Genomic DNA, 72,089 nt, shown 5'->3' with positions numbered 1-72,089 from the left:
CTAGTGGTGATTTCCGGTGCTCCGGTACGTAAGTAGATCCTGCTACACAAATGGCATCCGTAGTGTTGCAAACCCGGGGATAAGTCTAATTCGGTTAGTCACATTCGGGGAAAAGGGGATGGAATTGTAGTTACCACAGTTTGAACATATCCATCGTTATCTGTGAAAAAGAAATTTCATAACAGTCTACTAATTCGTGATGGCGTCCGTAAAATTATCGAAGGGATGATTTCGACTTCACCAATTGGAACTCTTTAATTAATAGCTTCACTGTGCATGTTGTGAGTGCAGTAACCCTTTTTTAAGGAAATCATGATAGGAAATACAAGCCCTAGAATATCGTATCAACTGGGATTTTTCTTTTACGAAACGCGCGTCTGGCCTACACAATTGTTATCCTGGTATTATGATGAGTTTATTTGGAATATTTCTGTCCTTCCTTTATCTTTACTGTACATGTTTGGTCTATTTATAGCAATGTCGGCAATGTTGGTTGGTAAGCTGTACCATCGAACATATTTTTAAACAAAACAAATCAGTATTGATTGTGGCAAAGTTTGGTTTCCTTTGGCTCAATAGTTTCAGAGAAGATTTTTGTAAAAATTTGCGGACAACGACGGACGCCAAGTGATAAAAATACCCCACTCTATCCTAAGATTCAGGTGAGCTAAAATAAAACGTGGGTCTCAGAGTCGTTTACTGAATTTGCATGAAATTGGATTTAAATCCTTTTGAAATTCAATTGTTCCATATCAAAGTTCATGTAGGAACGTTTCCTTAAGTAATGGTTGCTAGGTTCTTTCCAAATTGTAATTGCTCTTGGAGGCTCATAGGAAAATTGTCAAAATTAAATAACCCTTAAAAGAGAGGCAAAGGATACCAAAGATACCAAAGGCACATTCAAACTCATAAGTCGAAAATAGAAGGCCAACGCCATGGCTAGAAATAGACCAACAGACAAACAACAGTACACAAAACACAACATAGAAAACAAAAGATTGAGCAAAACGAACCTCTCCAAAACTAGTGGAAATCTCAGGTGCTCCGGAAGCGTAAGTAGATCCTGCCCCACAAATGGCATCCGTCGTGTTACAAACCCGGGGATAAGTCTAATTCGGTAAGTCACATTCGGGGTAAAGGGGATGGAATTGTAGTTACCACAGTTTGACATATCCATCGTTATCTGTGAAAAAGAAATTTAATAACAGTCTACTAACTTATGATGACGTCCATACAATTAACGAAGGGATGGTTTCGACTTCACCAATTGGAACTCTTTGATTAATAGCTTCCTTGTGCATGTTGTGAGCGCAGCAACCCTTTTTTAAGGAAATCATGATAGGAAATACAAGCCCTAGAATATCGTATCAACTGGGAGATGAATGTAACGTATGCAGGAGCTGCAGGAATGTTGGTACATAGAAATGGAAAGTTCACAATTTGGAAGCTGAAGCTCTGTTGTCGTATAATTTTGTTTTCAACCGACCCTCATTGTCAATTTCTAGATGCAAGTCAAGATATGAAGCAGACTAAACTGTATCTGTTGTATCCTTTATCTCAAGTTCGATGGGATAGAAGCGATCAACATAGTCACCAAATTATGAATAATTTAGTAAGAAAACATCATCTTTATGGCGGAAAGTGAAGTTAAGGGATACTGCTAACTTCTTTTCTTTCTACTAAGAGGTTCCTGTGTGAAGTCAGTTTGTTTATTGTTTATTAATGAAGTTTAAGTCATAATTTTCATTATATACTGTTCTTTGGTAACTGAGTATATTATATTGGTCGGCTATACATGCTATACCAAAACGATAATCTACAATTGTTCATATATTTTTCATTTAGCCTTGAATGAGTTGTAATTTGATTGGCAACCATACACATATACTTATTTTAATATTAAAAGAGTAGAGTGTCTGTATCAAAGAAGACTAACGGGATATGTTCCTATTGTCGTAGAAAATCTCGTTCTTCTTTCACAATGTCTTGTCGAATGATGACATGTCAGAATCCTGTTTGCTCGAGCAGGTATTGCTTCCGTATCGGTGCACACGAAACAAACCGCGGGGACATTTTTGCTGCCCTCAAAAATACCTTGTGTTGTATGCCGTCTTTTTATTCATTTTCTCCAATAAATGAGACTTCGGAAACATATCTTAACTATTTCCAATGTATTGAACCGATTAGATCTATATAAAGCAAAGGTTAATCCTTTTAAATACTTTATGTATTATGTTTATCTCTGGCTGTCTTGCGTGTCTTTCTAGCTTTAAAAGATTTACGTAGGATCAGGAATCCAGTTGTTTGATTTCTTGTAAATTGTTCTATCAGGTCTAATGGTAACCTCCTCTTTGGGGACAGCTGCATACCCATACGGCAAAACACACACCCACGATATGTCCCTGCTTTTTTCTAGCCCTTTCCGATGTTACCAAAATTTTGCAGGCCTTTTATGAATGTTTGAATTTTATAGACAGACTTCAGCCTCAATTGATAGTAACTTCAGATGTTCACTATATCTGATGATCTACTGACTTCTTAAAATGTAATGCAAGTAACTAAATATATATGTTAAAACAATTTAATTTACAAACAAAATTTCAAAACCATTTCACTAGAATCTAATGTTATTGCCAAAATGTTGAACTACTACACATATGAAAAGCTAAGGGGCATCATGCTAAATAAAAATGACGAATACGTTAATAATGTTTATGGTCGAAAATGTTTTACTTTTGCTTTTGGTCGAGGAGGTACTACATTCTTAAAATTTTGCAGTTTTCTTGATTTTGAAGCTACAGGCTTTTTGAGTGTTTTTGAACTGAGGTTAATCTTATTTCCTTTGACAAAAAGTGTTTGTTCGCTGAATATTGGCAGTCCACGCTTTAAAGAAGCGTCTGTGTCCTTTTGTGCAATCTTCGTAACTTCATTCAACTTATTTCTGTAAATATTTCCGTCTTTCAATATTGGTTTCTTGACTTCTTCATCTTCTTGTATAACTGTTAGTTCGGGATTGCTGCTTGAATTCAAAGGATCAGATATTTGATTACATTTTGGTAATATTCCTTCACGAGCATTCTTTATCATTTTAATAATATTTTCATTGCAATATTCAGATGCAACAGATAAAACGGATTGATTACTTTGATTTCGATCATCAGGGTCTGCACCGCAGCTTAACAAAGCATGTACAATCTGCGTTGAATCCCGTTCTACGGCTGCAAATAGCGAAGAGCCTTTTACAAGTGTTTTTATGTTAGGATCAGCATTTTGATCTAGTAATAGTTTTACAGTGTCTATATTTCCTTTTTCAGATGCAAATAAAAGAGCGCATTCTTTTTTGTCGTTCATTAAGTTAGGGTCTGCATTGTTGTCCAAAAGTAATTTAGAGATTTCAGGTTGAGAAACAGACGCTCTTAATGGAAAATTGCCTTGTTTATCTAATTTATTAGGATCTGCTTTATTTTCTACTAAGAGTTGTATAACACTTTCTTTCTTATTCTTAATTGCTGCCAAAAGAGGTGTCGCTCCATTATCATCTGAAGCGTCAATTAAAGCTCCAGCTTCGATCAAACGTTTAACAATATGATAGTGCCCTTTTTCTGAAGCAACATGAAGGGGAGTTTTCTTGTTATCAGCTTCCTCGTTTACATTTGCGTCGTTTTCAAGTAACAGATTGACTACTTCTAAATGTCCTTCTTCTGCAGCTGCATAAAGTGGCGATACGTTATAGTAAGCACACATATTAGGATCTGCACCATATTTTAGTAAAAGTTCGACACATTGTTTTCGTCCTTTTAATGAAGCAATAAAAATAGGTGTACGGTTAGTAATTGATGATGCAACAAGACTTAAAGAACTTTCATCTTCGTATAATTGAAGAATGAGGTCAAGTTTTATTTCACGAACGGTACGGTCGTTGGGATCAGCGTTCTTTTTAAGAAGTTCCTCGGCAATGGCCATGTGATCATTTTTTATTGCAATATATAAAGGTGAATTTTTTTTATATAAGCTGCAATTACTGTTGTTGTTTAACAAATTTTTCACAATATCTTTAAACCCCTCAGCAGAAGCTAGATACAGCGGGGTTCTGCCTTCACTATCACTGACATCGACGTTCATCCCTATTTCAATAAAATATTCAACTAAATCAAGATATCCTTGTTTCGATGCAGTTAAAAGTGGGGATTCTTTCTTTTCTGACAATGACAGAATAACATCAATTGCACTTGGACTTTTCTTGATATGACTTATTAAGTTTTTTCTAAATACTTCATTAGCGATTTGCTTGTTTTTAAATACATCAGTGACGTACCCGTTGGATATGTCTCTTAATAAACGTTCAAAATACAACGGTTCATTTTCAGGCATAACGTCAATGCTACATTCATCATCTCCTTGGCTAGTAGACTGCAATTGAAATCGGTCTCGAATAAATTGACTACAACCATGTTTTAAAATAAATAAAAACATATCTCTACCAAATGATGCTATAAGAAGATTAAATATTTTATCATTAATTATTCGGTATTGACACCTCAATTTACTAACATAAGAATTGCACATATCATCCAGTAGGGTTTGTGCTATATCCCAACTTAAAGGTGGCCTAATTTTTAATTCTTTTGTTATGTCTTTTAAAGTATCTGAAGTTGTATTAGCTTCTGAAACTAGGTTGTTTGTGATAACAAATAGACAAAGTACGGCATATGTTGTTTTATCATTGCACGTTTTTAATGATAGCAGGTCACAAAAATTCATTTCAAAAAAATGTCTTATGTTTCCCGTGTTTTGCGTAGCAAACATTTGGCATAACAATGGGAAATACTCTGTTTCGGTTGTTAGAATTTCATTGTCATAGCTATCCTGTCCGAGATAGATATCTGCTATTTCCTTTCGCTGTGTATAATCGAGTGAACATGTTCCTTTACTTTGAAGGTCAAAAACGTTATCTTCAGTATCATCGATTTGAAAACTCCTTATATCCTTAATATCTTCTAATATATTAGAATTACATGCCATCAAAATATGAGTATTTTCTTTCAACATTTTTTCAATATCTTCTGATAAATTCCTCCACTGGTTTACAATACTTGAATTGGTGCAATATTTACCACATACATCATCGAACACGAAAATTTGTTTTCGATTTGGATTGTGGTATTTTTTAATCTGATCAGGTAAATCGGCAGGAATAATTTGAAATTCGTTTTCATGTTGAAGCTGTGTTGCAACATGATGAAGTGAAACAGATTTTCCACTGCCTGACTGACCTTTGATTATCACAACTTTACTTGATTTCTGCAATATTTTTTCTTCAACCAGAACCATCGTATTCGATTCTACCAGTGTATTTTCCCTTGCAATCCAGCCTTGTATTTTCAATTTAAAAAAAACTGCAAAAAACAAATTTTGTTATTTTAAACGATTTGTTCTCTATCTTCGTTTAGTTTTGGATTTTCTTATTTTTTTACCTAGAGCATCACTATGAGTCAGTCGAAATAAGTATCTAGTGCAATAAAAAAATCGTACCGTCAATATTAGTGCATACCAAAGTGTAAATCTAAAATTCATGTACAAAACCAGCACTGGATGGACTGTAATCTTTTTAGAAATAAGTTTATTGTAATTTGCAAAAAGGGCACCCTCATTTAAGTTTTTAAGCAGAATTAATAACCCATGAGTCCATTTGTTTTTATTGGGATTAAGATTATATCACAATGTTGACTGCGGTACCTCTATTTTTGACATTTTGTCCTATTATCATGATTATGTTTGTTTGTTTTGTTCACACATTGTTGTCAATATAATGGAATTTTATGCGACTGTCATACATGTGAGAGGTTTAGCTAGCTATAAAACCAGGTTTAATCCACCATTTTCTACATAAGGAAATGCCTGTTCCAAATCAGGAATGAGACAGTTTTTTTCCATTCGTTTGATCTGTTGATTTGGCATTTGATAAGGGACTCTCCGCTTTGATTTTCCTTGGAGTTCGGTATTTTTTATATTTTACTTTTTTTTTTATAATTTTCATATTGCTTATTTTTATGAGTGTATTTAACAGAATTTATGAGATATTTAAAACAAAATAATAATAATTTTACTGTAAGTTATTTCGAACATGTTTTGTTAATTTGCAAAGTTATTCAGAAGTTTTAAATGGATCATAGAAAAAAAATAAAACTGGCATTTTTTTCTCTCCTGCGGCAAAAGATACGAAATGAAGCGTGTTTTACTTAAAATACACTACTTAAAACGTTTTCTGATAAGACACTGTTTAGCATGAGTATATAAAATACATCATTGATACGTAAAAATCAATTGCATTTAACATCAATGCATCGCATGAATAGACGTTTATAATATATCATATAAAAATGAGAAGATTTGGTATGATAACCAATGAGACACACAACATTCAAGCACAAGCCAAATGACGTTAAACTTAGCCACAATTAGGGATCGTATGGTCTTCAACAGTCAGCAAAACCTATACCGCACCTACGTCACATAGCACCGAACGAAACAGCTAAAATTTGTAAGACCAATTATTAATTAAACGGAATAATGTCATAATGAGTGAAACCTGGGGTAATATCTATATAAATGTAATGAATTATATCTGTTCTTATAGTACAAAGATGACAATTCATTTGGATCTAATCGATCAACGTGAAGGAAGAATACCCAAAATACCGCATTCCTATTTTAGTATGAGATATATTTTATTGGAATAGTCCTCAAACTGTTTTATAGTAACCTTAACTGAATATAAAGTGCTCAATAGGTGCTGTACATTCGTCAGTCTTCTAATGACTAACTGCTTTACTGATTTTGTGGAAGCGTACATGTACTTGTTTCTTGTACGAAAGTTCTGATGATCAATTATAAAATTGGTATGAACTACTTATCTCAAGAAGCCGCAAAAGTCATTATGGATTCATAATTATTGTGCATGAGTATGGTGATCTATGATGAGCTTATCTATTTTCGTGTGTGCTTCGAATGAGCAAGCACATACAAAAATCAGGAGATCGGTCAATTATCAAGCATAGTATATTCAACGTGTTCAAATCTCATTATAATAATTTAGTATTAATCCTCACTTAACGTTTAGCCGCCATCACATCATATCGGTCATCTTTTTGCTTAAGTTGTCTATAGAGTGTCTATATGCCATTTTGTTTTTCTTTGTTGAAATAGTGTTTTGTTCCGTGAGTTTATTTGTTTTATAGTGATTAAGATTATAACACAATGTTGACTGCTGTACCCCATTTTTTTACATTTTTACCTATTATGTCTGTTTGTTTTGCTCACACATTGTTGTCAATATAATGGAATTCGATGACTGTCATACAAGTGAGTGGTTTAGCTAGCTATAAAACCAGGTTTAACTACATAAGAAAATGCCTGTTCCAAGTCAGGAATATGGCATTTGTTTTCCATTTGTTTTTATGTGTTGGAACTTTTGATCTTGCCATTTGATAAAGGACTTTCCGTTTTGAATTTTCCTTGGAGTTTGGTATTTTTGTTATTTTACTTTCTATTTCGCCGTTCTATTTTTTTTAAGAGCGAACAGAATATAAACCTGTTAAGTTTTAAATACAATGCACTCATACTCTTTTAATATCTAATTTAAATTTGCTGTAAAATATTAACAAATAGTTTACCATTATCAGCCTCATCTTGCGATATTCTATCTAGTTTTTTAGTCTTGTAAACATCCACTTCACATAGACGTATATTGCCTATTCTTGCTAACGGCTACAAAATTAAAGTAACTGTTTTGGAATAATAAAAACATGATAAACGTATTAAATATTTCATTTTAAGTTATACTATTGTAACTTCCGTACAATGTATAGTGTAGTATGAATGACGTTTTCCAACTGCTGAGCATTAATTCATATTGCGAAAGAGTTTTACAGTCTTGTTACAACGATGGGTTACAAAAATATGTTTTTATTTCGTGTTAAATATTTACATACGTGTAGCACTTTTTCAAATGAAAAGCAATATACTGGTTGCTACATTATGATCGTTCTATACTGCATCCGTTCGTATATGAAAAATTCGTAATGGTTCCAAGGAACATAGTGTCTCGCCTACTTTTGCTGTTAATCGCAGGCTCAACAAAAATGAGGAAAACAATTAATAAAAGTATTCCTCTCTATACTATCTTTTGATTGTAAGTAGCTTCTGTCCAAGTTTGGTAAAAATCCAGCATAGTTTATGAATCTAATAAATGTTTTAAAAACTTAAACTGCAGACTGTATGTAACGTTAACTGGAAGAAAAACTAAGTCCATTTATAAGTAAAATGCAGAAAAAATTTCCTTCTAGATACTAGCTTTTAATCATAAACAACCTTCTGTCCAAGTTTGGTACAAATCCAGGATAGTTTAAGAAAGTTGTTAAAACAAAACCACAGAGTGAATGTAATGATAACTGGCAGAAAAACTAAGTCCATGTATAAGTAAAATGCGGAAAAAATGGAATTTTTTTTTACAACATTTACTTCTGCATACTATCTTATGATCATAAACAATTTCTTTACAAGTTTGGAAGAAATCCAGGATAGTTTAAGAAAGTTATTAAAATTTCAAAAACTTTAACCACAGAGTGAAAGTAATGTTTCCTGGCAGAAAAACTAAGTCCATTTATAAGTAAAATACGGAAAAAATGGAATTTTATTATTACAAAATTTACTTTTGAATATTATCTTATGATCATAAACAAGCTTCTGTCCAAGTTTGGTACAAATCCAGGATAGTTTAAGAAAGTTATTAAAATTTCAAAAACTTAAACCACAGAGTGAATATTTGTGGACGCCGCCGACGACGACAACAACGACGACGAGGACGACGCTGCGACGGAATGTAGGATCGCTATGTCTCGCTTTTTCGACAAAAGTCGAAGGCTCTACAAAAAGCTTTTAAAAAATCACAAAATTCTGAAACAGTATTGTTTTTAACATACAAAGCCTCCAAAAAAAAAGTAAAATGGTTTAAACAAAAATTGATGGATGTCAATTTTTAAAACAGTACTATTTATATGATTAGGTTTATAAAAAAAATATACTTGTTTACAATAATATTGGTTTTCATGGTGATCAACTCGGTTGAGGTTGAGTTTTATTTTTTACAGCATTTCTGGAATTTGAATCATGCAGTTTCTCAATGTTAGTATAGGCAAAGTATATTATTCCTGTGTCAAAATGGCGTTTTCCAATGTTTACATTTTTCCATCAAAACCAAAGCTGACACAATTGCGTGTCCGGCCATGAATATGCACATTATTAATTGTTTTGGTAGCTTATCATATGAGTGACTATACGTTACCATCCATCGTTTCAAAAGTATTATGTGATCCTTAAAGGATATGTATTCCATTTTTTTATGGTGAAAATCAATGTTATCTTCATTATATTTCCACGCATTGTACCTGTAGAAAACTTATTTCAAATGGGATTGCACATCCTCATTTTTACGGCAATATTGTCTACCGTACCCGAATATTTAGAAACGATCCTGGTAAACTTATCGATCCTTTAAATAAACTTATTTTAAAAGGTTACCAATTCAACACTGTAATTAGATCATTAAATATTGTTTTTATTGGTACTAATATTGATTTTGTTATCAGTAAATTAAAAGCAAACTAAATATTATTATTATATACATATACACATTCACGGATCTACCACCTGTCGATACCTGTATCTTGGCATTGCACAAGGTCATGTTTTTCTCTGACTGTTTATGACGTCTTTACACTAAATCCATTGGATGTTGGATGTGTACGGATTGGTAATTTAGTCTTAGATGCATGTTTTTTTTTTATTAGTTGTTAGTGGCTTTGAACTAGCTGTCAGTAACTGCGAGTACTCTCAGATCTGTACTTAGTGTCTTTTTGTTGTTTGGATGAACAAGTAATCGGCAACGTCCACTTGAATTGTAGTATTTGTATTTTTATCCATCTGATGAGTTAAGCCTCTTTCAACTGATTTTTATAGTTCGTTCGTATGTTGTACTTTTACACCACTGTCCCAGGTAAGGGGGAGGGTTGGGGTCCCGCTAACATGTGTAACCCCGCCACATTCTGTATGTATGTGCCTGTCTCAAGTTAGGAGCCGGTAATTCAGTGGTTGTCGTTTGTTTATGTGTTACATATTTGTTTTTCGTTCATTTTTTGTACATAAAATAGGCCGTTAGTTTTTTCGTTTGAATTGATTTACATTGTCATTTCGGGGCCTTTTATAGCTGACTGTGCGGTATGGGCTTTTCTCATTGTTGAAGGCCGTACGGTGACCTATAGTTGTTAATTTCTGTGTCATTTGGTCTCTTGTGGAGAGTTGTCTCATTGGCAATCATACTACATCTTCTTTTTTATATATACGCAAGTAATAACAAGAAATACAAATTTTATAAAACTTATAGAGTATACCAGTAAACAGACATGTCTAATTGTTTGTCTCAGCAAAAATTCGTGTAAATTAATATGATGGATCGTTTTATAATTTAAGCACTGCAGAGAAACACGTGGTCGTGCATTGATGTTTGTTTGTGTTCCTAGTATTATCCATATTCTGTTTATAAGGATAATATTCATGACTTTCTGGTCTTTGCAAACATTCTTAGTTGTTTCTGTAGTTCCATTATTTGTAGTTTATTTCTTAATTCATTCATTTCCATTTGATGTTTAATTCTTAGGTCTCTATTTTCCATTTCTAGCCTGAAGTTGTTCAGCATCATATCTACTTTGTTTATATTCTGCTCCTGTGAGTTGTTGCTACAGTTACAATTTGGCTGATAGGATTTTAAATTACCTTTGTCAATGGTGCTTTCTTCTGTTTGCATCCTAAGTAGATTGATTGTATTTCTATAGTCTCTATTGGTATCTTCCATTATGACTAGTCTTGCTCTGCATTGTGCTAATTGATCTTACAGCTGTTCAGTAGTTTCATTTATATTTTTGCACTTACATTGCCTTTTCGGTTTTGCTTTCATGTTTTTTTTGGCTCATCTACATTTTCTATTTGTTCATTTCTGCCATTCTGTAACATTTGGTTAGGCTGTTTGTATCTAGCCATTTTGTTCACTTCTAATTCTTCTGTGTTTGCAATTCCTGCTTCTTCCTTCGTAATGTCATTTCTAGTTGGACTGTCTTTAGATCTATTGTCTGACACGTTCTTAACTATATGGGCCATTTCACTATATTCCTCTGTCGAGCCTTGTTCTTCTAGACTTACTTTTTGTCTTGTTTGTTCTGTATCTATAATTGAGTTATTGCTTCTCAGTGATATATATTACCACGTACATGTCCATAATAGAGCAGCTCCTACAGATAGTAATAAGAATACTTTTCTTCTTCAGTTTGGCTTATCCTTACAGGATCAATGTTTTCACATGTATAATGAAACAGTTGGCCGCACGCAATACAGTCTATAGATATTTCTTGTTGTGCTGTCTGATTGCATATGGCACAGTAGTTATGTATAGTAGACATGTTGACTGCACTTGTATCCTGACTGGGTGTTGGTTCATCTTTTGATCATTCAATGGCTCTATTCCAGTTACTTAGAAGTTCTTCGTCTGCATTTTGTATACATTCTGCCCCTTTGGATACTAGTATGTTATTACTGGTTTTAGGCTGATGAGCTGTTGTTTTTACAAGTAACTCATTCTGTTTTGCTCTTATTTCTATATCGGCTTCATTTCTCTTGATTATGTTTATCTGTTCCTCTATCTGTTTGTTATACATCTTTAATTCCCTCTTGATTTCATTCGTTTTTTTATATCTTCAATGTGTGTCAGGAAGAGTTCCATACCTTGGCCATTTACCTCTACCTTTGATGTAGTATGGAATAAATTGATACGATGGAGTTGTCTGTTACTACTTCTATTTCTGACAGAATGTGATGTTCTAATGCATAGCCCTTGATTATCATGCTGGTGTTGTGGCAAGAGCTTGTATGTAGAGTGTTGTTCAAAGTATATGTCTATTTCCCCCTTTATAATTTTATAGGCAGCTGCTGATAGCTCTAGGATGTAGTTTTGATGTTTCTGCTCAATTTGTATGTCCATTGTTCTTTTACATGCTTCTAGCTTTTTGTCCAAGGCCCTGGTTTTATTGATACTAAAGTTTTCATAATTAGCTGGTGTAAAGGGCTGAAGTTTGCTCTTGTTCTTACTGATGTTCTAGTCTGGATACTCATTTTTCACTTTAGATATTTATTTATTTTTGTAACGAGGAAGTTGTATGTAGATTAATGTGCATTCAGCAGGGCGTCCCCACTAAAAGATTGCTCAAATAAGAATTTTCCAGTTAACTGGTATATATTCCAATGTCAGGGTTTAATGAGTATGTATGTATGTATATATCTCTATATTTGTTAGTTATACAATATAGACTAGGGTTATTTAAAAGCTGTTTTATTTCTATATATGAATGCAATTAAATATGGTTGTTATAAAGTTTATATATATGTATATAGTATTCTATTATACTGTATTGGTGATATCTATCTATAACATTGGTGGAGAATTTTGGTCGCTATTCTTCTCATCCAGAGCTTTGCTTATAATGAGTTTGGATGTACACCGTCAGTTTTGTATAGATTAAAGTTGTAGTATTCGTCAGTACCGCCTTTTTTTTAGATGTTTGTCGAATGTCTAGATCAAATTTTGGTAATTTATGTGCAGAGCGTGATCGTGATCGTCTTCACTGAAAATGTCCGGGTTTTGTGGCCTCGTGATCTGTTCCAGCACTGAATGGAGTGTGGCGGTACTTCTAAGAAGATGATTTCTGATTTTTTTTGGTGGTAACAGCCTTTAGCTCAATAAATTTTCTTCTTACATATCGGACGTTTGAATCGTTTTGGTTCACAAGAGAGATGTATCTGGTAGTTTTGGCAAGTTTGATTAAATTACAGGTTCCTAGCCAAATATAAAATGTGATGTTTTTGTGTTGATGACAGATAGATGGTAATACTTTTTCTGCCCAATCAATAGTTTGCTGTACTTTTTGACCTTTTTTTTTTGTGATAAATTTTAAGTCTTCAGTTGTAATAGCTCTCTTTATGTAGTTACCTTCACTATCAGATATAATTATGGGTTGGCTTTGGGCTGTTTTATCCTGAATATCCCTCTTATTTACTCTTTAGTCTCAGACATATATCAATCTTTGTGGGAACAGAGTACTAAGTTTTCTTTTACCTTTCAAACACAGGATATTGGTTGAAGCACAAGTACAGTGTATTCAAAGGTTTAATTAAACTATATATATGCGATAAAAAGTTTAATAAGAAAATAAAATAAGAGAAAAGGGGGGGGGGGGGGGGGGGGTTTAGACTACAGACTATGTGGTCAAAAATTTAGACTTAACTAGAATAGAAAAAAAATATTTAACTGTTCGAAATGATTATAAAGATGTCTGAATCATTTATTTTAATTATTTATAAGTCACAAAAGGACTTAGACTTACTGTCTGAAAAAAAAAAATTTATTTGTCAAATTTCAAATATGGCGCTGGAAATTTAATGGCCATCCGGCAGAGGCCTGAAAGTAAAGTCAGCTGAAAACACCGTGCAATTTACAAAAATGCCTGAAATTATTAGTTAAAACAAGGTAAAGTGACCTATAATATTAAATTGTGAGGATGCAAGTGCAAATAAAGACTTAGAATCTCTCCGTTTTTGGATCTGTGATCTGTGTAAAATCTTCGTGCTGCTATAAAACGTCCATTCGGAACACGTTTTTTTTTTTCTCCATTTGATAATCACGAATATGCTAACACAAATGCGTGTCCGGTTAATTTGAGTTCAATTATTACTAAAATTTGAACCAAATAATAGGTTTACTTTGTATTTTATACCCTTCCATACTTTACCACACATATTTAAGGAATAATTTAGGAATGTTCGTGGACCTACAAAATTTTCAGAAAAAGTTTCAATTCACTCGTCATTTTAGAATACTTTAACAACACTTTCTAGCAATAAATATAAAGAATAATGAATTTATACAATCAAGATTTGAACACACTTTAGGTTTGATTTATGTACGAGTAAAAATAAGACGATACGAGTTTTACAAACAACCACGAGGCATGCACATTTACAAAAACAGTAAACTATGACCTTTTGTCACAGGAACAATTTCTTGATTATGGAAGCCATTGAAAGTGTTAAGGAATTCCTTGATAAAAAAAATACATCAATATGTCAGCGGTTTATTAAACAAAAGTAAGTTTAATACACGCAACAGCAATCTTATATCATTTTTTATGATTCTAATAGATTTAGCATATTTTTATATATTTTACTTTACAAAAAACTAAGAAAACAGCAAAACCTACACAAATGGTATGCGTTTTACAAAGAATCAACGAAACAAACCTCACGAATGGCTGCGAAATATTTGTTAAAATTGTCATCTGTGATGGTTCCACCCGCTGCATGTACAATTTTATTTCTGTAATATTTCAATCTAGATAAGTCTGCAGCTACAGATTCGTCGTGCGACTGCGGTTTATTCTCTCCTATTTGAAATTCTGCCAAATGGCGAAGTAAGCATACCATCAGCGTTAAATCAAGTTTTTTTGAAGATACTGAATAAAAAAAGGAAACATTCATGAGAACATACACATTATTTTTTGTTGCTTGATTTTTCTTTTGCTTTTCAATTAATACATTTTTGATCATCAAATTATCAATCTTATTAACTGTTACTTGTACAATGTAATTGCATTTCACATGTTTAATTGTCATTTTCAGTAGACTAATGTACAAACATTATAGCAGCTAGGAATATAATTTTACCGTCTACTGAGTTTAACAGCCTATACTGTGGTTCTTTTATTATTTTTTGCTGTTTTAAATCATTTATTTTTTGGAAATTTCTTCTTAACGTAGCTGGCAGTGTTGCAGGATAGAATTCAACATCAAATATCATCCTCACGAAATTGGAAGCAATACTGTTTATTATCCAACATAAATGTAAATAGTTTAGTTGTCCTTTTGTTGGATCTACAAAACAAAATGTCTTAAAATTAACAAAGAAAATAGAAATAGATATCTTAAAATGAAAATGGATACATTATACACATAAAAAGAAGAAATGCTGTACATGTTCGATGTCTGCGTAAAATATATTCAGTGTTTATCCAGCATAATATTTGTTTCTGTTAAATTATGAAGTAATTAGCAAAACATGATATAAGCAAAACGTCTGGAAAAGATTCGGTCATAAGAATATGAAACTTTGTTAAGGAATAAATGTTTCAATAAGATACCACGTCATGAAGGTCGGGGGAATTTGGACTGCCACTCGAGAGTGAAGGTATGTTGCATGCATAGGGACAGAAATTTTGCCTTGTAACAGTCCACTTACGAATCCCTCAAAGAGTTGTTGCGAGGGTTCTTAATGTGCAAAGAGCGTGGCACTTTCCTTTTACGAGGCATCGGATTAAATGTCCCATTTTGACAGGACGTGGCTTCGTTCATGTATATCCCGCACACCCAAACGGACGCTACACTTTGGCAAGGGTCCTACTGCCAGTCGGAAAAAGACCAAGTGACCGTATTTCTATATCCCAGTCAACCGTGGGGTTGCATCATTAAGTGATATTGCTAAAAATGCAACGAGTATTTGTGATAATAAGAAATTATTGAGAAAGAAAGGCTAAATGAACCAAAGAAATATTCAAACTCGATTAGTCGAAACAAACTGACAAGTTAACAAAACACAACATAGAAACTTAAGACTGATCAATACGAATCCCACCAAAAACCGGGGGTAATCTCGGGTGCTCAGGAAGGGTAAGCAGATCCTACTACACATGTGGCACTCATCTTGTTGGTCCTGTAAGTACAAAAGACCACCTTGAAGATTACTTGATATAAAAAGGCAATTAAAATACATTTACTTGATAGAATTAATCATAGTTTTTTCCCTTATTTGAGAAGTTATATTTGTTATTCAGATATTGAGATTGGATAATTATATGGACAATTATAAAAGCAAATAATTTACTACGTGTCTATTTAACACGAAAAAGGGTGTTCAAAATTTGTTCTTTGATATTTAAACTGACAATAAAAAATGGTAAAATGAACTAAATTTGTCAAATCAGGTAGCATTTACTTGTATTGTAATGTTGTTTTTTTTTGTAATAGTTGCAGTAGCGGTTTTAATTTATTAACATTAAAAAAAAGATGAAGATAAGAAAGAACGTGTACAATACAATGTCTCATATACTAGCAGTACTGTTTACATTTGATGATTTAACACTGATATGTGAAGCATTTGAATAGTTGTTACTGATGTAGCAGTGAATCTCCATCGTAACATAAATTGGGTCAGAATGTTCCTTTAAAGATGCGGATATTGCTAACAATTACTTCAATGTACTGAGCTAGCCACATCTATGAAGCAAGTTTTACTTTGTTTGTGCTTTTAATTAACCTTTTTTACTCGAGCGTCACTTATATGAGTCTTTTGAAGACGAAACGCGCGTCTAGCGTACACAATCAGAAGCCAGGTATCTTTGGTGGGTTTTTATATGACATTGCAGCAGTTTAGAAACTGGTATTGCAAAGTACTTTACACGTTCAAAGGCTACAATTAACGCAAAATCCTTTAAATGGAACAAAAATAGAAATTTCTTGTTGTAGAACTTTATATCTATTACAGGAATTGATTTATTTAGGAATAACAGAAAATGTGCTGAATCCTGAGATTTTCACGCAATTTATCATTTCCATTGGTCAGTAAAAATACCCAAAAACGCAACCATAGCAAAACTCAAACTTGATCTGTAACGTTTGATATAGCAGTATATAATATTAAAGTGCTGGAAACAGATTTTAAGCCATTTTTTACCAAGAGACAAAAACCAATCAAACCGAACACAACTTAATCCGTTCTATTTCCATGTACAAAACAAAAGTTGGGAAAACTGCAATTTATATACAATTTTCCAAGGTCATATTTTTTTTCAAAATAACCGTTCAACGAAGTTTTTGAACTCAGTCCGTGGCGTCTTACATCAAACATAAGGATGTAGTCAGGTGAATATAAAAAAATCTGGAATTTAAAATTTTAACTTTATATTAGAAGAGCATTATTAAAGGGACAAAATAAGCTAAAAATATTGAGAGGGTATGGAACTCCTTTTAGAGTTATTTGATTTTAAAAAATGGCAGGAAAAGGCTGACACGGACTTTTACCTTATATTTACATTGGCATTATTTGGGTCTCAAATCGTAAGAAAAGACTATTTAAAATCTGACTAAATTTTGATAAATGACCTGTTATGAGCTATGAAGTCTATGAAAAGAAAAGTGGGTGTTATGGGGCAAAATATTTTACCCTGTATCGTAGGAAAAAATCCAAGGAGTCCGAACATCTGACGAATATTCCTAAAGCTCACCTGACTACATCCTTAAAACAAACTATCTAATCAATAAAATAAAATTTCTTTACCTTGGATAGTCCCATATGTGTCCATCACACGCTTTTATAATTACTAGTTAACCTAAAATGATCGAAAAAGGAATGGTTAAATAGAAGTTTTTCATATATTTGTATTAAAATAAATAAAATTTCGCATTAAACATATCAAATCTCCGTGGGGTATAATACCATATGAACAATCTTGCACTATATACATTCTAATACTGATGACAACAGTAAACATTTTTGACAGAAATACAATTACACGCTGAAAGGAAGATTACATAATGTAAGCTTAAAGACCTGGGCCCGTATGCAAAAAAAACATCTTAACTTAAGTGTTCCTTAAACTTAGATTTCACTAAGAATTCCCTTAGTTAAGTAAAATTCTTAAGTCGTATGCATAAATTACTTAAGTCTTCACTTAACTAAGGAATACTTAAATCGGAACCTTTCTCTATTTATCTTATGATATATATTAGCTCATTGCATGTACTCATCCGTGTAAAAGTTTGATTTGATTATTTACATTGATTGAACAATACATACTTTTATTAAGAGCTGGGGTTAAATTGATGTAAACAATTTAAAAATACGTAATCAACTAAAATGTAGAAACAGATGACAAATTGGCGCATAAGAGAAAAGGTTGACGTTTTGATAGATGAGCACGGGAAGAAAAAAATTGTAATCAAAAACTTCCCCCTACTTAATCTTTAATTCATCTTTCAAATTCAAGGGTGTGTTGCTGAATGGAGGGGCCTGATTCTTTTCTGGAGACAACAATACAGTTTTAACTCTTACAATACATGGTAAAGGTTTTAATGGCGTAGTACCAGTGTAGCACTGTAAGCATGTGCTTACAAATAATTTAAAAAATCATTTTTTTTTCAATAAGAATTTTACTACTATCGTTCAGCTTCTGGTGCACTGCCGTCCCGCCTTCCAGACCCCCTTACTTACAATTTCTATTTGGGTTTGAAAAATCTATTTCGATTTGAAATAAACTTTTTTATCACTTCCCTTTTACAATTATAGTAAAAAAGAAGTAAGATTAATTTTCTATAAATTCCTATAAAAACAAGGGCATTTTTCAACAGTCAAACAATCTTTACTAAAACACACATTATAAGATTCATATGTTTACGGTAAGGTATTATCAACGTGCTAGCGCACTTTTGAATATTATACTGGAAAGTTATCACTGCTTAAAGATGACTCAAAACTGCATATTACGTTAATTCTTGCTAGATTTTAGACAAATTTGAGCAATTATCCCAAAATGGCGAGAAGGACAATTCTGTTTGAAGGGATTACTAAATTTTCTTTCAGATACAATAATTTATTTAGGTAAAGTCTTCTCTCTAATATGCAAAATTTCAAATATACAATATTTATATATGTATAGACACACCACACTGCGGTAAGGCGTATTATTGTAACAGTAAATTCGGTCCGGTAGTAAAAATTGACGGCGGCATTTTTTGCCTTTGGTAATCAAGTCCATGACCATGATTTTACTGGGAATGTAAGTCCCAGGATAAAGCAACTAATATCGATAATAATTATTATGTCAAGCCGTTGAAGGTTACATGGAAACTAATAACAAATAAATATGATTGTCAATGAACAACGAAAGTTATACTGTTGTACTAGCAACAGATCGTTGGCGTTTCAATGGGCAGAGTTGCCTCCCTGGAAATATCTGATATTGCTATATTTAACCATAATTATAGACATAAAACAGAGAAATATCCTACGAAAATAATATTAAATTCCACTAAAGAATGAGAATTGATGGATTTAATATATTTAATGAAGAAGGTGAACAAAGTGAACAATTATTTGAAATAGTACATTGTTTTCATTCCTTCTGAAGGTACGAGAATTCTTAGAAACAATAGCAACATGTACTTATAAGATAATCGTTTATATACGGTCTAAAGTGTAAATGTCTTGCAGATTTCTCCCTAACAAAACAGTTAGGCTAAGTTAGCATAGATGCAGACAGCAACTTCGAAAGAAACCAAATATTAGAAAACAAGTGGCAGAAATATCTTGAATATCATAACACGGTAATAACAAAATTTGGTATATAATTCGGAAAGATCCGATTGCCAAAATAATAAATAAAAAAACTATCTAAATCCAAACCTGATATTGGTTTAAAAAACAATAAGAATATTGGCAACATGATAATTAATCATTAAACCGAAGACATTGATTCACAATACCCCACCACGGGAGGCTTTAGTATACAATCATTATACTGTGAAACAGATGTAAAAAGACGTGATGCCGATTTATTTCAAGAGATCACGTACAAGGGAAAACTGAATGGTTCCTGTTATATTCATGCATAGAACCGACATGGTATCTACACAAACCTCTTCAATTGTTAAACATGGAGACATTTGTATATTATCAAATAGGTGTTAAAACATACACGACAGTCTAGTGTGAATTCAACAGTATAGCACTGATAACTACTATCTCTATTAGATCTCGTGTAGATTTATGATAGATTAGATTACGAGAATAAAGACAATAAGTCTTTTCAATATATATATGAATAATTAACCAAAGGTGCTGATCTACTTGGTCAGTTTCTTTAGTCTGTAAAAAGACTAGCTACAACGTAGACCTATATGCACGTGTAGTTAATAAATTAAATTAAAAAAAAAACTGTTATGAAACAGACACACATCTATCCATGATACTAGATACGAAATAAATAGCTAAAGGTCGGCCTCTGATGAGGGTTTATCTGGGAATACTCCCGAAAGAACCCGAAACATTGCATATTAAATTCTAAAGAATTAAGCAATAAAAAGTACGTAGTGTCAGGTCAGAAATAGTGATACCATACCATGAATAAGTGGGTTTATGGTCTTTTTATAAAACAATTTGAGTCTGTAAAAAGACTAGCTACAACGTAGACCTATATGCACGTGTAGTTAATAAATTAAATAAAAAAAAAACTGTTATGAAACAGACACACATCTATCTATGATACTAGATACGAAATAAATAGCTAAAGGTCGGCCTCTGATGAGGGTTTACCTGGGAATACTCCCGAAAGAACCCGAAACATTGCATAAGTGGGTTTATGGTCTTTTTATAAAACAATTTGAGTCTGTAAAAAGACTAGCTACAACGTAGACCTATATGCACGTGTAGTTAATAAATATGGTCTTTTTATAAAACAACTCCATGACCATGATTTTACTGGGAATGTAAGTCCCAGGATAAATGTTCCTAGTTGTTAAAATATGTGTGGCACTTATTGTCCTAGGAAAATTTATCCTAGGATTTGTGTTATTATAAAAATCTAATACATTTTATGAATGTAAAAATCTATTTTCCTAGTTAAATATACCCGTATTCTCCTTTTTTTCTAGGAAAAAAAGTCCTTTTGAAATTTCATTTCTAAAGACCTAGGCCCGTATGCATAAAGCTACTTAAGTTAAGATTTTCCTTAGTAAACACTTAAGTTAAGGAAACTCTGCCCTTTTTACCTAAGTGGTATGCATAAAAAATCTTTAACTAAGTATTTCCTTAGTAAAATCTTAGTTGTTTAAGTCACGCCCACAAAGCTTAAGTGGTATGCATAAAACGACTTAAACTTAGAAAACGCCTAAGATTTCACTTTAGTCTAAGGTACCTATAGAGCTACCTTAAATTTTCAAAAATAGTTAAAAATCAGTCGAAAGTATGCTTTTTTGGCAGAACATGAATATATTTGCTACAATTCAATTGCTTAATACTTATATCAGTAATAAAATACTAATACATCTTTTGTTTATAGTAAAATTCTTATTGAAAAAAAAATGTTTTATAAAATTGTTTGTAAGCACATGCTTACAATGCTGCACTGGTGCTACGCCATTGAAACCTTAATCATGTTTTGTTAACGTTTAAAATATATTGTTGTCTCCAGAAAATATAACATCCATTCATAATAAATTAAAAATTAAGTAGGGGGAAGTTTTGGATTACAAATATTTGTTTTCTTTCCAATGCTCATCCATCGAAACGCCAACCGTTTCTCGTCTGCGCCAATTTTTCATCTGTTTCAACATTGTACTATGTTACGTATTATTGAATTGTTTTAAATACCAACATCAATTTAACTCCAACTCTTAATAAAAGTATGTATTGATCAACCAATGTAAATATTCATAACAAACTTGTACACGACTGAGTTCCTGCGATGAGCTGATATATATCATAGTATTACGGTAATTAAAGAAAGGTTCCGATTTAAGTATTCCTTAGTTAAGTGAAGACTTAAGTAAGTTTATGCATACGACTTAGTGAATTCTTAGTGAAATCTAAGTTTTAGGAACACTGAAGTTAAGATGTTTTATGCATACGGGCCCTGATTATTTACATTGATTGAATAACACAAAATTGTATCAAGAACTGGGGTTAAGTATATGTAAGAGAATGTATCATGAAGTAAGGGATTATCATTCTCCTACAAACTTAGAATATTGTAAAGTGCTCAAGGCCCAAGTGATCCTCATGATTGATTGTATTCAAAAATTAGTTTCATTGTCAGTACAATGTTTATTATTAATGCATGATTTCCTTTTTAGGCATTTCATGTATGGATTAGTTTTAGTGATGTCAGGACTTCTTATAATTTGGGAAATATTTTAAAAAAAAAATGCCTTATAGACATTAGGTTACATAACAGTACAAAGAAAAGGTAGGAATTGTATAGGTTTCCTGATTGTGAGTATGAATGTAAATCATGTAATATTTTAGTGGGGAATTATCCTTTTTTTTTATATACAGTTTAAATCAATAAATACATTTGAGTTACAACTAATTTTATTTCACAGCCAATATTTTGGTCCAGCTTTTAAATCAAATACTATTTCATTATGTCAGGGGAATGTTCAAATAATATGACTTTAAAAGTTTTTTAAATATATTCATAACTTAAATTAAATTCCTGTTTTATTTTATTTTATCGGAATATTGAAAATAACTATTCTTCCCAACCTATAGTCCGGTAATCAGAGTTTTGGAAAGCTAAAGATTTAGGTTATTTTTTATTTTAAAACTTTTTTTTCTTTTTTTTTGCATTCATATTGTTTAATTTTTTAGTAATTTGAAGTGATTTATATTTTCATAATGATATTAAAGGTACCAATTTTAATGCACAAGTAAACTTTTATTTTAATTTTTTTGTATTTGTTTAATAATTCCACTTTTAGTCAGTTTCAATCAATGTGTGCTAAATCTTTTCAATCTGATAGATGTGCTTCATGTGTAACTCATTCATAGAAACTCTTTGTTTTGAACTGTAAGTAGGCCTAAACAATAGGATAATCCCTTACTAAGAACATGATTTACATTCATTCTTCACAATTAAGAAACACCAAATCCTACAATTTCATTGGTCGATAGCACTTTGCTATATTCTAAATTCTAAACAAATACGTAACCAACTAAAATAACCAAACAAATTGGCGCATAAGAGAAAAGGTTGATTTGGTGGGCGAGCGTGGGAAGAAAAAAATATTAATAATGCAAAACTTCCCCCTACTGTTACTAAAGGAGAGATGAAAGGTGGTTGGAAGGAAATTGATTGACTTATCGTCGATGTTTGCCTAAAGTCCAGTGGCAAATATGTCATGCATGTTCAATACGAGAACAAATTAACAATAGATAAAATAAGTGGATCTTGTAATAGACGCTTTCTGGGATGAAGATCAAGAAAATTTTGACTACCACTGGAAAATGAATGTATATTGGATAGGGTCAGAATTCTCCCTTGCAACAGCTAACATAGGGACCCCAAAGAGTTGTTGTATGTATTCTTAACGGTCAGAGTGTGTGGCACTCTCTCTACACGAAGCATAGGATTTAACTCCCTCGTCTGACAGGACGTGGTTGCGTACTTGTACATCCCGCACAGCCAAACGAACGTCCCGTTTTGGCAACAGTGTTACTGTTGGTCGAAAATAGACCAAATACCGTACTTCTGGTCGCCACTCACCCTTAGGGGTGAAAAAAATAACAAATATATAACAATATAATAAGTAGAAAAAAAACCATCAGGAGAGATTCTTAAGAGATCCAAAAGAAGTGGGACAACTTATACATGGCGTGATAAATTTAAATTATCAAGATTCCGAGTTATCCACTTGCGATTTATTCCTTTTAGCAAACAAAACTTTAATCACCCGAGGAGTCGCTGAATGGAAACTCAACATTATCTTGTAGCAAACCATCTAGTCTAATAATGGTATATGCTAGTAAACTCTTAATTAAAAAATAAATCCACGTCATCATATTTATAAAACAGATGTGTTCCATCTCTGAGGCACCGACCATTCATCTTTCATGGGAGATGCTGGATGGAATTGCAATATGTTTATTTTCAAGAGACAACAATATACATGTACTTTTTAACTCTAACAATACATGATAAAGATTTTTTTTTCATTTCGATTTAAAATAAACATTTTTCATCACCCCTTTTACAACAATAAAAAAGGGGGTATGATCATTTTCCATGAATTCATATCAAAACAAGGGTATTTTTCAAAAGTCCTTCAATCGTTTACTAAAACACACGTTATTATATTTATATGTATACTGTAAGGTATTATCAACATCTTTGCGTCTTTCCGAATATTTCGCTTGACAGTTATCACGCCGAAAGATGACTCAAAACTGCATGCATTCATGGTAGGTTTTAGAAAAAATTGAGCAATTATCCAAAACTGGCGAGAAGGACCTTCTTGTTTTATTGGAAGTTATAACATAAACTTCTTTCAGATACACCATAATTTATAGGTTTAAGTCTTCCTTCTATGCAAATTTGCAATATTTTTGTTAACAGCAATATATCACTAAATATATAAGGAAATACAAAAATATTTTGAAAACTGGTTATTTATCATGAGTATATCATATATATACAGACTTCGAATTCCACGGAGTAGGTCTTAAAATGTTTTGATTTTGTCCCAGTTAGTGAAACAAATTCAGGGAAAATTTGCCTAATATATGTAGAAAAAAAACAATATAATTGAAAATTAATCCCATGTCCCCCCTCCCTAAGAAAACAGGATTTTGCATGCCTATAGATCCTCATCGCTTCCTTCCTTCATACAAATTTGTACTAACAGTTTAAATCGATATCAGGCGTTGTATTTCATACTACTTGTGTAAGCAGGCACGAACAAATCAAACGAAATATAATTGCATGAAATGCGTGTACAAACTGTTAGTACTTTTCGGAATACACACTAACGAGATTGAGAAATACAATGTAAGGTAGAATGAAATTATAAAACAACCCTCTGTTATCTCTTGATTTTGTTGATTATATATAGGTGATTTTACAAAAATTACAATGATCGTTAATATTTAGCAATAAACAAACGAAATATTACTGAATATAATTATTATTCAATTAAATGGGAGCTAATCTATCCAAAAACGCATACATTCGAATGATTTTATATATTTTAGAAAACTTAAGGTAGATCTATAGGTACCTTATACTTAAGTATAATCTTAAACGTTTTCTTAGTTTAAGGTGTTTTATGCATACCACTTAAGTTGTGTGGGCGTAACTTCAACCAACTAAGATTTTACTAAGGAAATACTTAGTTTAAGATTTTTTAAGCATATACCACTTAGGTAAAAAGGGCGGAGTTTCCTTAACTTAAGTGTTTTCCAAGGAAAATCTTAACTTAAGTAGCTTTATGCATACGGGCCATGATTCCTTAAATTAATCATGCAATAGTAAAATTAAGAAAGGAACATTTGCAATAATGTACTCCATAAAAGTCTGTGATATCATTTTTCCTATGAAAAAAGTCCGTTTTATTATTAAAAAACGCCCATATTTTGTTAAAATATGAAATATTAATGACAACTGTTAAACAATTTTAAAACATATATAACAATAAAGAATTCCATTGTTTACATGTAAATGATTTCTTTCACTACAAATGTTCCTGTTAAAATAAAGGACATGAACGTTTTTACCTAGGAATATTGATGACATGGACATGAATTCCTAGGAAAATTAGAATGGGGACATAAATTGTATTAAATTAAAGATTAATGCAAAACTGTTAAACACTATCATAAAAAAAACATCAGATTTGTTTCTTCTAAATTTGTAAGTTTTCTTGAATTTAGTGATTTCATATGTACATGTATGCATGTTGTATTTACGTTTGCCTGATTGCTCTTTCTTATCTAATTTTCATAGTTTTACGTCATTGATTTTTAAATGTCTTAAATTTGTTATTGATATTTTTGTTGTTTATTTTATTTGTTTGTACGTACGTATGTTGTTTATTTGGGACCAGAGGATCGTATGAGCCGGGGAAGTGGGCAACTGCTTCCGCTTTCAAAATATGGGAGGGGGAAACATATTTTGTTGGAGTGGAGGGGAAATATATATATATATATAATAAAAACTATAACACAAATTCCCATACGTTTCGGCCATTACGGCCTTCTTCATTGGAATAAATTACAACATTGAAACAACAATTACATTGCTTGGATACATTACGTTATAAAAACTACTATGACGTTCATTTGCCGCGTGTTTTTCTTTTGTTTTATAAATATTTTCATTATCGTTCATACATTGTGTTGAGTCCATCAGGCTCTAAAGTTTTTAATTTTTTTATCCAAAAGGCTTCTTTAGTATTTCTGTAAATTTCTGTTCCAAATACTCTTTCTATGGCGGTAACTTTTAAATTTTTCATCGAATGATTATGCTGAATGAAGTGGTTGGATACCGGATCTTCTGTTTTCTTTGTTCGTATTTTTGAAAAGTTCAATAGTATCCGTTGATATAGTGTATCACCCGTTTGTCCTACATATATAAGTTTTTCGCATTTTGTACAATTAATTGCATATACTACGCCTACGGTTTTACAATTTATTTGTCCCTGAATGGTATATTCTTTCCCTGTGTTGTCAAAAAATGCCTTGGTTTCATTTATGTGTGAGCATAATGCACAATGTTTAACGCATGATCCACATCTATTAGTTTGTTTATTAAAATAATAGTAAATTATGCTTCTTGTGCACTAAGATGTCTTTTATGTTGTTATCGCGTTTAAATGCTACGATAGGCGGATCGGGGAATATTTTCTTTAGCCTGTTACATGTAGATTGATGGAGAATTTTAAGATTTTTTCTTAGAATTGAATGTATATTTGGAAGCGCTTTGGAAAAAATAATTACTAAGGGTACTCTGTCGTTTTCTTTCTTTGGTTTGTACTGTAATAGATCTTCTCGGTATAAAATGTCGACTTTTTTTAATTGAACTTCAGTTGACAAGTTATTGTATCCACGTTTTCTCAGGTGCGTTTTTATTTCTTCTCTTCTTATTTTGTAATTTTCTTCTGTTGAGCAAATTTTTTTGACACGAATACCGAGTCCATATGGTATAGCATTTTTTGCAGAATTAAACAATTTGGATGGCTTGACGAAACATGTAAGTACTGGTGTTTATCTGTTGATTTTGTATAAAGATCTGTTTTAAGTTGTCCGTTTTCTATAAGTACAAACACATCAACGAATTATTTTTTTTCAGTTGAGTAACTCATTTCTGTTTTAATTCGCGGATGTAAGTTATTGGACATTTCGTGAAATTTTTTTAATTCATCTAAACCATGTTCCCATATTCCCCAGATGTCATCAACACATCTCCAATATGAAAACGGGTGTAAATTGCTGTTTTGAAATAAATGTTCTTCCCATTGTCCGAGGTAGGTGCAAGCATAATTCATGCCTAGATGGGAACCAATAGCTGTTCCTTCGGTTTGTAAAAAGTGCTTTCCGTTGAAGCTAAAATTATTATTTTCAATGACTAAGTCCATCATTTTAAGTACATCTTCAGTTGGGATTGATGTATCAGATCGATTTTCTAATGCTGTTTTGCATGCTTCTCGTGCTTCTTTTCTTGGTACACTTGGATACAATTTAGTTACATCTAAACAAAACATTATTGCGTTGTCCGGTAATGGCTGTTGTATTGCAATCATTCAGAGACTTTATATATATATATATATTTTGTTGGAGTGGAGGGGAAATATGGAGAATGTTGTTTGTGCTGTATTTAGACCACTCTACCAAGAAATTTGTTTTGCGTGCACACGTATAAAAATTGCGGTTTTTATCCAACGCAATCATAGGTTTGAACGTTGTTTTCAATTTAGACTTGTTTATATTTTTTCGTTTGGGCTTGTATTATATTTGCCTTCGGGTTTATATGATCCGTTCATCCTATTTAAACTCTTTCAAAATTCAAGAGTCTATCCAAAATTGAGGTAAATTATATGGCCTTCCAAATACCGTTTCGATTCCTAACATCACTGAAGAGACATTAATTGTCGAAATCCGGATATGGTGTACAAATTTTTGCACCTCATGTTTGCGGTATACCATCTTTTCCGCAAGTTTATTGTTTTCTGTTTGGTAATAAATAAAAAATAAGATCTATTTTGTTTCATCTTGTGATCCGTTTATTTGGCAATCGCCAATGGCAGTCAGCAGCGTTTAAGAACATCAGTTGTTCGACCTGCTAGTCAAATGCGTTTTGTTAAAATATACTTTTTCACTCATTTGGTCTTTTGGAAAATGTTGTTAGTGCTGTATTTAGACCCCTCTACCAAGAAATTTGTTTTGCATGCACACGTATAAAAATTGCGGTTTTTATCCAACGCAATCATAGGTTTGAACGTTGTTTTCAATTTAGACTTGTTTATATATATATATATAGAGAGAGAGAGAGAGAGAGTCGGAAAAATAGATAATACCCGTTCCAAAAACTTTCAAGAGTGAGGGGCAAAACTATGTTTTACCTCTCCCCTCCCCTTCTGTTTTGTTATTGAAATATAAGGTGGCTATCATGAAGGACATAAACTTAAAGTCTCCCCCTTTTAAATCTACTCCAACGTCACTGATATGTATCAAAGTAATAATATAATCAACAATAATTTAACTCGGAAACAGCTTGGAGAATTAAAAAGCTCTGGTGTTAACGCAAAATCTTTAATTTATTAAATACTAAATATCTTCAAACATTGTAGTACAAAAACCAGTATGGACCATTTTTTAATTGTGTAATCGTCTTCCAAATGCCAAAGGTATTACTTTCTAAGTCAGATACAAAACAAAGTAACAAAAGAAATGGGCTGGTAAGAACCAGCCGTATAGTTTTTCTGCACTTGTAGTCAGGAGAAGGTCATCGGCTATCGCTTCGGACATTGACCTGACTATTTGTGCAGAAAAAATATACGGCAACGGTTGTTACCAGCCTGGTTTTTTTTTTTTTTTTTGTTACCTTTGCTCTGTATTTAATACAAACTCATGTGTTTTGTTTATTTTTACTATATTCTGCAGACTGGGAAAAAATAGCACATCAAAATCCAGGCAAGTTTTTAATTTTCTAAGACATTGTCTACATACAACTGTAATATATCTAGGCCCAGCCATGCCTTAAAAATGTCCTTGATGGATCGGTTTGTCTGTACTCAGACCATACGGCCATATTTTTCTATTTCTTTTGATGAACCTTAGATAATGCATAGATGTAATTGTTTTGGAGATGTGGATAGTGATTTATAACAATCTTTAATTTTTAGGGGAAATTCTTCAGAAGAGCTTATGTTTAGCAAATTTTGTTGAGCTATCTCCTTCGTTCCGAAACTCCAATATAACGTTGCATGCAGTGTTATTGTTCTTATATGAAAACATTTTAGCGGGACACCATGGAAGTCCCATGACTATCTTGATTAAAACACTGTGCGGGACAAATTTGCCATTCCAGAATTGGCAAATCTGACTTTGTTGTTTTACAAAATAACAAAAAACAAATTTGGCAGAGATAGATAATTAAAAAAAAATATATATGTTTCCCCATATGTCACAACATGCCTCTGTTGTCACTGTTGTCACTACAGCTGATTAAAATTACATTTCTCATTGGAAATTTAAGAATTCCCTTGGGAATATTAGAAGTTCCAATGGGAAAATTTAAAGTGCCTATGGGAACTACAATTTCCCATGGGAACATTTGTAAAGTATTTGTTCCTATAAGGGAACTGATTTTTTCCATGGGGAACATACATTTTGCCCATGAGGACCATTTTTTTTCCAATATAATTTTGCGGAACTTGTAAAAGAGTTATGACATAATGCATTTGGTCTCTGGTGGAGAGTTGTCTCATTGGCATTTATACTTGTATTTGTATCCATCTGATTAGTTAAGCCTCTTTCAACTAATTTTTATAGTTCGTTCTTATGTTGTTCTGTTACACCACTGTCCCAGGTTAGGGGGAGGGTTGAGATCCCGCTAACATGTTTAACCCCGCCACATTCTATATGTGCCTGTCCCAAGTCAGGAGCCTGTAATTGAGTGGTTGTTGCTGTTGATTATATGCGTTATTTGTTTATTGTTTTGTACAGTTCGTGTAGTGTCCTGTTACACCACTGACCCAGAATTAGGGAGAGGGTTGGGATCCCGCTAACATGTTTAACCCCGCCACATTCTGTATGTATGTGCCTGTCCCAAGTCAGGAGCCGTTTGTTTATGTGTTACATATTTGTTTTTCGTTCATTTTTTGTACATAAATGAGGCCGTTAGTTTTTTCGTTTGAATTGTTTTACATTGTCATTTCGGGGCCTTTTATAGCTGACTGCGGTATGGGCTTTGCTCATTATTGAAGGCCGTACGGTGACCTATAGTTGTTAAATTCTGTGTCATTTGGTCTCTTGTGGAGAGTTGTCTCATCGGCAATCATACCACATCTTCTTTGTTATAACTAATAACCGAAATCAGTTTATAGCATTTTCATTTGGATTATTTAATTACACTAAATAAAACGGGTGCCACATGTGGAGCAGGATCTGCTTACCCTTCCGGAGCACCTGAGATCACCCCCAGTTTTTGGTGGGTTCGTGTTGCTTAGTCTAGTTTTCTATATTGTGTCATCTGTACTATTATTTGTCTGTTTGTCTTTTTATTTTTGGCCATGGCATTGTCAGTTTGTTTTCGATCTATGAGTTTGACTGTCCCTCTGGTATCTTTCGTCCCTCTTTTAAAGGTATTTGTATCATACGTTTACATTCAAAGTTCTTTGACTGTAAGTAAATGATTGATAAAAATACATTGATGGTATTGTATCGTCGTAGATTAATTGGTTACAGTTTGTTGTCCAGCAGCAAGTATTACACATCGATGACCACTTAGATGTTCAACAGATTCAACCGAAAATTAAAGTTGGATTCAATGAAAATGCAGTTCATTATGCTACAATTGTAACCTTTAATTCATATATTTTAACATTTGTGTCGAGGAACATAAAAAAGTGACATGAATATATATGCATTGTTTCGTTCTAGACTGAAACGGTGAGCGTATTTCGGCAATAGGTTATGTCTACAAGAAGATATTATTGTGAATTCGGGCAAAATTAACCTATGTTCCAACTTTAGTCATTAATATTGGGTGCTTGTGGAAAAGAAGAAAATACAATCTAGAATGATCGTGCTGGGTTCTTGAACAAAAAAAACTCCCGAACTCGAGGACAGCAAGCTTTCGAGACTAAATTGCTAATTGTTAGGAATATTAAGTACAACAGTCGTATTCATAAAGTTTTAGTTTTCTATGTCGTGTTTTATGAACTGTTGTTTGTCTATTGGTCTTTTTTCCTTTTTTTTTTTTTTTTTTTGGCATGGCGTTGTCAGTTTATATATTTTCGGCTTCTGAGTTTGAATGTCCATTTGGTATCTTTCGCCTCTCTTTTTCAAACATGTATGCTGCTGTTTTCCAAAAAAAATAATTTTGAATGTTGAATTTAAGGAATGAACTGAACTTTACAAATTAAATCTTTCTCGTTTGCTTTTGATTGATATCATCCTGAATTTCATATAATCTTGTTCGCTGAACGGCAAACGATCAGAGCCAAGTCTGTGTATTTTGAAATGTAATTTATAGACAAAAATGAATAAATCTGTATTAATTTATGAACATGGGAAATCATGAATCGTATTTTCGTAGTTTCCTTGAATTTATGAAATTGAAATAAAATTATTTTTAATATAGTTATTCTTTTTCATCTGCGTAACTCGATATGCGTGTTTTTCGCCACTTTACTTAAAAGATTGTTTTATTTCTTTCATTCGATGAAATTTTCTAATTCAATTTGTTAATTGTTTTTCATTTTCGCAAACACCTTTGAAAGTCTTGTAAACTATGTCTTTTATGATCTCTCAATTAAATATCAAAATTGTTCCAATATGCAAATTTTATTGCATTTGGTGGATTTTTTTTTTTGCGCTTGGTAGGTGGAAGTTTCATTATTTAGCTCTGCCAAATCTGTAAATATGAAGATCCCAGAAGTTACGCGTCAATGTCAGAGGAGGAACGACAGCCTTAGGTGCTGTGTGCAAATTTTTGTAGGTCACGTGGTACGATTTTAGCGTCCCTCGACAATTTTGAATCTGGAAAAGATCGTTTGTTCATGTTGTTATATCAAATATACTCTCTTGCACTCGCATAAAATATAGAAAGTTTTTAAATAAAAAGATTAATCAATGATAGAAGATCACTTTATATGAAATATTTTCTTTATGTTTTTTATCTTTAAAGTAAATCTTATCAATAAAGAAATGCACTGTAATGGCGGGAAATTTTATTCCATCTCTCCGAAATCACGAGACACAGATTTCTGTAAATTTTACAAATGTCAGCACGTGGAAATCATTCAAATTTATGTCAATCAAAGAACACTATTCGAACATTCTAAATCTTCTTAAGTGTCCTTTAAGTCTCCAGCCGTTGCTTCGTAACAGAGACATATAATATATTATATGTCTCTGTTCGTAATAAGTCGCTAAAATATGATTTCCGGTAAGTAAAATATCAAAAATATAATTTGTCAAATCCGCGAGTAATTATGTTATTTTAGGCATATAAACTCTTATGTATTTTAATTATTTTGAAAACAAAATGAAAATTTTGTCTTATGAATAACCATCATGAAAAAAATATAGTTTTTTTCATAATTGAATCATGCATTATTTGTGTATTGGGTTGCTTAATTGCCTTCTCTCTAATAATATCTCTGTTTTGTTTACTGACAAATGACGAAATAATGCAATATTTAAAATTCAGTATTTTACAAAACTTTGTCCCGATTAAAAACTTAAAACCGACTGAATAAATTGAGAATTCAGTGAATATCGATGTAGAAATTAGCCATTGGTAATAAACAGTCAGTTTGGGTATAAATATGTTTATTGCCAAGAAATATCTAACAAATTTGTCTATTATGTATGTAAAAAGTATATGTATATTGCATGATCAGCCCTTCTGTATTTACTTGTTTTTTTAAATTGATTCAACCATAGATGTATAAACCCATATCTATGGGTTTATACATCTATGATTCAACAAATTTCGCTTGTCCAGGTGTCATTAACTTTCTGAATGTTGAAGAAAAACAAAACTTTAATAAAAGGATGCATACTTATTAAGTGTTTTCAAAAATTTAAGTGTTATAAGATTTGAAGAATTACGCAATCTGCGCGTCTTATCAACAGTAATGCAGTATATGTAATGTTACATCGTTTATTTTTAATGCTTAGAAGTGACGTGTGACTGTTATATACACATACATGTAACATTAAGCTTGCATAAACACACAAAAAAAGTTTATTTGAAAAATCAAAATATTATAAACAATTATATTTTTGGCAAACCTTGTTTAATAAGGTTTTTGATTTGTCTGTTTTAAATGAAGCCATTTGACAAATTTGACAAATCTACATATAGTCGGGAGAAATTATCTTGCGTTTCATTTCATATGAATGCTAAAAAAAGTAAAAGCCCAGACCCTAATACGTATTTCAGTTTTTAAAAAAATTAGGGGGCGAAATAACTTAAAGCCTCCCCCTCTCCAAAAAAAAAAGAAATAGGAAAAAAATGTATATATCATCTAGATTGTTTTCATAAGATTGAATGTTTTACAGTTGTTTGTGTAAAATAAGATTTTATTTCCAGTTTTTTTTTCAAAGTTTCTTACACCGGGTTCATTTTCTTTCGGTTTTGATCTTTTCATTAGGTTTAATAAGTAAGAGTAAGATTTAAATCCATAATAATAAGTTTTTTTTTGGTTAGTAATACATCATATAAATTCCTGAAACGAGTTTTATCTAAAAATTAATTACACTTAGAAATAAATTTTGAACCATGAAATTGTTATCATGTAGCTTTAGTCGTCTGTCCAACTTAGTATGGTCCTGGATATGCATGAAATACTTGTCACTGAACGTTAAGCAAACAAATATTTACCAATCCATCTGTAATTGCGCTATCATCTGTTACATACCCGTCATTTTGTCATATGTTTGGTACTATTCTTTAAAAAAAAAATTCGTGTTGTAAGATTTTTTTCTACATTTAACTTGTTCTTGTCTAGTATTAATTCCTTGAATAGGTTAAAAAGTAAAACTAAATCCCATAAAATTAACATTTGTTGCATTGGTTCTCTGAAATATGTGTTTGCACATTTGAGCATGTATAACGACCTAATAAACACTCGTTTTGTGCAGAAACAAAAATAAAAAATTGATATTATGTTCATTATGTAGAAAAAAGCACAAATTCATAAAAATTAACTTTTATTCTCCTAGATAAGAGATCAACATCGATTTTAAATTGAGAATATCAGTTCTTTACATGTAGCCATCTTGACGGCTTCCCGATTGAAAAAACCACGATATCTATAAACCACAAAGTACCAAAACAAGCAGGGACTAACGTAGTCTTAATTCAGTGTTAAAATCACTTGTCAAGCGAACGGTTGTTTCACCCGGCAAGTTAATGACAAAAGCAAACACAGTTTCCCGGGTCCTAAAAAAAGAATTATACCAGATATGGTTGTACTAGCTATCGGCAAACTTTTAAAACTAACTTGATACGGAACAATGTCTAAAAAAAGGTTTAAGAACTGGAAGAGTAGGCCGATTGGGTATCTATTTTTGAAATAAACTATTGCCTGTCGTTTTTAAACTGTTACTAAGTTTATGAAACAGGTAAATATATAAGGAATAAGTTTAGAGCGATTACTTTAATGGATTCTCTCAAAGTTTGAAAGTCATAATTAACGAGCGGTATTCCGTGTAAAATTGTTTTCAAAAATATAATTTGTTCATAACTCTTTTATGTAATACATTTATTAAATAGGTCCTTTCCTAATTTGATCATCAGCACGGCTAAAGGAATTATTGCTAGAGGTATTATGTGGTGACACGTCCAGGTATTCAAGCGATTTCCTGTCGGTTAAAAACTCTTATTACACAATTACATGATGCAGGTTCATGCATCGTTTCACTTCTGAGTGTATCAGTGTACACGGTAGGTATAACTTGGAACTTTCCATTTAAAAAGTATCAGGTGTAATATACATCATGTGTACATTTTTTTCGTCTCGAGTCCGACAGTGATACATGTACATTAGTCAATTTACTAAACTCATACGTGTATACAATTTTACTACCACTTGTTTATGAATGACATTTCTGGTGTAAAGAATGATATTTATGAAAATCTAAATAATTCCAGCTAGGGTAAAATTTGGAAAAAACTAGGTAAACTATATACTCGTTGTCAATAATTATGGAAAATTTGAAACATATAAATATTCTATTTTATTTCACAAAAATGTACGCAATTGTAAAATCACAGATTTATATTTCAATTAGATTGTTCTAGAACAGTTTAAGAATTCGTTTTCACAATTGTTAGTTATATTGTAACTAATAATGTGAACCTGGTGAAATAGCACGTAAAATTCCGACTAAGCGTTACTATCTTGTAAAAAGTAGGGTTCTATTTATACCTATTGCCAATTTCCTGTTCCGACATGCCACTGGACATTTAAATTCCATTCCATCATTATTATCATCTTCGTCAAATATTGCTGGTGGTTTTTTACATGAACATGCATACACTCCAAGTTATCCCTATTTTATCTCATTTATATAAAACTTTGTATGTATAACAATTTCCAGTGACTGTTTTCATACATTAGAGACATATAAAACCAAGGACGTAGAACTAACATGATGTTAAAAGGGTAAGTTACCATTTTTGAAAATCATTATAAATTCATCTACTGTACCAATACTCTTGAATTTTTTTTTAATTCATCCCTCCAGGCAGTAAACTGTTTGTCTACATTTGTTGAGGCCTCCCCTTCCGTCTGTTAATTGCCTATAGCATGTATATTCTAATTCCTAATTATTACATATTTAATGTAAACATCCTGATCATTACTTCTTCTAATTTCACCTTTGCACGGTCATGAATTCATGTTCAGTAAATACAAGAAGGTCCTTCTTTATTCTTAAATTTTATACAATTTTTTTTCTATTCTTTATTACTTTTTTACCCTTTATTTTGCACTTTTTGTCCATTATTCTCTATTCTGTTAATCCCATTCAGATCCTCATATATCATATATTTTATAAATGAATTATTGGTATAAAAATATTTTTGATATACAAATGTACTTTAACATATTTACAATCAATTCTGGGACGACCATGTTACTAACTTAGTCAATTTTGTGACAACTCAACTTGTTAATACAAAATTTAACATTTAAATTTCATGATAGTGGGTCTGGATTTTTTTTTTTTTTGGGGGGGGGGATCTGATCTCTCATTTCTTTATTCTTAATTTTTTAGACCATTATTCTCTATTCTTAATATTTTAGCACCCCAATATTCTCCATTTTTTAATTTTTTTTTTACTATTATATTTCTCTATTCTATTTGTTTGTTCTTTGTTCTGCACCTTTTGCCATTATTCTCTATTCTGTAAACTCCGTCCAAACCTTCATGAAAAACACTACAATGTTGCTTACAGATAAAATCTCTCATATTTAATGTTTTAATTTAAATAATTATAACAGATGTAACACTTGTACATTAATCATGTTAAGGAAAATAATACATAAAAAAACATTAACAAGCCAATAACATGATGAAAAGAGATGTGGGATACATCTATAAGATATCAACCTTACAAAACTGCAACCAAAAGACATGTAGATTAAAAAACACTCAAAAATCAAAAGTTCTTAAAAATTGAATCAATGACGGACTCAAATGTTATAACCATAATATTACAAATCTGTTATGTGGATGACCATGCAAGCAGATATTCCTTATGGAGCTTCATACAAAATGTATATGATAAATGCATCGACATTTTACAAGTTTCACCCCCAAACGTTGGCTTGTCAGGCCCCCCTTTTCATAATCCTGAATCCACACCTGTTTGGTACATATCCATAAGAGACTACAGCCCAAAAACAATTAAAAGAGAATATGGACCTTTTCTAAGAGGGCACTAATTTATATAAAAATTGGCTGATTTTACCGGAAATTTTACACAAATTTTTAAAGGGTCTAAATAGTAGCTAGAATTTTAAATCCAAGCTTTGACAATACATGTAACGAGAAAAAACCCATATCGAATAGTCAGCTATAATAAAAGGCCCGACATGTGAAACAAATTCAAACGTGAATGCTAACGACCTAATTTATACAATACAATTTACGAAAAACAAATACAACAGACACAACCGAAAAAAAATTTTGAATTTCTGTCCTAACAATTTTATTACTTTCAAATTTAAAACTAAAATATGCCCTGTGTTAAAAAAGTATGAGACTTTTAAAAAAAAGTATAAATAAAAATGCATGCACTGTTTTGTACGGGCGGAATTTGAGATGTCGTCCTCATTCCAAACTTCAAGTCTCTTACTTAAGACCATTAAAGGTAAGGACAATATATCATTTTGAAACTAATGTGCATTATCACTGTAATGTATGAATTACATTTTGTGTAATAAATTCTGCTACGTGGAAGTATTTGGTTTATTTTAGAACTTAAAATTTTTCGTTATTTTACTTATAGACAATTATAGAAGAAAACTAAGATTTGCATTGTATATCTGTCATTATTCACCAGAGAGTTGAAAAAAAGGAGAAAAATACAGTTACTTTTGTTTTTCATATTGCGAGATAATATAAAATTGTTCTTTTTTTAACATTTTCCTTTATAATATCAAGCTCTCTACATTCTCTGCTATGGATATATTGTTTCCCTATAAGAATAAATTTTTGACGAGTTTAACCTCGACATATCTTTATGGTCCTATCACCAACATGAAACGTTGTCAGTGGTAATCAGGGTTATCATTTGTCATGTTTTAATGTTTTTATTCTTATTTAGTGAATTTAGTTTTGATGGTAATTTTGTCATAGTCTCTATTCAAGATATTGGTGATTTTAAAATGACTACATCAGCTATTTTGTGTTGTTGGATTGCGGTCTTGTTGCTTTATATTTATACCTTTATCTCCTCTTATTTATATTTGTTTTCAAATAACGTTGGTGACATACATTTTGTCAGTATTTTTTTTAAGTTTTATACAGGTCGAGGCAAATAATATATTTGAAATCCTTTCAAGACACAATAATGCCTTTAATACGTATTGTTCTAATCATGCAGTCAGCATTTAAAAGGATATTTATTTTTATGGAACAATTGAATAAGAATTAAACGAAATAATCAAGGTGTTCATAAATATTGAGAAAGAATATTTTGTTGATCACAACACACACACACAACTTAATTTAAAAACTTGATTCATATTTTACTGGATAATCAGAGTTTCATAGAAGAAAGAATATTTTGTTGATCACAACACACACACACAACTTAATTTAAAAACTTGATTCATATTTTACTGGATAATCAGAGTTTCATAGAAGATGCATGTTGATTGCAATTTTCTATACGAAACCATATTGATATCTTTTTGAAAACCTGCTAACTGCAATAATTTAACATAAATCCTGTATTTTGCAGCAAATTTCATTTTTTAGGAGAAAAAAAAAACATTCAAATGGAAAACATATTCCTATAGAAAATTATATGTTCCCATGGGATCAAAAATTGGTCCCATTGGATGAAAAAATTGTTCCCATGATAACTTCTAATATTCCCATGGGAAATGTACTTTTAATCAGCTGAAGTGACAACAGTGACACGTTGGAACACATGGACAAATTTAATTTTTTTGATTATCTATCACTTTGCCAAAAAATATTTTTGTTATCTTGTAAAACAACAAAGTCAGATTTGACAACTCTGGAATGTCAAACTTGTCCCGCACAGTGTTTTAAGATAACACAAAAATGTCATATTTGAAAAAAAAAATAAATAATTAAAAGTCAAATAAACTTTTTTAAGGATCCCTCAAACGAGTCTTACGTATAATTCGTCAACCGTATGTACCTGTCGTCAAATTGTAAGAAAGCTCTATTATAACGGACGTTGCGTTATTTCTTTCGACATAGGATTTTTCATTTTCTCCCTTGTTTCTGCTTCTGATTTTAAACGTCATAAAGTTTTTAGAATTTGTATGTTAATTTTGCTGTTTTACTTGAATGATATATTATATTATGCATCAATAAAAAATTCTAGTAAACTTACCGGAAACAAATAGCCGTTTCTTTTTTTTACAACGTTAATAAATATACGAACTTAATTTTTGTATATTATTTATTTAGACTGTAGTTAAGAATTTCCTAAGAGATCAAACGTCATAAAATTGTTTGGGGTCTCTTTAATGAATTTTCAACATGTTCAAATCTTCTGTTGATAAATTGATCAGAGGCCATAGATGATATCAAACGTCTATGTATTTTTTAACGCCAAATTAAAACTAAACATTTAAATGGTTTTAACTTTAATTACATGAATACGTAAATAATTACTATATTATGTGCTGGTATCCTTCGCCTTTCTTTTAAACCGATGACAGTAATTTTGACATAGTATCTGCTTTTAGCTCTATAATTGTTTAAGTACATGAATGCGAGAATTGTGAATTGTGTGGGGGGACTTTTGGTATTAGAAATATCGACATTTTGTATACTATTAGTTTGAATTGCTGACAATTTTGTTGTTAGTCTTTTATGGTTTTTAAGATTAAATTGATAAACTCATTGATTAAGGTAAATTCTATATGGAAAAGTCTGATAATATAATATGAATAGTATGGTAAAATGACCTTTCGATTCATATATGATTTTAAACAGGTATCTATTTACTATGTATTTGGTAATTATCTCAATTTTCTCCTTATTTACTATTTTTAGCCATGGCGGTCATTAACTGTAGGCCTGTATAAATTTTACAGACTTTAGCTACCAAAAGAATTAAATCAGGTGCTGTCAAATTTGCAGTGGTTTAGATTCAGATAAAAAGGAACGACGATTGAAAGGCTGCCAAGTGATAGTAAAGTAATAAAAGCTCCCACTGCATGGCCTTTGTCGAGATGATACGAAACAATGTAAATTAAATATAATTACATTGCTCAAGAGAAAGGTTTAACATTTGCCTCAACAAATGGAAAAGTTGATTGATGTTAAACGTCCAGTAGCAAATATTTCATGAATGTAGAGGAGAAGAACAAATTAACAATACACAAACTAGATAGGTCTTGTTAAAGAGGTCGGAAGGGATAAAGAGCAGGAAATTTTGATTGCCACCGGAAAATGAGGGTACATTGGATAGGAACAGAAATCTTGCCACAGGTCATCTACGGACCCGCTAAAGAGTTGTAGCAAGGATTCGTAACGTGCAGAAAGCATGACATTCTCTCTACAAGAGGCATGAATTTAGGGTCTCAATTCTGATCGGATGTGGCTGATAATTATACATCACGCACAACAAAACGGACACCTTATATTACGCGGGTGTTATTGTCGGTCAGAAGAAGACCAAGAGTAACCATTCATGCTTGGGGTATCAACAAATGGAACAGAAATTTAATTACTCTTCATCCCAAATGGATTATCCGATACTGAAAGTGATGACCACGTAGTGGTATTTCCGTCATCTTACATTTAAACAATCGGCAAGCACAAAAAGATGTTTCTCAAAATTTGTGATTTCTTTAAAAAAACTAATATTTCTAACAATGTATTGGCCAAAAAATAAATTGCTCATTTGTGTATTGGACTCAACTACTGTACAAAATTTCATCAGTGTCCTTACGTATTTTCAAAATTTTATTAAAAAAATACATGTAAGTTTTTTCCACAATTCATGGGCAAATTGTATACCACAATCATATATGAATAAGAAGATGTGGTATGAGTACCAATTAGACAACTATCTATCCAAGTCACAATGTGTAAAAAGTAAACAATTATAGGTCAAAGTACGGCCTTCAACACGGAGTCTTGGCTTACAATTAACAGCAAGCTATAAAGGGCCCCAAAAAGAATAGTGTAAAACAATTCAAACAGGAAAACCAACGGTCTGATCTATACAAAAAAACGAGAACCGAGAAACACTTATGAACCAAACCAACAAACGAAAACCACTGAAAAACAGGCTCCTGACTAGGACAGGTGCACAAAAATGCAGCGGTTTTAAACAGGCGCCAACCTTCACCCTAATCTCAAACAGTGGTATAACATTACAACATAAAAAGACACACAATAAGATATCAATTGAAATGGCTTAACTCGATCAAATGGGTGTTTTCATATTAATCCTATATTATGCTCAAGTATACAGTCGTATTTGGTCGAGGTTGGCTGAATTGACTCGAGGCGTAGCCGAGGGCCAATATATCTGATCGAGACCCAATACGACTGTACGAGGTCATAATACAATCCATAATTGATATACTCAAAGAAAAAAAAGTATAACATATGAAAAATAATAACTGTACAACTCTAACATCAAACTTGTTGAAATCTAATATTTCACGTACACACATCTATTTTCTGACACCTTTTTGAACCAAAAACCGGAAGTTAAAATTCTATATTAAGACCAGCATAAATTCTGAATTAACTGGCTTTTCTGTATTAGATCTGTATTAACGACCAGGGCCCGTATGCATAAAGCTACTTAAGTTAAGATTTTCCTTAATTAGTAAACACTTAAGTTAAGGAAACTCCGCCCTTTTTACCTAAGTGGTATGCATAAAAAATCTTAAACTAAGTATTTCCTTAGTAAAATCTTAGTTGTTTTAAGTCACGCCCACAAAACTTAAGTGGTATGCATAAAACGACTTAAACTAAGAAAACGCCTAAGATTTTACTTAAGTCTAAGGTACCTATAGAGCTACCTTAAATTTTCAAAAATAGTTAAAAATCAGTCGAAAGTATGCTTTTTTTGGCAGAACATTTATAGATTAGCTACAATTCAATTGCTTTATACTTATATCAGTAATAAAATACTAATACATCTTTTGTTTATTGCTAAATATTAACGATCATCGTATGTTTCTTAAAATAGCGTACATTGTGTATAATCAACAAATCAAGAGATAACAGAGGGTAGTTATATAATGTAACTTCATTCTACCCTTATTTCCCAATCTCGTTGTTGTGTATACCGAAAAGTACTAGTACTCAGTTTGTACACGCATGGAATTCATGCTATTATTTTTCTTTTGTTATCCTGTACGTGCATGTTTACACAAATAATGTTAAACGTTAAATTCTTAAAATACACAGCGTGGTATCAATTGTAACCGTTAGTAAAAACAGTATGAAGGAAGGAAGCGATCCTGCAAATCCTGTTTTCTGTGTGTGGGGGGGGGGGGGGGGGGGGGGCATCGGTTGAATTTTAGATTATTTAGTTTTATTTTAAAGATGTAGGGCATATTTCCCCTGAATTGGTTTCACTTACAGGGACAAAATCGCAAAGTTTTGAAACCTACCCAGAGGCTGATTTAAGGGGAACAGGGACCTCGGCCTTTTGTGGGAACAATTTGGTTGTTTATTTAGGGAATCACTGGAGCGGTCCACTAGTAGCTCTTATGGCAGTCAGTGCCTCCCCCTTCCATATGAAAATTTCTGGATTCGCTACTGCTACCCAATGGAATTCGAAGTTTATATAACGTATTTATGATACCTAAACCGTATTAAATAATTTTTCATATTTCCTCATATATTCAGTGATATACTGCTTTAACGAAAATATTGCTAAGTACGCTAAGATGTTGATAATACCTTACCGTAAACATCTGAATCTAATAATGTGTTTTAGTGAAGATTGTAGGACTTTTGAAAAATGACCTCGTTTTTAAATGGATTCGTGGAAAATTAATCCTACCCCCTTTTTTGTTGTAAAAGGGAAGTGATAAAAATGTTTATTTTAGATCGAAATATATTTTTTAATAAGAAGTTGAACGATTATAGTAAAATTCTTATTGAAAAAAAAAAGTTTTATAAAATTATTTGTAAGCATATGCTTACAATGCTGCACTGGTGCTACGCCATTGAAACCTTAATCATGTTTTGTTAAAGTTTAAAATATATTGTTGTCTCCAGAAAATATAACATCCATTAAAGATGAATTAAAGATTAAGTAGGGGGAAGTTTTGGACTACAAATATTTTTTTCTTCCAATGCTCATCCATCGAAACGCGTACCGTTTCTCGTCTACGCCATTTTTTTCATCTGTTTCAACATTGTACTATCATAATGTTACGTATTATTGAATTGTTTTAAATACCAACATCAATTTAACCCCAACTCTTAATAAAAGTATGTATAATACTTGACTAATCAATGTAAATAATCATGACAAACTTTTAAACGACTGAGTTCCTGCGATGAGCTGATATATATCATAGTATTACGGTAATTAGAGAAAGGTTCCGATTTAAGTATTCCTTAGTTAAGTGAAGACTTAAGTAAGTTTATGCATACGACTTAAGAATTTTACTTAACTAAGGGAATTCTTAGTGAAATCTAAGTTTAAGGAACACTTAAGTTTAGATGTTTTATGCATACGGGCCCAGTTCTCAGACACATAGGATTGTATCAAATGGACAATTTATAATGTATAATGTCATTGGTTAATAAATTATATTATTTTTGATATCAAAGAAAAATATTAATTGTAATAAGAGCTTGTCACCCAGAAAACCATGCAAAAGTATCCGGGAGTGAATCTCCGAGAATCTCACTTGCCAAATTTTTGCCTTAAATTTTATCGGATAGCCGAGTTTTGCTGTGCCATCTGTTTTTCATCTTTTTCTACAGGAAAATTGTCAAATTTAAGGGTTTTTTAAAAGCATTTTTATCCAACAAATAATCAGTTATAGTCACGATAAATATCTTATTTGACCAATTCATGTTATAAACCATTTTTAAGGAAATAAAAAGACAAAACAATAAATATATATTTAGTTTTGTTTTAGTCAGGCTTCTGTATTTATAAAACCGGTGTTTGAAGAATTGGCTATTTCACTCAAATTAGGACCAGAAGAAATGCTAAAATATCAAAAAGGTGAAGCTGTAATTAAAAGATGAGTATATCAAAATGAATTACTCTGATAGGTTGATGAAATTAAAAAAAATCACTCACGGCAAATATTTAGAAATATATGTAGTGTATATCACTGTACGGCTATTTTTAATAAGTATTTTTGTACAATTTTTCATGTAATAAAATCATTTTCTCAACTCAAAGCAAAAATTTATGGTGCAATCATTATTAAAACAAGTGATTTATTACTTTGACTGCTGCTTCTTTTTAATTCAAATCAAAATTATACTAAAATCAATAATCAAAGTACTAAAAGCACTCATGGAAAGCTCTATTATGAAAATGAAAAAAAGACATTTTGTATTCAAAATCAAAATTCTCCAATTTCAAATTACTAGATATCAAAGTGGATTGATCCCAATCATTGCAAAAGATCTAAGAGAAATGATCTATTGTAAACTTAAAAAATAGTTTACTTCATAATTGAATGGCTTCTGAAAATGACCGAGAGGAATAAAACACCACCGCTAAATAATCGCATAAAATTGCTTGTATAAAACGAAGAAACTACACAATACACAATTACGACTAAAATTAAAGATTATCATGATAAAAAGACAGCACATCAAGACAACAATTGAAACTTGACAGATCCCTGTAGCATGGCAAATTGTATATAGAGACACTTAAATAGTCTTTTGTTGAAATCTGCATGTTGCCCTCTATATTTCGTTTTGGGTATTTTTTGTCGTTAAGTTACTGTTTCCTTGAGTATATTCAGCACCTGCTTTTATTAGCTCACCTTTCCAAAGGAAAATGGAGCTTTTGCCATCACTTGGCGTCCGTCGTCGTCCGTCCGGTGTAAACTATTTCAAGCATCTCCTCTGAAACTCTAAACCAATTCCAACCAAGCTTAAGCTTAATGATCCTTAGGGTATCTAGAATAAAGTTTTTGTTTATTTTCTGTTTCGTCAAAAATCATGGCCGCCATGGCTAAAAATAGAACATAGGGTGCAGTTTTTGACTTATATCTCAAAAACTAAAGCATTTAGAGCAAATCAGACAAGAAGTTAAAGTATTCATTAGGTCAAGGTCTACCTGCCCTGAAATCATCAACCAAATCGGGTATCTGATTTTTAGGTTATTGCCCCTGAATTGATAATTTTTAGGAAATTTTGTAGTTTTCGGTTATTACATGTATCTTGAATATTTTTATATATAAAGATAAACTGTATACAGCAAACATGTTCAGCAAAGTAAGATCTACAAATAAGTTTTATATGACCAAAATTGTGAAGAAAATATAACAGATACAAAGAACATTTACATGACATTTTTAAGCCACTCATTAATTCATATTGAAAAGCAAAAATAATCATTGATGAATGATTTAAACAAAAAATTACAGGTGAGCGATTCAGGCTCTTGAGATTCTCTTGTTTGTAATTGTATAATTATAATAAAATTTAAGTGGGGACATTTTGCACAAAAATGTGCTGGATCAGCATATTGCTGCAAATGTAATTTTGTTAGAAATCTTACATGCTACTCATGATCATTCATTTGTGTGTAATTATGCCAGTTAATCAGTATTTTGGTCCAATGGTACCTGATATGGAGGCTGTGAAATTAGAAAAAAACAAATGTCAACTTTAATTAAAATGAAATATTATAATTTCTTTTTATTTATAATCTTCAAAATTATAAGAGCTTGATTGGTCAAGTCAGGTTTGAAAAGGTAATGACAAAAAATTGTGAGGAATTTAACAAGAAAATGCATTCAAAATGATGTATTTAAATGTTGTTTGTTTCTAAACAATAAGACTGACACTGAATCCATTGTATTTTGTTTAATCGACAGCTCACTCATTGAAATCATTATAAAATTTATCATGTTTATAGTTCTAAAAATCATTAGCAAAGACTGATTTACTTTCAATTTACAGCAAAAGTAGCCATATCATTGTTCCTGTACTATTCAATGAATTGTCATTTCCATTCTGGCTTATAGTTCTCATTGCATATTCACAACTAAAACACACTATCTACCATGAATAGCATAATTTTTATTTTGGGTAGCTTCTCACTCATCACTTATTCACTTTCATTTTCAGAAACTATTTTGTGCATGAGGTCAGATCTGATACATCTTTGATTGTTTTTACAGATAGTATGCATTGATTCCTTTAGTTTGTTAAGTTGTTAATCTTTTTTCTTTTATTAAAGTATCCAACTATAGTTGTAGTTCGTGTAATTGGGAGCTTCATTCTGACTACATGTATGACCCACAATAAGGCATGTTTCCAGTTCTACACAAGCTTCACAAATTTGATATTAGTAGTTTTTCACTTTTGGTGTGAATCTTGATACTTTTCTCTTACTGCGATGTAGCCTTTCCAACTCAATTTACTGAATATCTGCTGACAATTTGTTCACTATCTTATGTAACTTCTAAGTATATATTGACCATATCAACATATGAATATTTAGTCTTTGAAGCCTGCAAATTCACAGTCTTGTCCTAACATGTACTTTAATTTCTATCCATTTGATAGAGGTTTTTTATATATGGGTCATACTTCTCTAGCAATGAATAGTTTCAGAAATATATGTGCTCCTGGAATAGCCTTTACGATCTGAAACATGAAAGAATTACATTGTTAGATACAAATATATCCCTTTTGAACAGATAACAAATTATTACAGAAAGAAACAGCATCTTTAAAACCATTCACAATCGGCAATAATGTTGGGTTGCTGTCCCATTGACATAAAGACCACATCTCCTTTTATTCATGTGTTCTAAAAGACTGATGTAACTATACATGCAAGTACTAACTTTAAATTTGATTTCCACTTTAGTCTTAACCACAGGCACTTGCATTCTTTAGTCTCTGAAAAAATATTTCCTGTATACCTTCATATAACAATGTTAAATTAAGGTACATTGGAATTTTGTTTTCAGAGACAAGTGCCTGTGGTCTTAACCTTAAAATTTTCCATTTGTGTTTTCTTTTAAAAGATATTGGAAAATGAAATTAAAACAAAACAATACCTGACTTTATTTTACTTGTATTATGTTTTACTTTCTAGCAATATGTATAGATGTCTAGTTGAAATCTGTTAATAATCTTAGTTAAAAAATGCACAAGAGCTTACACATATGATAAGCATAAAATTCTGATTACTTATTACTTTTCAAATCTACTGGTTTAGTTATTGAAATACAGGTACACATGTACATTTATAAGAAAATTTTAGTTATTGGTGTTCATAATTGTAATTAGAAAATAAAAAAAACCAATTAAAGACACTTCATAAAATTGAGTGTTCACAAAGTCAAGATCAGCCAACAAAACTTGGATAAAATGGGTTTGATCGATTGATCAATTTCTGAGAAATGATTGTCTAGAGGCAAATATGCATATTTAGGAAGAAAGAATATAATCTGGTTAGAACCCTCCATTCCACTTTCAATATGATGAAGAGGCCTAGGCTCGTTCATTAAAATTAAGCCAAATACTGAAAATACATGTATTCCTGTAAAAGTTTTACTGAGAACAATTTCTATTTCGCCTGCATGGTTAACTATGCAATGTAAACAGAGTTGGCGAATTTTGATTTTAACTTACTGTTACACAATCTTTCACTCATTTTTTTAAAATACTGGAAATGAATTTCAATCATGAAAATCCAATGTCACATGATAGAGAGAGTAATTAGTACAAATGTACCAAACATCAAGGTTTCATACCTAAAGTAAATGTCAGTCAAGGAGAAAAAATATTAAGTTTTAAATAATGATGGATTATTTTATTAAACCAATAGTGTACTTTTTGACAATTGAAAATTAGGGGTTATAAGCAGATCTTTATAAAAAAAAATAAGGAGATGTGGTATGATTGCCAATAAGACAACTATCCATCAAAGTTCAAATGAAGTGCATGTAAGCAAAATTTTGATGGCTTTAATAGGAAATCACTGAAGCATGACAGGAGCGGCCCCCCTTTTTCATTCAGTACCCCCTTTTTGGAAATCCTAGATCTGCCACTGAATTATAGGCAACCGTACAACCTTCAACAATGAGAAAAACCCATACCCGAAACCGTATAGTTGGCAACACCACCGCATTTTTGCGCATGTACCAAGTCAGGAGCCTCTGGCCATTGTTAGTCTTGTATGTTTTTAATTTTAGTTCATTTATATGTTTTGGAGTATAGTGTGACGTCAATTTTCATTCAACTAGTACACATTTTTGTTTAGGGGCCAGCTAAAGCCCGCCTCCGGGTGCGGGATTTTCTCGCTGTGTTGAAGACCCACTGGTGACCTTCGGCTGTTTTCTGCTCTTTGGTCGGGTTGTTGTCTCTTTGACGCATTTCCCATTTCCATTCTCAATTTTATAAAAGGCTCCGAATGAAAAATGCGAAACAATTCAACTGAGAAAACTAACAGCATATTTTCATAACAATGGATGTATGTATGTAATGTAAGAGACAATTGTGTATCGCTTTTTTAAGATGGGGAAGAAATGTTAAGAACGTCGTATACTGTTTATGATGTAGTTCCTGAGCTGAAAGAATGCATTGGTATGTCTATCTACATGTAAAGTGAAGCATGTAACTTATTGACCTACAATCCAATTTGAATTTTATGGAAGTATTGGGAAGAAATTTTAATATCTGACAATGTGTTACTCATTTGGAACCCCCCTTTTTTGACGATCAATACTTTTGAATGGGACATATGGTTGGAACCCCCCTTTTATAAATGGTTGAATCCACCCCTGTGACTTATAATGATAAGGAGGTGTAGAATGATTGCAAATAAGATAATACAACATGTATCATAGCATTGATAATTTTGAAGGTGACTTTTAAGGGTAGTTAAATCCTGGCACAGATTTGATTTCTATTGTTTTGGATCAGTTTCCTTAGCAACAAACTGAAAAAAGTAAATACATGTATTATTATATACATGTATCTTGCCAAAATTACATTCATGATATTAGTGTACATACATTATCATGCATGTATTTGATACAAAAATGTCTTGTGGCTGCTGCCGGGGTAATCCCTTCTAATTTTGAGTCTGGAGCGATTGTCTTAATTGGGCGCCTCAGAGACTCCAGACTCGGAATCATCCTAAATTGTAAAAGGAATTACAGCTGGGGTTAAATTTTATTACAAGTATAAATATTGTATCAGCAGACCATGTTATTATATATGCAGATAATGATTATTTTTTTTTTTATATTAACCTGATCCAAAGTGAATATCCAGTACATGCTGTATGTGTGACAGTGTCTGTTCAGTTTTCTGTAAGGATTACTCTTTTACAAAGAACTAAAAATCCTCCAAAAGTCTCAAGATCTGCTTTAAACTTGAAGTCCGTTGTGGTCATGATAGCAACAGCAAACTTAATTCCTTCCTTCACACCAACATAATCTCTCTGTGTGAGCTCTACAGTACGTTTGTGTATAAATATATATTAGGATATTTTCGTCACATGTGCAGAAGTACTGAGCTGATAAAATGTGAGAAAACCTGGAATTTCTCTGGAATTTTCACTTCACATTGCAAAATTGACATCAATGCAAAGTGTGATGTATCTTTATTCCATTCAGAGAGCTTGGGTAATGCCTTACTAACACAGGCAAGTTTAGTTGACAGTGGCAGGGAAGTCTTCATCTAAGCAATTACATTCTTTCCATTCTTGTGGAGAATGTTTTAAGGGGAGATCCCTCTTGAAAACAACTTTTTTGGTGAAAGTAACAAAATCTTATTTGTTCTGAAGTTATAAATTTGCAAATTATTTTATCTATATTAAATCTTTGAAATGTTCAAAATTGAACATTTTAAAAGTTTACTTATTAAACCATATTTTGTTTGGTATTTACTTATAATTGGTTTAGTAAAAAATGTGGAAAAAGACGTTGGGTTTTAGAGTAAAAAATAAGGTAAATTTTACTAATTTGCCATGGGTGGAATTTTTATATTTTTTTAATCTAATAACAATGTTTACAAAAAAAATTATTTCATGTATTTACGTGCATGCTCACCTTTTTGAACACCAGTGACTTGCATTTGGCTAGCAAATGACATACACAAAATAAGGCCTTATAGGAAGCACCATATAAGTTTAAAAAAAAAGAAAACGCTTTATATATTCATAATTTATGACCATTTATATATATTTCAAAAATAGGCTTTTAAAGTACTTTTAACATAACCTATATTTGAAGGCATTTTTAGCACATTTCAATCAATTATGCAAATCAGTGTGTTACTAAAAATAGACACAATTCAGAGAAGTCTAAAATATGTTTTCTGGTTTCCATTGTACATAAGATCTTAAAAATCTTCCTTAGCCGGTAAAGTTTTAACCACCCTCCTGGACGATTTTTCAAATTTTGCATGGTTTTCTGTGAGACAATCTCTTACGGGGTACAGAAGACCCAAGACAGATAACTCTTACTCATAGTCTGTTTCATTGCAGCGTTTTAAAATCAGATGAAATATGCTAACTCGAATAATTCAAGCCCTTTCCGTGTCCGATTTTCTCCCACACGAGGGCTTGAACTCCTTATGATCATTGGCCGCGTCGCCTGCTCTCTGTGAGAGAGAGCCAATCGGCGGCGATCAGGATAATGAGTCTGCGCAACTGTCTTGTAATTGTCTTACCAAACACGTGTGTTCAATTAACACAAATCCGATAATAATTAATTAACATCAATTAACATCAGTTTACATCATTTAACATCAATTAACATCCGGAACTCCTCCTTCTTTAGCTGCCAACTTAAATCAAAATTCCCATATTGCATAGCGGTGTGAATTTTCCGGTTGACGGTCTTTATCGAGGAAGACGTTCAGGCGTTAATGTAGCCTTCGTAGATCAGCGGAATATAACGACTGAATTATTCGGGTTAGCAATATGCAAGAATTTTAATCATTCGGAATTAGCTCGGTATTTATACCTATCTCGATAACATTGAGCTATTAGCTGATTGGCTCTCTCTCACAGAGAGCACCAATCAAAATCCTGGATTCGTGACGCGTTTTTATTGTATAAAGAATTCAGGCCCTCGCGAGTGGGAGAGTCGATCGCGGGGAGGGACTGAATTATTCGGGTTAATTGTTGCTGAGAGCAGACGTACACCTATTGTTATTCGTTTAATCTTTAAATCTATTTATAGTAACACATTTCCCATAAATGAATCTTCAAAGAGACCAAACAGGAAAATTTAAAAGCAACATAAATGTAAAAAAGAAAAGCAGAAGGTCAGATTTTTTCAAATGGGCAATTGAAGGAAAACAGAAGGACCCATACGTATTTGGCATCTACAACTATATTCATAACTACATTGATATAGCAGCAGAGACTGCGGTTACTGATCCTCTTTTATATGGGAAACCAGTCGATCATGGGTTGTGGGGAGAAGAATAGTTGAACTGAACTGCTTGCATCAGGCATGTACTGTTGTATTTGCAAATCCCCTCTCCGCCTATGCAATACAGTAGGGGAAAAGTTATTTGGGCTTAGCGGCGTTTTAATGATCTCCCTATCTCCAAGAAAGGAAAAATGGGCTCACGAAAGAGAAATGACTTCGTGCGATCTATAACAAATCAAAAAGTATGTCTGTGCTGTCTTAAAACTTCTTAGAAACTATATCAGAATGACTCCAATCAGAAATCGGAGTATCCTTTTGTTATAGTTAGTCTGACTATTACCACGTTTATGTTTTAGATACGCAGAGAGGGTACACAATACGACTCGTGATTATATCAACAGAAAGTAAAAACGCCTAACAATGAAATAAAAACCAAATAAACGAGTAAACCAAGGACAATATTCTGCTTCTATTCGTACCAAATTGATTAAAATCAAACCAGAATTGACTCCACAATACTTTTTATGAAAAACCGTAGTTTTGAATAAAAGATACACTTAGTAGCGTAAAATTGTAGGTTACAAATAATTTATATATGACATGTGAATTTTTGTGTTGAAAAACACTGGCATGTTCAATTTTTATGCATTTGAAAATTTTAGGACATGATTTATATTTATAAAAGTAAGAAGATACCAATGGGATAATCGACCACTAGTGTATCATTTACAAGTCGAGGAACAAAGACAACAACAACAAAAAAACACCATCAGATTCAGTCCACAAAACATTACACAGAAACTAAGAATTGAGCACTCTAACATTTATCTCCATAAGTAAAAATTATGTCATTCAACTCTCAGTTTTCAACTTTATCCTGACAGGTGTAGACAATAGACAGGTGTCTTCTATTTCGTCCGCAATTTTTGGGGAAAGTAAAATCTAAATTTAGAACCATGGTTGAAACTGAAACTACACATGTATGATAAAAATAGAACATGTTATTTCTGCTTTATCAAATTCTAATTTCGAAGGGATAGTGAAATTTATTTTCTTTTATTGTGCGTTTGTATATCTTTCCGAAGTAGTGAATTTACTTTTGAAGTAAACTTTTTCTTTTCAAGTCTCAATTCAAGATTATGACTGAATAGAGTATAAAGGGGTCACTAAAATAATGTGACACTTAATTTGTAACTGCAATTTGATATTTGGTGGAATGAGAGGTGAAATGAGTTAAGACTCCTAGCATTTTAAAGACTGATTTGTTTTAACATGTTTAATCTAAAAACCAATCGATCCAATTTTCATAACCTCTTCAGAAATACTACCAAATTCTACTACAAAGGATATTTAATGACCTTAATTATCCATGATGATCTCGCACGGTCAGCTCTATTCTATCACCTAGATCAAATTTTTACAAACATTCAGGGGCCGTGGTTCAGTTGTTGTCGTTAGTTCATGTCTGTCATATTTGCTTTTCGTAAAATGTTCTGTTATAAATTAGGCCGCTGGTTTTCTCGTTTGAATTGTTTCACATTTTTCATGTAGGGGCCTTTTATAGCCGACTACTCGGTGTGGGTTTTTCTCATTGTTAAAGGCACAGTATGGTTGCCTATAATTATTGCTGACATCCGCTTCATTTTAACATTGGCTGAATGTTGCCTCATTGGCAATCATACCACATCTCCTTATTTTCATATTATATTAATAAAAAAGGAATTCATTTGCATTATATACAGGCAAAATTCGTATGGCACTACACTAGGTAAACTCGTATTGCATTGCATTATGAACAGTCTCATTGAACTAGGTACATTCCATTCTTACAAAATTACACTAGTTACATTCCGATAAAATTACACTAGGTATATTTTTTTTAGCATCATAGTGGATACATTCTCATAAAATCGCCTTTGGTATATTCTTATATAGCATTACACCAGAACATTTATAGTATTACGCTATTCGTGATGTTACATTACACTATACACAATGCTATAACATTACAATATACACAATGCTGTGGCATAACACTGGGAATGATCCTGTAGTAAAATGTACTAGGTACGTAGATCTCAAAGTTTCATATTAGGTGTATGTTTTCGTCTTAAATATGCATAAAATGTGTGCTACGGGAAGTTATACCAAAAACTCCGATCTGTTCCATTTCATTAAAATTTATATGCGGGTTCTTCTTCTGACCTTATTACAGCCATAAAAATTCTCAAGATAATATGTAGATGCAGTTTATTTTTATTTTTTGGAAGCCGTGCATGTGGATATTTAACAAATAATGGTAGTTTTTGTTAGTGAAACTCCATTCAGCCAGCAAACACAGGAAATTTTGTAAAATAAAATTGCAGAGTTGTGTCACCTGCATGTGTGTGAACCAGACAAATAAAATGGGTGTTGATGTAGACTATATAAGGTCACATGAAGGTCATAATTGTAAGGGCACACTCCAACTCATGATGATGCATCCACATGCCAAAGATGTAAGGCCTAGGTCAAAAGACAAAAAAGTTATGGCCTGGTCGTATTTCTTGCGAAAAAATACATTAAGTTGACCTTGAGGTCAAATTTGAAGGTCACATGAAGGTCATGATGGTACAAGACACTTAACCTCATGATGATACATCCACATGCCAAATATCTAAGGCCTAGATCAAAAGACAAAAAGGTTATGGCCCATATGTACTATCAGAATGGAACTGCTAGTAGTCTGTTTTTGTTATTTATGTATTATTGTCATTTTGTTTATTTTCTTTTGTTTCCTATTCTGACATCGGACTAGGACTTCTCCTAAACTGAATTTTACTGTGCGTACTGTTGTACGTTTGTTTTTTCTACATTGGCTAGAGGTATAGGGGGAGGGTTGAGATCTCAAAAAACATGTTTAACCCCGCCGCATTTTTGCGCCTGTCCCAAGTCAGGAGCCTCTGGACTTTGTTAGTCTTGTATCATTTTCAATTTTAGTTTCTTGTGTATAATTTGGAGTTTAGTATGACGTCCATTATCACTGAACTAGTATACATATTTGTTATGGGGCCAGCTGAAGGACGCCTCCGGGTGCGGGAGTTTCTCGCTGCATTGATGACCCATTGGTGGCCTTCGGCTGTTGTTTGCTCTATGGTCGGGTTGTTGTCTCTTTGACACATTCCCCATTTCCATTCTCAATTTTATTTCTCTTATTTATTAAGGGTGGGGGTACATTTCAAACTTAAACAGAAAACAATCTGGCGGTTAAATTGTTGTAAATTTTTGCAAGAATAACAGACTGATATAGCACTACAAATGGTTATTTTTTTTTTTTAAACGACACATTTTTTTTTAATTAACATTTAATTCTTAAAATATTTCACCAATCATGGTCATTTTTGGTCGCTATATATTAGAACCCCCTTTTTATTTCAGACTAAAATTGATATCCAGAATAAAAAAACTAACAAGTAAAGGTCATCAATCAACTAAAAAATTGCCTGAGTTATCACTATTAACTATGTTAATATAGGCTAAATTAAAAAAAAAAAAAACCAAAAAAAAACATATATCCCCCTATACCCATATTTCTGGAACTTCCAAGCTCGGCCGGAATTAGCATGTGACCCATGCCACATTTTAGTGGCCATATCTTTTTTAACAAAGGTTCAAATCTTTAAAAATGTTTACATGATGTTCAGCTAGGCCTAATTTATCAATGTGATAAAAACAAGAAAATTAAACCACAGTTTTTTTTGGGAGTATAGTGCTGGGTACCCCCTTAAATGTATTGAAGATTAATATATATGTCGGTACACTTATGTATTGTAGCTTTATATGGTGGTACACTATTGTGCAATTAAAGCAGACTGAATTTAATAACTAGAGACTCTAAAGCGTCATTGTCACATAAGATCTATGTGCATCTTAAAAAAATGCCTCTCTCGAACATTGTTGACCAGAAATTAATTCAAGATTTAAATCGTTTTGATTTATCTTTTGCTGATACTTTTTCTGTTGACAGTTTCTCTTTATCTTCTATACTTTTGCCCAAAATAAAGCAGCTTAAAAATTGTGATTGAAGAACAACAAGTCTTATAAAGAGTAGACTGACAACTTCGGGAATGTTTACCAATTTTACAGTTTTTCTTTATCCGACAAGAATTCAACTTATTCTGATAATGTTTGCTCTTAATTCACCATAACAAGAGAGGATGTTTTTAATGTATATTCGCATTTACAGGAAGGGCATACTTTAAATAAAAAAATAATTTTACACTGCGGCTGGCATCCATATTAGATATCACATGAAACAAGTCTTTGACATAGAAATTTAGCATAAAAAAGACCTCCGTGTGACTTTGAGAATTTCAAGTGTTATCCATCAGCTTTTGGTTTAATTTTTTTTTTAAATATCATAATTTAATGTGCAGTTGCTTGTATAAAGATTTGACAGACAATTTCGGTAATGTTGACGTATCAAAATATCTTGTCCTGATTATTTATACTTTTAAAAGTTTCTTTATACAGTGCATCTGTGGTTTCTTTAATTTCTTGGATATTAAAGATCTCTAGTATTTCATGGATATTTGATTTTGTGGTTTTGCCAAAGTTTCCATACCAAACGATGGAAAAAATTGTACCTCATTGAAGATTTGAATTTGTGGTTAACCAATACTTACGAAATCAACCATAATGTGTATCCAACAAATGATGATGAATCCACCGTATATATTAAAATAGATTTTTGTTTTATAAAAAGACCATAAACCCACTTATTCATGGTATGGTATCAATATTTCTGACCTGACACTACGTACTTTTTATTGCTTAATTCTTTAGAATTTAATATGCAATGTTTCGGGTTCTTTCGGGAGTATTCCCAGGTAAACCCTCATCAGAGGCCGACCTTTAGCTATTTATTTCGTATCTAGTATCATAGATAGATGTGTGTCTGTTTCATAACAGTTTTTTTTTTTATTTAATTTATTAACTACACGTGCATATAGGTCTACGTTGTAGCTAGTCTTTTTACAGACTAAAGAAACTGACCAAGTAGATCAGCACCTTTGGTTAATTATTCATATATATAATGAAAAGACTTATTGTCTTTATTCTCGTAATCTAATCTATCATAAATCTACACGAGATCTAATAGTTAGTAGTTATCAGTGCTATACTGTTGAATTCACACTAGACTGCCGTGTATGTTTTAACACCTATTTGATAATATACCAATGTCTCCATGTTTAACAATTGAAGAGGTTTGTGTAGATACCATGTCGGGTCTATGCATCAACTTGTTTTATAAAAAGACCATAAACCCACTTATTCATGGTATGGTATCAATATTTCTTTTAGTTTTATAGTTTTATAAAAAGACCATAAACCCACTTATTCATGGTATGGTATCAATATTTCTGACCTGACACTACGTACTTTTTATTGCTTAATTCTTTAGAATTTAATATGCAATGTTTCGGGTTCTTTCGAGAATAATCCCAGGTAAACCCTCATCAGAGGCCGACCTTTATATATTTATTGTATATCTAGTATTGTAGATAGATGTGTGTCTGTTTCATAACAGTTTTTTTTTTCAAATTTACTACACGTGCATATAGGTCTACGTTGTAGCTAGTCTTTTTACAGACTAAAGAAACTGACCAAGTAGATCAGCACCTTTGGTTAATTATTCATATATATAATGAAAAGACTTATTGTCTTTATTCTCGTAATCTAATCTATCATAAATCTACACGAGATCTAATAGAGATAGTAGTTATCAGTGCTATACTGTTGAATTCACACTAGACTGTCGTGTATGTTTTAACACCTATTTGATAATATACAAATGTCTCCATGTTTAACAATTGAAGAGGTTTGTGTAGATACCATGTCGGTTCTATGCATGAATATAACAGGAACCATTCAGTTTTCCCTTGTACGTGATCTCTTGAAATAAATCGGCATCACGTCTTTTTACATCTGTTTCACAGTATAATGATTGTATACTAAAGCCTCCCGTGGTGGGGTATTGTGAATCAATGTCTTCGGCTTAATGATTAATTATCATGTTGCCAATATTCTTATTGTTTTTTAAACCAATATCAGGTTTGGATTTAGATAGTTTTTTTATTTATTATTTTGGCAATCGGATCTTTCCGAATTATATACCAAGTTTTGTTATTACCGTGTTAAGATATTCAAGGTATTTCTGCCACTTGTTTTCTAATATTTGGTTTCTATCGAAGTTGCTGTCTGCATCTATGCTATCTTAGCCTAACTGCTTTGTTAGGGAGAAATCTGCAAGACATTTACACTTTAGACCGTATTTAAACGATTATCTTATAAGTACATGTTGCTATTGTTTCTAAGAATTCTCGTACCTTCAGAAGGAATGAAAACAATGTACTATTTCAAATAATTGTTCACTTTGTTCACCTTCTTCATTAAATATATTAAATCCATCAATTCTCATTCTTTAGTGGAATTTAATATTATTTTCGTAGGATATTTCTCTGTTTTATGTCTATAATTATGGTTAAATATAGCAATATCAGATATTTCCAGGGAGGCAACTCTGCCCATTGAAACGCCAACGATCTGTTGCTAGTACAACAGTATAACTTTCGTTGTTCATTGACAATCATATTTATTTGTTATTAGTTTCCATGTAACCTTCAACGGCTTGACATAATAATTATTATCGATATTAGTTGCTTAACGTCCTGTTGCCAATATTTCATGTATGTTTAGGACTGTGATATAGTGATGACATAAGGTTGTTTACTAGTATAATAGTATAACTTCCATAGTTCGTTGACAATTATATTAGTTGTAGTTAGTTTCCATGCTACCTTCAAAGGTTTGACATGATACAGCAATAAATTAACGATTTTTGGTTGCTTAGCATCCAGTGGCAAATATTTCATGTATGTTTAGGACTATGATATAGTGATGACATAAGGTTGTTTGCTAGTATAATAGTACAACTTCCATAGTTCATTGACAATCATATTAGTTTGTAGTAGGTTTCCATGCTACCTTCTAAGGTTTGGCATGATACAGCGATAGATTAAAGATTGTTGGTTGCTTAGCACCCAGTGGCAAATATTCCATGTATGTTCAGGACTATGATATAGTGATGACATAAGGTTGTTTGCTAGTATAATAGAATAACTTCCATAGTTCATTGACAATCATAATAGTTTGTAGTTAGTTAACATGCTACCTTCTAAGGTTTGACATGATACAGCGATAAATTTAAGATTGTTGGTTGCTAAGCATCCAGTGGCAAATATTTCATGTATGTTTAAGACTGATATAGTGATGACATAAGGTTGTTTGCTAGTATAATAGTATAACTTCCATAGTTCATTGACAATCATATTAGTTTGTAGTTATTTTTCATGATACCTTCTAAGGTTTGACATGATACAGCATCCAGTGGCAAATATTCCATGTATGTTTAGGACTATGATATAGTGATGACATAAGGTTGCTTGCTAGTATAATAGTATAACTTCCATAGTTCATTGACAATCATATTCGTTTGTAGTTAGTTTCCATGCTACCTTCTAAGGTTTGACATGATATAGCGATAAATTAACGATTGTTGGTTGCTTAGCATCCAGTGGCAAATATTTCATGTATGTTTAGGACTATGATATAGTGATGACATAAGGTTGTTTGCTAGTATAATAGTACAACTTCCATAGTTCATTGACAATCATATTAGTTTGTAGTAAGTTTCCATGCTACGTTCTAAGGTTTGGCATGATACAGCGATAGATTAAAGATTGTTGGTTACTTAGCATCCAGTGGCAAATATTTCATGTATGTTTAGGACTATGATATAGTGATGACATAAGGTTGCTTGCTAGTATAATAGTATAACTTCCATAGTTCATTGACAATCATATTCGTTTGTAGTTAAGTTTCCATGCTACCTTCTAAGGTTTGACATGATATAGCGATAAATTAACGATTGTTGGTTGCTTAGCATCCAGTGGCAAATATTTCATGTATGTTTAGGACTATGATATAGTGATGACATAAGGTTGTTTGCTAGTATAATAGTATAACTTCCATAGTTCATTGACAATCATATTCGTTTGTAGTTAATTTTCATGCTACCTTCTAAGGTTTGACATGAAACAGTGATGAATTGAAGATTTGTTGGTTGCTTAGCATCCAGTGGCAAATATTTCATGTATGTTTAGAACTATGATACATATAGTGGTGGAACAAGGATGTTTGCTAGTATAATAGTATAACTTCCATAGTTTATTGACAATCATATTAGTTGTAGTTGGTTTCCATGCTACATTCTAAGGTTTGACATGAAACAGCGATGAACTAAAGATTTGTTGGTTGCTTAGCATCCAGTGGCAAATATTTCATGTATGTTTAGGACTATGATATAGTGATGACATAAGGTTGTTTGCTAGTATAATAGTACAACTTCCATAGTTCATTGACAATCATATTAGTTTGTAGTAAGTTTCCATGCTACCTTCTAAGGTTTGACATGATACAGCGATAGATTAAAGATTGTTGGTTGCTTAGCATCCAGTGGCAAATATTTCATGTATGTTTAGGACTATGATATAGTGATGACATAAGGTTGTTTGCTAGTATAATAGTATAAATTCCATAGTTCATTGACAATCATATTAGTTTGTAGTTAATTTTCATGCTACCTTCTAAGGTTTGACATGAAACAGTGATGAATTGAAGATTTGTTGGTTGCTTAGCATCCAGTGGCAAATATTTCATGTATGTTTAGAACTATGATACATATAGTGGTGGAACAAGGATGTTTGCTAGTATAATAGTATAACTTCCATAGTTTATTGACAATCATATTAGTTTGTAGTTAATTTTCATGCTACCTTCTAAGGTTTGACATGAAACAGTGATGAATTGAAGATTTGTTGGTTGCTTAGCATCCAGTGGCAAATATTTCATGTATGTTTAGGACTATGATATAGTGCTGACATAAGGTTGTTTGCTAGTATAATAGTACAACTTCCATAGTTCATTGACAATCATATTAGTTTGTAGTTAGTTTTCATGCTACCTTCTAAGGTTTGACATGATACAGTGATGAATTGAAGATTTCTTGGTTGCTTAGCATCCAGTGGCAAATATTTCATGTACGTTCATGACTATGATATAGTGATGACATAAGGTTGTTTGCAAGTATAATATTATAACTTCCATAGTTCATTGACAATCATATTAGTTTGTAGTTAGTTTCCATGCTACCTTCTGAGGTTTGACATGATACAGCGATGAATTAAAGATTTGTTGGTTGCTTAGCATCCAGTGGCAAATATTTCATGTATGTTTAGAACTATGATACATATAGTTGCGAAACAAGGTTGTTTGCTAGTATAATAGTATAACTTCCCTAGTTCATTGACAATCATATCAGTTTGTAATTATTTTCCATGTTACCTTCTTAGGTTTTACATAGTGATGAATTATTGATTGTTGATTGCTATACGTCCAATTGCAAATATTTCACGTATGTTTTAGGACTATGTTATAGTGATGACATAAGGTTGTTTGCTAGTATAATAGTATAACTTCCATGTTTCAGTCAAATATGATTCGGTATCATTTTCATATATATATATATATATATATATCAGTGTCTTGTATGTTATATACATACATTTTGTTTCTGTATTATTTTATTTTTATTTTTATTCATTACTTTATTGTTTCAGGTATATCTTTGTTTCATATGTAAATAGTGATAGCTATATAGTAGATCTATGTTATTTACATAATTAGTTACATGTATATTGTATAAGATGTACAGTGTTATATACATAAAGAAAGATGTACAGTATTATATACATATAGAATTGTATACTATTACATTGTGCATATAGTATAGTGTCGTACGTAGTTTCTCGATCAGAAATACGTCGTACCATATATAGCATTAATAAGGATCAAAAATTCTATAATTAAATAGAACCTGATTCAACGGGTGAGATCACAACTAGTGAAATATTCACCGTATCAAATTGTTTTATAAAAAGACCATAAACCCACTTATTCATGGTATGGTATCAATATTTCTGACCTGACACTACGTACTTTTTATTGCTTAATTCTTTAGAATTTAATATGCAATGTTTCGGGTTCTTTCGGGAATAATCCCAGGTAAACCCTCATCAGAGGCCGACCTTTAAATATTTATTTTATATCTACTATTGTAGATAGATGTGTGTCTGTTTCATAACAGTTTTTTTCAAATTTACTACACGTGCATATAGGTCTACGTTGTAGCTAGTCTTTTTACAGACTAAATAAACTGACCAAGTAGATCAGCACCTTTGGTTAATTATTCATATATATAATGAAAAGACTTATTGTCTTTATTCTCGTAATCTAATCTATCATAAATCTACACGAGATCTAATAGAGATAGTAGTTATCAGTGCTATACTGTTGAGTTCACACTAGACTGTCGTGTATTTAACACCTATTTGATAATATACAAATGTCTCCATGTTTAACAATTGAAGAGGTTTGTGTAGATACCATGTCGGGTCTATGCATGAATATAACAGGAACCATTCAGTTTTCCCTTGTACGTGATCTCTTGAAATAAATCGGCATCACGTCTTTTTACATCTGTTTCACAGTATAATGATTGTATACTAAAGCCTCCCGTGGTGGGGTATTGTGAATCAATGTCTTCGGCTTAATGATTAATTATCATGTTGCCAATATTCTTATTGGTTTTTAAAACCAATATCAGGTTTGGATTTACATAGTTTTTTTTATTTATTATTTTGGCAATCGGATCTTTCCGAATTATATATCAAATTTTGTTAATACCGTGTTAAGATATTCAAGATATTTCTGCCACTTGTTTTCTAATATTTGGTTTCTTTCGAAGTTGCTGTCTGCATCTATGCTAACTTGGCCTAACTGTTTTGTTAAGGAGAAATCTGCAAGACATTTACACTTTAGACCGTATTTAAACGATTATCTTATTAGTACATGTTGCTATTGTCTCTAAGAATTCTCGTACCTTCAGAAGGAATGAAAACAATGTACTATTTCAAATAGTTGTTCACTTTGTTCACCTTCTTCATTAAATATATTAAATCCATCAATTCTCATTCTTTAGTGGAATTTAATATTATTTTCGTAGGATATTTATCTGTTTTATGTCTATAATTATGGTTAAATATAGCAATAACAGATATTTCCAGGGAGGCAACTCTGCCCATTGAAACGCCAACGATCTGTTGCTAGTATAATAGTATAACTTTCGTTGTTCATTGACAATCATATTTGTTTGTTATTAGTTTCCATGTAACCTTCAACGGCTTGACATAATAATTATTATCGATATTAGTTGCTTAATGTCCTGTTGCCAATATTTCATGTATGTTTAGGACTGTGATATAGTGATGACATAAGGTTGTTTGCTAGTATAATAGTATAAATTCCATAGTTCGTTGACAATCATATTAGTTGTAGTTAGTTTCCATGCTACCTTTTAAGGTTTGACATGATATAGCGATAAATTAATGATTGTTAGTTGCTAAGCATCCAGTGACAAATATTTCATGTATGTTTAGGACTATGATATAGTGATGACATAAGGTTGTTTGCTAGTATAAAAGTACAACTTCCATAGTTCATTGACAATCATATTAGTTTGTAGTAAGTTTCCATGCTACCTTCTAAGGTTTGGCATGATACAGCGATAGATTAAAGATTGTTGGTTGCTTAGCATCCAGTGGCAAATATTCCATGTATGTTTAGGACTATGATATAGTGATGACATAAGGTTGTTTGCTAGTATAATAGTATAACTTCCATAGTTCATTGACAATCATATAAGTTTGTAGTTAGTTTCCATGCTACCTTCTAAGGTTTGACATGATACAGCGATAAATTAAAGATTGTTGGTTGCTAAGCATCCAGTGGCAAATATTTCATGTATGTTTAAGACTGATATAGTGATGACATAAGGTTGTTTGCTAGTATAATAGTATAACTTCCATAGTTCATTGACAATCATATTAGTTTGTAGTTAGTTTTCATGATACCTTCTAAGGTTTGACATGATACAGCATCCAGTGGCAGATATTCCATGTATGTTTAGGACTATGATATAGTGATGACATAAGGTTGCTTGCTAGTATAATAGTATAACTTCCATAGTTCATTGACAATCATATTAGTTTGTAGTTAGTTTCCATGCTACCTTCTAAGGTTTGACATGATATAGCGATAAATTAACGATTGTTGGTTGCTTAGCATCCAGTGGCAAATATTTCATGTATGTTTAGAACTATGATATATATAGTGGTGGAACAAGGTTGCTTGCTAGTATAATAGTATAACTTCCATAATTTATTGACAATCATATAAGTTGTAGTTAGTTTCCATGCTACCTTCTAATTGTTTTATAAAAAGACCATAAACCCACTTATTCATGGTATGGTATCAATATTTCTGACCTGACACTACGTACTTTTTATTGCTTAATTCTTTAGAATTTAATATGCAATGTTTCGGGTTCTTTCGGGAATAATCCCAGGTAAACCCTCATCAGAGGCCGACCTTTATATATTTATTGTATATCTAGTATTTTAGATAGATGTGTGTCTGTTTCATAACAGTTTTTTTTTTTCAAATTTACTACACGTGCATATAGGTCTACGTTGTAGCTAGTCTTTTTACAGACTAAAGAAACTGATCAAGTAGATCAGCACCTTTGGTTAATTATTCATATATATAATGAAAAGACTTATTGTCTTTATTCTCGTAATCTAATCTATCATAAATCTACACGAGATCTAATAGAGATAGTAGTTATCAGTGCTATACTGTTGAATTCACACTAGACTGTCGTGTATGTTTTAACACCTATTTGATAATATACAAATGTCTCCATATTTAACAATTGAAGAGGTTTGTGTAGATACCATGTCGGTTCTATGCATGAATATAACAGGAACCATTCAGTTTTCCCTTGTACGTGATCTCTTGAAATAAATCGGCATCACGTCTTTTTACATCTGTTTCACAGTATAATGATTGTATACTAAAGCCTCCCGTGGTGGGGTATTGTGAATCAATGTCTTCGGCTTAATGATTAATTATCATGTTGCCAATATTCTTATTGTTTTTTAAACCAATATCAGGTTTGGATTTAGATAGTTTTTTTATTTATTATTTTGGCAATCGGATCTTTCCGAATTATATACCAAGTTTTGTTATTACCGTGTTAAGATATTCAAGATATTTCTGCCACTTGTTTTCTAATATTTGGTTTCTTTCGAAGTTGCTGTCTGCATCTATGCTATCTTAGCCTAACTGCTTTGTTAGGGAGAAATCTGCAAGACATTTACACTTTAGACCGTATTTAAACGATTATCTTATAAGTACATGTTGCTATTGTTTCTAAGAATTCTCGTACCTTCAGAAGGAATGAAAACAATGTACTATTTCAAATAATTGTTCACTTTGTTCACCTTCTTCATTAAATATATTAAATCCATCAATTCTCATTCTTTAGTGGAATTTAATATTATTTTCGTAGGATATTTCTCTGTTTTATGTCTATAATTATGGTTAAATATAGCAATATCAGATATTTCCAGGGAGGCAACTCTGCCCATTGAAACGCCAACGATCTGTTGCTAGTACAACAGTATAACTTTCGTTGTTCATTGGCAATCATATTAATTTGTTATTAGTTTCCATGTAACCTTCAACGGCTTGACATAATAATTATTATCGATATTAGTTGCTTAACGTCCTGTTGCCAATATTTCATGTATGTTTAGGACTGTGATATAGTGATGACATAAGGTTGTTTACTAGTATAATAGTATAACTTCCATAGTTCGTTGACAATTATATTAGTTGTAGTTAATTTCCATGCTACCTTCTAAGGTTTGACATGATACAGCAATAAATTAACGATTTTTGGTTGCTTAGCATCCAGTGGCAAATATTTCATGTATGTTTAGGACTATGATATAGTGATGACATAAGGTTGTTTGCTAGTATAATACTACAACTTCCATAGTTTATTGACAATCATATTAGTTTGTAGTAGGTTTCCATGCTACCTTCTAAGGTTTGGCATGATACAGCGATAGATTAAAGATTGTTGGTTGCTTAGCACCCAGTGGCAAATATTCCATGTATGTTTAGGACTATGATATAGTGATGACATAAGGTTGTTTGCTAGTATAATAGAATAACTTCCATAGTTCATTGACAATCATAATAGTTTGTAGTTAGTTAACATGCTACCTTCTAAGGTTTGACATGATACAGCGATAAATTTAAGATTGTTGGTTGCTAAGCATCCAGTGGCAAATATTTCATGTATGTTTAAGACTGATATAGTGATGACATAAGGTTGTTTGCTAGTATAATAGTATAACTTCCATAGTTCATTGACAATCATATTAGTTTGTAGTTATTTTTCATGATACCTTCTAAGGTTTGACATGATACAGCATCCAGTGGCAAATATTCCATGTATGTTTAGGACTATGATATAGTGATGACATAAGGTTGCTTGCTAGTATAATAGTATAACTTCCATAGTTCATTGACAATCATATTCGTTTGTAGTTAGTTTCCATGCTACCTTCTAAGGTTTGACATGATATAGCGATAAATTAACGATTGTTGGTTGCTTAGCATCCAGTGGCAAATATTTCATGTATGTTTAGGACTATGATATAGTGATGACATAAGGTTGTTTGCTAGTATAATAGTACAACTTCCATAGTTCATTGACAATCATATTAGTTTGTAGTAAGTTTCCATGCTACCTTCTAAGGTTTGGCATGATACAGCGATAGATTAAAGATTGTTGGTTACTTAGCATCCAGTGGCAAATATTTCATGTATGTTTAGGACTATGATATAGTGATGACATAAGGTTGTTTGCTAGTATAATAGTATAACTTCCATAGTTCATTGACAATCATATTCGTTTGTAGTTAATTTTCATGCTACCTTCTAAGGTTTGACATGAAACAGTGATGAATTGAAGATTTGTTGGTTGCTTAGCATCCAGTGGCAAATATTTCATGCATGTTAAGAACTATGATACATATAGTGGTGGAACAAGGATGTTTGCTAGTATAATAGTATAACTTCCATAGTTTATTGACAATCATATTAGTTGTAGTTGGTTTCCATGCTACATTCTAAGGTTTGACATGAAACAGCGATGAACTAAAGATTTGTTGGTTGCTTAGCATCCAGTGGCAAATATTTCATGTATGTTTAGGACTATGATATAGTGATGACATAAGGTTGTTTGCTAGTATAATAGTTCAACTTCCATAGTTCATTCACAATCATATTAGTTTGTAGTAAGTTTCCATGCTACCTTCTAAGGTTTGACATGATACAGCGATAGATTAAAGATTGTTGGTTGCTTAGCATCCAGTGGCAAATATTTCATGTATGTTTAGGACTATGATATAGTGATGACATAAGGTTGTTTGCTAGTATAATAGTATAACTTCCATAGTTCATTGACAATCATATTAGTTTGTAGTTAATTTTCATGCTACCTTCTAAGGTTTGACATGAAACAGTGATGAATTGAAGATTTGTTGGTTGCTTAGCATCCAGTGGCAAATATTTCATGTATGTTTAGAACTATGATACATATAGTGGTGGAACAAGGATGTTTGCTAGTATAATAGTATAACTTCCATAGTTTATTGACAATCATATTAGTTTGTAGTTAATTTTCATGCTACCTTCTAAGGTTTGACATGAAACAGTGATGAATTGAAGATTTGTTGGTTGCTTAGCATCCAGTGGCAAATATTTCATGTATGTTTAGGACTATGATATAGTGCTGACATAAGGTTGTTTGCTAGTATAATAGTACAACTTCCATAGTTCATTGACAATCATATTAGTTTGTAGTTAGTTTTCATGCTACCTTCTAAGGTTTGACATGATACAGCGATGAATTGAAGATTTCTTGGTTGCTTAGCATCCAGTGGCAAATATTTCATGTACGTTCATGACTATGATATAGTGATGACATAAGGTTGTTTGCAAGTATAATATTATAACTTCCATAGTTCATTGACAATCATATTAGTTTGTAGTTAGTTTCCATGCTACCTTCTGAGGTTTGACATGATACAGCGATGAATTAAAGATTTGTTGGTTGCTTAGCATCCAGTGGCAAATATTTCATGTATGTTTAGAACTATGATACATATAGTTGCGAAACAAGGTTGTTTGCTAGTATAATAGTATCACTTCCCTAGTTCATTGACAATCATATCAGTTTGTAATTATTTTCCATGTTACCTTCTTAGGTTTTACATAGTGATGAATTATTGATTGTTGATTGCTATACGTCCAATTGCAAATATTTCACGTATGTTTTAGGACTATGTTATAGTGATGACATAAGGTTGTTTGCTAGTATAATAGTATAACTTCCATGTTTCAGTCAAATATGATTCGGTATCATTTTCATATATATATATATATATATATATCAGTGTCTTGTATGTTATATACATACATTTTGTTTCTGTATTATTTTATTTTTATTTTTATTCATTACTTTATTGTTTCAGGTATATCTTTGTTTCATATGTAAATAGTGATAGCTATATAGTAGATCTATGTTATTTACATAATTAGTTACATGTATATTGTATAAGATGTACAGTGTTATATACATAAAGAAAGATGTACAGTATTATATACATATAGAATTGTATACTATTACATTGTGCATATAGTATAGTGTCGTACGTAGTTTCTCGATCAGAAATACGTCGTACCATAGCATTAATAAGGATCAAAAATTCTATAATTAAATAGAACCTGATTCAACGGGTGAGATCACAACTAGTGAAATATTCACCGTATCAAATTGTTTTATAAAAAGACCATAAACCCACTTATTCATGGTATGGTATCAATATTTCTGACCTGACACTACGTACTTTTTATTGCTTAATTCTTTAGAATTTAATATGCAATGTTTCGGGTTCTTTCGGGAATAATCCCAGGTAAACCCTCATCAGAGGCCGACCTTTATATATTTATTGTATATCTAGTATTGTAGATAGATGTGTGTCTGTTTCATAACAGTTTTTTTTTCAAATTTACTACACGTGCATATAGGTCTACGTTGTAGCTAGTCTTTTTACAGACTGTTTTATAAAAAGACCATAAACCCACTTATTCATGGTATGGTATCAATATTTCTGACCTGACACTACGTACTTTTTATTGCTTAATTCTTTAGAATTTAATATGCAATGTTTCGGGTTCTTTCGGGAGTATTCCCAGGTAAACCCTCATCGGAGGCCGACCTTTATGTATTTATTTCATATCTAATATCATAGATAGATGTTTGTCTGTTTCATAACAGTTTTTTTTTTTTTTTTTTTTTTTTTTTTTTAATTTATTAACTACACGTGCATATAGGTCTACGTTGTAGCTAGTCTTTTTACAGACTGAAGAAACTGACCAAGTTGATCAGCACTTTTGTATAATTAATGAAGAGACTTATTGTCTTTATTTTTATCACTAATTACTTCAACATAAGTCTACAAGGGATATAGTAGAGATAGTATTTATCAATGTCATATTGTTGAATTCAGGGTATACTGGCGTGTTTGTTTTATCATCTATATGATAATATACAAAAGTCTCCATGTATAGCATTTGAAGAAATATGTGCAGGTACCCTGCCGGGTAGAAACATGGACATATAAGAAACCGTCGGTTATCTCAGATACGTGATCTATTGAAATAAATCGGTGTCATGTCTTTATTACATCTGTTTCAACAGTATACACTATATTATAAAGCCTCCTGTGGAGGGGTTCTTCGACTTAATGATTAATTATCATGTCGCTAATATTCTTATTGTTTTTGAAACCCATATCTGGTTTAGATTTAAATATTTGTTTGGCAATCGGATCTTTCCGAATTATATACCAGAACTTTGTTATAATCTTTTTAAGATATTCAGCATTATAATGATACGTTGTAATGAACATATTTCTGCCTGTTATTTTATTCTTATATTGTTTCTTCCGAAGTTTTAACTGTCTGTCTTCGTGACGAATTTTGTGCAATATTTGACTGACGATTTCTTTCGTGTATCCCCGTCTAGATAATTTATCTATAAACAGTTTAATACGTTTATTAAATTCGTCCTTACTGCTGGTGTTTCTAAGAATTCTAGTCCCTTCTCCTTTAATAAAAGAAGAGAAACAGGTAGGAGCATGACTCGAGCTTCTATGTATATACTGAAATTTTTCCGTGGGTTTGGTGTAACAGTTTACATCTAGTATCTTAGATGTGGTGAACCGTTTTCCTTTATACAATACAACATCTAAGAATTTCATAGTACGAGTATTTATTTCAAAAGTGAATTTCAGCAGGTTATGTTTCTTATTTGCTATTTCAAATAGTTGTTTAATTTGCTCACTGCTTCCATTAAATATAATAAAGCCATCATCTCTCATTCGTTTATGAAATTTAATATTATCTTTGTATGGATATTGTTCTATAATATTATTTATATGGTCAAATATAGCAATATCAGATATTTCCGGGGAAGCAACTCCGCCCATTGAAACGCCAACGATTTGTTTATATGCGTTTTCATTAAAAGTAAATTCATTTTTTGTCAGTAAAATACTAAGAATATCAAGTAGACTTTCTGTAGATGGTCTTTTAATATCATATTCTTGTTGTTTTATAAAAAGACCATAAACCCACTTATTCATGGTATGGTATCAATATTTCTGACCTGACACTACGTACTTTTTATTGCTTAATTCTTTAGAATTTAATATGCAATGTTTCGGGTTCTTTCGGGAATAATCCCAGGTAAACCCTCATCAGAGGCCGACCTTTATATATTTATTTTATATCTAGTATAGTAGATAGATGTGTGTCTGTTTCATAACAGTTTTTTTCAAATTTACTACACGTGCATATAGGTCTACGTTGTAGCTAGTCTTTTTACAGACTAAAGAAACTGACCAAGTAGATCAGCACCTTTGGTTAATTATTCATATATATAATGAAAAGACTTATTGTCTTTATTCTCGTAATCTAATCTATCATAAATCTACACGAGATCTAATAGAGATAGTAGTTATCAGTGTTATACTGTTGAATTCACACTAGACTGTCGTGTATGTTTTAACACCTATTTGATAATATACAAATGTCTCCATGTTTAACAATTGAAGAGGTTTGTGTAGATACCATGTCGGGTCTATGCATGAATATAACAGGAACCATTCTGTTTTCCCTTGTACGTGATCTCTTGAAATAAATCGGCATCACGTCTTTTTACATCTGTTTCACAGTATAATGATTGTATACTAAAGCCTCCCGTGGTGGGGTATTGTGAATCAATGTCTTCGGCTTAATGATTAATTATCATGTTGCCAATATTCTTATTGTTTTTTAAACCAAAACCAGGTTTGGATTTAGATAGTTTTTTTATTTATTATTTTGGCAATCGGATCTTTCCGAATTATATACCAAGTTTTGTTATTACCCACCAAACACAGAACATTTTAGAAACGTTTTTTAAAGGTTTCAAATAAGTTAGTGTCGAAAAAACGTTTAAGAAATGTTTTTAAAAGGTTTAATTGAAACGTTTTCTGTAACTATAGTAGAAATGTTCCTACAAACATTTTTTAAACGTAAAAAAAACATTTTTTCAAAAATGTTTTTGATGAACATAAATAATACATTTTAAAACAACGTTTTTAATTTTGTTTTTTAATAATGTTTCTAAAATGTTTTTTTTATTAAGTATAGAAAAACTCTATAAATCATGTTTCCCATATCACCGCAATATTTTTGTTTTTAATAATTACTTTTAATTTTTAATTTACAAAAAGTCATCTTCGATCTGTCGATATGATGATATGTAATGTCAAAAAAAAAATTCTTGTATTCTAATAACTGGTTTCTTTTTCTGTAGAACCGGGAACCAGTTGTAACTTATTAGTTAGTTTCGTATTTTATTTCTATATTTCCATTTATCGCATCTCTAAAGTATTATCATATTCGAAGATAGACATTTTAATTGAGAAAATGTATTATTTACGACAATAATTTGTATTAAAGCAGAATTCTTCATTAGATAAAATTTGTTCGAAACTTCCGGATACTCTCACCGCCTTTTTTAAATTGGGAAAACAACGATACTAGACATGCTCCCAGCAAACACACGACGTACTCCCGACGTCGGTTAATGGTCGTCTGAACGTCATGTCTTGAGTTTACGTCGTACCAACGTTGTGGGAACGTAAAAACCCAACGTTGGATGCAGACGTACAGACGACGTTATAAAATTACGTCGAATTTACGTAAATTTAGTACCCTGTCAGGACGTGAGATTTTATTACGTTGTGACAACGTGCTTATAACTGTCATAATCCGACGTAACATTTTGTTACGTCGTATCAACATTATAATAACGTAGTGAACAAACCTGTGAATACCAGTGACATATTTAAATCTGGTTTTATGGGACGAATTTTGTGGATATGAGTCATCCTGGATATAACATTCACCTTCACTAGAATATATTCACGATTTTTTCGATTTTCAAAATATCCCCCTTTTTTTCCCGCACAGACATAATTTGCACCAAAATGTCCAAGAAAATATTACAAATCCAATTTTAATGTTCTAATATATATATTTTATATGAATATTTATTGTTTAATATATCATTAAAGTTTTGTCATCATTTATTATTTTTTAATTTCATAATCGTTTTTTTACGATAATAGTGGAACGTTCAGCAGTACTCGGGTTTTACCGCTGCA

General features: G+C 31.9%; 1 protein-coding gene and 2 long non-coding RNA genes across 3 annotated transcripts in view; 1 reads left to right on the top strand and 2 right to left on the bottom strand.

Annotated features, from left to right (window-relative positions):
* Positions 1-2,566: 2,566 nt before the first annotated feature.
* Positions 2,567-8,329, bottom strand: LOC127702483 (ankyrin-1-like). Its single transcript, XM_052206695.1, has 2 exons — positions 7,674-8,329; positions 2,567-5,396 (listed from the first exon to the last, which is right to left on the bottom strand). The coding sequence occupies exon 2, from the start codon at positions 5,329-5,331 to the stop codon at positions 2,713-2,715; it is 2,619 nt and encodes an 872-aa protein (XP_052062655.1). The 5' UTR covers positions 5,332-5,396; positions 7,674-8,329; the 3' UTR covers positions 2,567-2,712.
* A 5,893-nt stretch (positions 8,330-14,222) lies between these two features.
* On the bottom strand, positions 14,223-39,098 carry LOC127702482 (uncharacterized). Its single transcript, XR_007982441.1, has 3 exons — positions 39,036-39,098; positions 17,489-17,540; positions 14,223-15,030 (listed from the first exon to the last, which is right to left on the bottom strand). It is a non-coding gene; the product is annotated as an uncharacterized LOC127702482 (long non-coding RNA).
* Positions 39,099-71,811: 32,713 nt separating this feature from the next.
* LOC127702480 (uncharacterized) overlaps positions 71,812-72,089 on the top strand; it is a 3,850-nt gene continuing 3,572 nt past the window's right edge. Inside the window, exon 1 of the long non-coding RNA XR_007982440.1 lies at positions 71,812-72,089. This exon is cut by the window's right edge and continues 108 nt beyond it. This is a non-coding gene — a long non-coding RNA (uncharacterized LOC127702480).

The sequence above is a fragment of the Mytilus californianus genome, unplaced genomic scaffold, assembly GCF_021869535.1.
Source record: "Mytilus californianus isolate M0D057914Y unplaced genomic scaffold, xbMytCali1.0.p SCAF_5, whole genome shotgun sequence".
NCBI classification, from domain to species: Eukaryota; Metazoa; Mollusca; class Bivalvia; order Mytilida; family Mytilidae; genus Mytilus; species Mytilus californianus.
The sequence above is the reverse complement of the archived record's forward strand: the minus strand, read 5'-3'. Positions and strand labels throughout refer to the sequence as shown.

Bases quoted from the DNA above. Each gene is read 5' to 3' on its own strand.
- LOC127702483 (XM_052206695.1), bottom strand. From the start codon at position 5,331: ATGGTTCTGGTTGAAGAAAAAATATTGCAGAAATCAAGTAAAGTTGTG.